General features: G+C 40.5%; 1 protein-coding gene across 1 annotated transcript; it reads right to left on the bottom strand.

Moving 5' to 3' along the window:
• Positions 1-36409: 36409 nt before the first annotated feature.
• Positions 36410-66212, bottom strand: LOC112215281 (V-set and transmembrane domain-containing protein 2A). Its single transcript, XM_042298725.1, has 5 exons — positions 65875-66212; positions 63134-63300; positions 43447-43497; positions 42802-43132; positions 36410-38584 (listed from the first exon to the last, which is right to left on the bottom strand). The coding sequence occupies exons 1-5, from the start codon at positions 65951-65953 to the stop codon at positions 38508-38510; spliced, it is 705 nt and encodes a 234-aa protein (XP_042154659.1). The 5' UTR covers positions 65954-66212; the 3' UTR covers positions 36410-38507.
• Positions 66213-72089: the final 5877 nt, after the last annotated feature.

The following is a 72089-nucleotide window of genomic DNA, read 5'->3' as shown; positions in this document are numbered from 1 at the left end:
AACGTAAGATATGTTTCGGTGGCCTAATAGCATTTGTGGACCAGTTGATATTACGGTTTCAATTAATAATTCTCAAATGGCACTTGTTTTTTATTGACTGAATATAAATTGGATTTCAGTTCATATTTAATTACTTAACCTACTGTACTGTTACGTTGTCCTTTTGATTCCTAACATAAGGCTTCAATGTATGAAAGGCTTAACCTCCACAGATATTCCTCGCTTTCATCAAAACCGATTTCTATTTAACCCTATCCTTCCTATCAGATATTCCTCGCATTCATCACAGCTGGTTTCTATTTGCTTGGGTTTGTCTGTCACCAGACATCTGCGATGTGACAAATACATTTTACAATGACCAGCCGGCTTCGGTAGCAACCCTACAGTATAATTGTGATAGGACTATATCTCGTGGAAGCATGAAATAGTATGAATAAATTCATCCAAACAAAGTTTTGAATGAAAATATGTCAATCATTATTTTAATATGTTGGTAACCCATTGTAATAAAGTGATAATGCCCTCGAAGCTGGTGTTTGGAGGATATACATCAGCAGGTTTGCCTACCCTCAATTTTGTCTCGGGCCTAACAACACCCGTGCCAATATATCCTGCAAACACCGACTTCTCTGGCGTTATCACTTAAGTAGACAATTTCGGCGGTGAGTTGAATTCCAAATGCCCATTGAGACGGATTGGATAGTTTTTTTTTTCCCTGCCGCAGTAATTTTGATCTCACACATCCAATATTGGAGTAAGTTTCCATGACCTTTCTCTGCTGTATTGTTTTGAAAAGAACAAATATTGATCCTTCAGGCTTCTCCAACTGCAATTTCAAGAACCGTGTCTGGTAGGAAAACCCAAACCCCCCTTACAAACTCATTAATCAAACCAGTTCTCTACAATGAACTCCTTCCCAATCTAAATAGCTACGTTATATTAACATAGTGTACACTAGTGTTGATGTCAATACTGGTGTAAAGAGTTGAAGAAATATCATGTTAAGTCCAATGATATTTACATTTTGTGAATGGATCACCAATAAACATGTTCGTTTTGGTCCTGCTGTTTCCAATGACAAATTGTGTCAATGCTGTTAACAGATGGCAAAATTACTCAACCACCATACACGTTACTTCAGGGATATGCAAAGTGGCGTTCAACTCCCATTATGATGCTAAGTGATGCACGGTCTCCATTCTTCTCAGGTCTATTTTCCAACACATGACATCAGTATTAAGAGCCTCCTAGACAGAGAAATGTGTAGAAAACAAGAGCCACATGGTGTTATTTCAACCCTCAGATATCCTGCCAAACCCAGCCTATGTCTACTACAGGGTGTGCTGTTGACAGACTCGCTACACGCTACCTAGCATGATCAAGAGTGGCTACAGCAGTTGCGTCGTCAATTGTATCTGAAGGAATGGGCCTCAAATTATTCACATTCAGATTGGCAAATCCTTTCATGGGTTACACAATGGCGCTGTTACGCAACCAAGTTTGATAAAGGTGTGGATGAGGTCAGGGTGATGTTATATAATCCCCCCCCCCCTTATCGGCTGCTTGAAGAAAATGATCAGAACTGAAATGCCGAGGAGCATCTGAATGTCTCTCCACGCACAAGTGCCCTCATTCTGTCCTCTGAGCAGCAATTACCTGTCTCCTCCTGTCACTCTCATTTCTCTTTCTTATGCTACTTGATGCCGGGGACCGACTGAAATGACGGTCACAGATTTTCTGTCTGCAATGGTCCAGTCATCTCACCTAGCAGCACTGTGCTGCGGGTTTGTTTTTTTACCCATCTTTTCAGAAAACGATCATCCTAAAGCATTGTGGCTCTGCTCTGAGAAGCCTGCAGTGTGTTTTGGTTTGATACAGCCTTTTGTTTTTATATCATCAATTTTATTTAATTATTCAAAACTATCAATGTCAAAATAATTCAACCACAATGTTTAAAGGTCATTCACATAGGCCCCATTAAAGACATGCTCCGGAACTTTAGGGACTAGTAAGTATTTTTAAACCTCTCGCTTTGGGCTGGATGTGTCAATGTGTGGTTCATATATGCATAATCTATGAGCAGATTTACTGTCTTGCCTCAATTAGCCACGGAATCACTAGTTTGAAAGCGACAGTTTTTATGGAAGCAGTGCTCTGCCGTTTTCCCTAAATTTTCCCCCCACGTGGGCCAGCCCTCTAGCAATTACAGTTAGAGTTTCAGCCCCTCGTCATTTGAGTGACAGCTGGCAAGAGTTGCATGACGCACCCACAGCAGAGCGAAAGAGACAGCAAAGGCGTGGTGCACATATCTGCACATAAGTAACGTAGAACACAATTTACGGGGACCACTTTTGGCTCATGAGCGATACTTTCGGAACTGCTGGCTGACAAGTATACAAACGTACCAGAAAATCTCTTGAATCTCTTTAATCAACTAATATATATTATTCGGCTGATAAACAGTTCTAATAACTTGCAATAACTTGCAATAAAACATTCACATCAATTAATTGGTCACAATTATGAACTTGAACTTGCTAAAACATTTTCATCGAAAAATAGGGAAAATGGAGACATGTACTGTCTATTGTGGTCAATGTAATTTCCTTCTGCAGTTTCTGCAAAGCAGGGTCAGGTCTAAAACCATTGTAAAGGAACATGTATTAATTTTTTCTCTTGTTATTTTGTATCACAACAATGTTTTTTTGTTTTATCACAAATTGTGCGTCTTGGGGTTTGCTGCTGTAATCCCGTCATGTAATCAGTGTCTTAAAGCTCTACCAGCACCGCAGTGCTCTCAGGATCAATGTGTCCGATACCAATCAGTCAGAGAAGGTCAGAATGAGTGCTGCACCCTAATTGGTCAATTAACCTTAACATTAAATTAACCTTTGATTTCAAATAAAATGAGGGAAAACTGCATCCGGCAGCTACAGATCGAGCTGGTAGATATGCTAATTGTTTTATATAACCCAGTTGGATCCCAGTCAGATAACGGTGCTATCCCATTGGATTATGTTAAAGCATGAGACGTTTCTTTGTTCAAAGGGAAATTGAAGAAACATCGACGCTGAATAGATGGGTAATGAGGTTCCACATCCGACAGTAATTAGAGTAGCTGCTTCTAACATACAACGGTTGTCTTACCTATCTTCGCTCCACTGAAATATGTTGCTTTTCACTGTAAAATGAACATATCTCATGCTCATGCTGAGCCCTATGCTCTTAGAAAAAAAAGTGATACCTAGAACCTTAAAAGGGTTCTGTAGTCTGTCCACATGGGCGAACCCTTTGATGAACCCGTTTTGGTTGCAGGTTGCCTTTTGGGTTTCATGTCAAAACCATTCCACATGGAACCCAAAAGAGTTCTTCTACAGGGACAGGCAAAGAACCCTTTTTTTTCTAAGAGTATATGCTTTATAATGTGATGCCTGGCAATATTTTACATCAAGCATCCTGACTTGAGTTTGATACCTCGGTGGTAGGTGATAGTTTGTGTTGCATGAATACCAATTACACAAGTTTCTGCTTTTGGAGAAAGACTGATTTGAACGCGGTCATTAATGTCATACAGATGAAGGATCTTCATTTCATCACCCTGTTGCTGGAGGCTTCAGTTTTCCACATAATCCACATAATAATTCCTTTTGCTGCAGGTAAACTTTTCCGACTGCAGCAAACTGGCTCAAATTAAGATCCTACATCTGTAAACACTAATGCCTATTGTGGCTCAAATTAAGATCCTACATCCGTAATCGCTAATGCCTATTGTGGCTCAAATTAAGATGCTACATCTGTAAACACTAATGACTATTGTGGTGAAAGTGCATCATTACTAGTTCCCGTAAATTAAAACGGTTATCAATATCTCATTCCTAAAGATTCCTCTTTATGCAAAAAATGTATACAAAAGCTATAATTGAAAACATATAAAAGCAAAATCTATTGGTTTGAGGTAGGGCTGGAAATTTCCAGGGACCGCACGATATGATATTGTCACAATACTTAAGTGCCGATACGATATGTATTGCGATACTAGATTTGATCAAAAATACAAGTGCTGAAAACATGTTGGCTCACTTTTAAAGAGAAGATGGAGAACAAGCTACAGGATGAAAAATACTGGAGATTTGGTTCAGGTACAGTCGACAAGCGCTAGTTAATGTATCAATACTATATCAAAGTATCGATATATTATCGTCTCAAAATAGGGCCTCCTGAGTGGTGCAGCGGTCTAAGACAATTAAGACACTGCATCACAGTGCTAGCTGTTTCACTACAGATACTGGTTTGATTCCAGGCTGTGTCGCAGCCAGCCACCACCAGGAGACCCATGAGGCTGCAAACAATTGGGGAGGGCTTGGCCGGCCGGGATGTCCTTGTCCCATCGTGCTCTAGCGACTCCTGTGGCAGGCTGGTCGCATACATGATCCGCCAGGTCTACTGTGTTGGTGCTACCGGATTTGTATTTGTATATATTATGGCTCCCCATTAGCTGCTGCCAAAGTGGCATCTACTCTTCCTGGGGTCCGGCAAAATTAAGGCAGTTTATACAATTTTAAAAACATTACAATACATTCACATATTTCACAACACACCTGTCACGCCTTGGTCTTAGTATTTTGTGTTTTCTTTAATTATTTGTTCAGGCCAGGGTGTGACATGGGTTTATTGTGTTGTCGTATTGGGGTTTTTGTAGGCTTTGGGATTGTGGCTGATTAGGGGTGTGTCTAGCATAGGCTTGGCTGCCTGAGGCGGTTCTCAATCAGAGTCAGGTGATTCTCGTTGTCTCTGATTGGGAACCATATTTAGGTAGCCTGGGTTTCACTGTGTATTTTGTGGGTGATTGTTCCTGTCTCTGTGTAGTGTTCACCAGATAGTCTGTAATTAGGTTTTCACGTTTCGTTTGTTGTTTTTGTATTTATTTAGTTATTTCATGTATCGCTATTTTTTTATTAAAGAAAATGAGTAACCACCACGCTGCATTTTGGTCCGACTCTCCTTCAACAGACGAACACCGTTACAACACCGGATTAAGTGGGCATTGAGTCAAGAAACAGTGCAGCTTGGTCGGGATCCTGTTTCAAAGGATGCACAGGTCTCGACCTTCGCATCTCCAGAGTCTGTACTAGAGTTGTAACGACGGGACAAGACTGTAACTACCAATTAGGGGTAAAAAATCTAATATTGTGATATGTAACTGGATCAATGTTTTCCCCCATCACCAGTGTCAGTCTAATCAAGCCACCAAGCCTAATGTCTCTAGGACCTAAGTGTTCCAAAATGATTTTTGTCTCTGTCAAGAAGCCATTTTGGGACACTTTCGGATGGGGCCACAGTGTCTCCTGACCCCTCTGTCTCAGCCTCCAGTATTTATGCTGCAGTAGTTTATGTGTCGGGGGGCTAGGGTCAGTTTGTTATATCTGGAGTACTTCTCCTGTCTTATCCGGTGTCCTGTGTGAATTTAAGGATGCTCTCTCTAATTCTCTCTTTCTCTCGGAGGACCTGAGCCCTAGTACCATGCCTCAGGACTACCTGGCATGATGACTTCTTGCTGTCCCCAGTCCTCCTGGCTGTGCTGCTGCTCCAGTTTCAACTGTTCTGCCTGCGGCTATGGCACCCTGACCTGTTCACCGGACGTGCTACCTGTCCCAGACCTGCTGTTTTCAACTCTCTAGAGACAGCAGGAGTGGTAGAGATACTCGATGATCGGCTATGAAAAGCCAACTGACATTTACTCCTGAGGTGCTGACTTGCTGCACCCTCGACAACTACTGTGATTATTATTATTTGACCATGCTGGTCATTTATGAACATTTGAACATCTTGGCCATGTTCTGTTATAATCTCCACCCGGGACAGCCAGAAGAGCACTGGCCACCCCTCATAGCCTGGTTCCTCTCGTATGCCTTATGGCCAACGTGACATGGTGTGATGAAAGAAACATACAGGAACTCAAATCCTTCTGTTCACCTGATTTAGAATTCCTCACAATCAAATGTAGACCGCATTATCTACCAAGAGAATTCTCTTCGATTATAATCACAGCCGTATATATCCCCCCCCAAGCAGACACATCGATGGCTCTGAACGAACTTTATTTAACTCTCTGCAAACTGGAAACGATTTATCCGGAGGCTGCATTCATTGTAGCTGGGGATTTTAACAAGGCTAATCTGAAAACAAGACTCCCTAAATTTTATCAGCATATCGATTGCGCAACCAGGGGTGGAAAGACCTTGGATCATTGTTACTCTAACTTCCGCGACGCATATAAGGCCCTGCCCCGCCCCCTTTCGGAAAAGCTGACCACGACTCCATTTTGTTGATCCCTGCCTACAGACAGAAACTAAAACAAGAAGCTCCCACGCTGAGGTCTGTCCAACGCTGGTCCGACCAAGCTGACTCCACACTCCAAGACTGCTTCCATCACGTGGACTGGGAGATGTTTTGTATTGCGTCAGACAACAACATTGACGAATACGCTGATACGGTGTGCGAGTTCATTAGAACGTGTGTTGAAGATGTCGTTCCCATAGCAACGATTAAAACATTCCCTAACCAGACACCTTGGATTGATGGCAGCATTCGTGTGAAACTGAAGGCACGAACCACTGCTTTTAATCAGGGCAAGGTGTCTGGTAACATGACTGAATACAAACAGTGCAGCTATTCCCTCCGCAAGGCTATCAAACAAGCTAAGCGCCAGTACAGAGACAAAGTAGAATCTCAATTCAACGGCTCAGACACAAGAGGCATGTGGCAGGGTCTACAGTCAATCACGGACTACAGGAAGAAACCCAGCCCAGTCACGGACCAGGATGTCTTGCTCCCAGGCAGACTAAATAACTTTTTGCCCGCTTTGAGGACAATACAGTGCCACTGACACGGCCTGCAACGGAAACATGCGGTCTCTCCTTCACTGCAGCTGAAGTGAGTAAGACATTTAAACGTGTTAACCCTCGCAAGGCTGCAGGCCCAGACGGCATCCCCAGCCGCGCCCTCAGAGCATGCGCAGACCAGCTGGCCGGTGTGTTTACGGACATATTCAATCAATCCCTATACCAGTCTGATGTTCCCACATGCTTCAAGAGGGCCACCATTGTTCCTGTTCCCAAGAAAGCTAAGGTAACTGAGCTAAACGACTACCGCCCCGTAGCACTCACATCCGTCATCATGAAGTGCTTTGAGAGACTAGTCAAGGACCATATCACCTCCACCCTACCTGACACCCTTGACCCACTCCAATTTGCTTACCGCCCAAATAGGTCCACAGACGATGCAATCTCAACCACACTGCACACTGCCCTAACCCATCTGGACAAGAGGAATACCTATGTGAGAATGCTGTTCATCGACTACAGCTCGGCATTCAACACCATAGTACCCTCCAAGCTCGTCATCAAGCTCGAGACCCTGGGTCTCGACCCCGCCCTGTGCAACTGGGTACTGGACTTCCTGACGGGCCGCCCCCAGGTGGTGAGGGTAGGCAACAACATCTCCTCCCCGCTGATCCTCAACACTGGGGCCCCACAAGGGTGCGTTCTGAGCCCTCTCCTGTACTCCCTGTTCACCCACGACTGCGTGGCCATGCACGCCTCCAACTCAATCATCAAGTTTGGGGACGACACAACAGTGGTAGGCTTGATTACCAACAACGACGAGACGGCCTACAGGGAGGAGGTGAGGGCCCTCGGAGTGTGGTGTCAGGAAAATAACCTCACACTCAACGTCAACAAAACTAAGGAGATGATTGTGGACTTCAGGAAACAGCAGAGGGAACACCCCCCATCCACATCGATGGAACAGTAGTGGAGAGGGTAGCAAGTTTTAAGTTCCTCGGCATACACATCACAGACAAACTGAATTGGTCCACTCACACAGACAGCATCGTGAGGAAGGCGCAGCAGCGCCTCTTCAACCTCAGGAGGCTGAAGAAATTCGGCTTGTCACCAAAAGCACTCACAAACTTCTACAGATGCACAATCGAGAGCATCCTGGCGGGCTGTATCACCGCCTGGTATGGCAACTGCACCGCCCTCAACCGTAAGGCTCTCCAGAGGGTAGTGAGGTCTGCACAACGCATCACCGGGGCAAACTACCTGCCCTCCAGGACACCTACACCACCCGATGCTACAGGAAGGCCATAAAGATCATCAAGGACATCAACCACCCGAGCCACTGCCTGTTCACCCCGCTGTCATCCAGAAGGCGAGGTCAGTACAGGTGCATCAAAGCTGGGACCGAGAGACTGAAAAACAGCTTCTATCTCAAGGCCATCAGACTGTTAAACAGCCACCACTAACATTGAGTGGCTACTGCCAACACACTGTCAATGACACTGACTCTACTCCAGCCACTTTAATCATGGGAATTGATGGGAAATGATGTAAATATATCACTAGCCACTTTAAACAATGCTACCTTATATAATGTTACTTACCCTACATTGTTCATCTCATATGCATATGTTGATACTGTACTCTATATCATCGACTGCATCCTTATGTAATACATGTATCACTAGCCACTTTAACTATGCCACTTGGTTTACATACTTATCTCATATGTATATACTGTACTCGATATCATCTACTGTATCTTGCCTATGCTGCTCTGTACCATCACTCATTCATATATCCTTATGTACATATTCTTTATCCCCTTACACTGTGTATAAGACAGTAGTTTTTTTGGAATTGTTAATTAGATTACTTGCTCGTTATTACTGCATTGTCGGAACTAGAAGCACAAGCATTTCGCTACACTCGCATTAACATCTGCTAACCATGTGTATGTGACAAATAAAATTTGATTTGATGATTTGATTTGATTTGGTTTCTTCCTAGGTTTTGGCCTTTCTAGGGAGTTTTTCCTAGCCACCATGCTTCTACACAGCACTTTGAGATATCAGCTGATGTATGACGGGCTATATAAATACATTTGATTTGATTTCTCTAGAGAGCACTCAATCTGGAGAATTCTAGCTCATTAAATGACTCCACCAATCGGTGCAAACAGAGAAGCTTCCGATCCACCAATCTGTGCAGACAGAGAAGCTTTCTATCCACCATTCGGTGCAGACAGAGAAGCTTTCTATCCACCAATCGGTGCAGACAGAGCAGCTTTCTATGGACCGGGTAAGCTACTTTTTCACATTCCTCATAGACAGACAAGTGTAGGGCTGAGATGTGACTGACATTATGAGGGTTAGGGAGGGAGAGACCGAGAGAGCGAGCGAGATAGATGACATTGAGGAGGCTTGGCTTTAAGTGCTGGGCTCTGAACAAAAAGTACATTCTAAATGAGAAAATCTTTAAGTCATGATTAACAAATGCAACTGCCATTGAAATTGGGGTTGAATATATCTGATAAGAATAGGGACATTATACTCCTATCTTTGGATTATAATTGCCCCAGAAACAACACAAACAATGCGCAATATTTTCAGGTCATTAAATTATTCCTTTTCTTACACTATTGAATTAGGAGAGTTTTGTTTTGAATCGAGGTGCAGAACAACACAAATATCCAGACAGAAAATGTTCCTTCTTTATTGTAGTGCATTGTCTGCATAGACCCTATTGGGATTAGATTGACTCTTTGAATCATAAACCCTATTGGGATTAGATTGACTCTTTGAATCATAGACCCTATTGGGATTAGATTGACTCTTTGAATCATAGACCCTATTGGGATTAGATTGACTCTTTGAATCATAGACCCTATTGGGATTAGATTGACTCTTTGAATCATAGACCCTATTGGGATTAGATTGACTCTTTGAATCATAGACCCTATTGGGATTAGATTGACTCTTTGAATCATAGACCCTATTGGGATTAGATTGACTCTTTGAATCATAGACCCTATTGGGATTAGGATTGACTCTTTGAATCATAGACCCTATTGGGATTAGATTGACTCTTTGAATCATAGACCCTATTGGGATTAGATTGACTCTTTGAATCATAGACCCTATTGGGATTAGATTGACTCTTTGAATCATAGACCCTATTGGGATTAGGATTGACTCTTTGAATCATAGACCCTATTGGGATTAGATTGATGTTATTCAAATAAATGAATTAACTAGTCCATCAGTGTATTCTTTGAATCATAATTCAGAGAATTGCTTACATCTCATTACTTTGTCAGTGTTTAGACTTCAAGAAAAAAATAAACACTGAATATGTAACCAACAACACAGAAATCAGTTTATTAGTGATCTCTATCTGATTGTACAGTTTATGTCCAACTGCACATAGTGGGGTGATTCCTATCATTCTATACCTGCACTTTGGCATGGTAATGTAAACTCTCCACTTGGCTGTAAGTTCTTTGCATTCTGCCTGTTTTCCCCCTTAGACAGAGTCCTGGACAGCGGATGAATTATCATTGCCCCTAGAGAACCCACGATTGCAGATTGAGGCCTTATCCAACTGCCCTAGTCCCTGGGGTTTCTTTGTACCTCTGTACATGAGTGATTTATTCTTATAAGGAACTATTCCTGTCCAGAGAGGAAAGGCCGTAAGAACACTTACTTACTAAGAAGAACTGTAGCCACACAACATACCCAAACATGTGCCCCCACTCAAGATCAATGCCTTGGGGTAATTATTAGACTGACACATTGCCCAGATTTGAGCTGCATTTGCAGAATACAAGACATAACAAATCTGTGCCTTGGGAATGATGGACATTATATATGTTGACATTATTTTTTAAAACATATCTTTGTGGCCAGATTATAACATTTGTACAGTTTGAGTGGGCAGCGAGCTCTATCTGTGGTTCAGATGAGGGCCTGTTTATTGTGAAAGAGGCCTCTTTTAGTGTCTGGAGTCCTCAGGGGCGTGATTGTACACACGACACATGTCTAAAGAGACACAGCAGTAGGGAGAAATAAGTAGAGCATTAAAACAAATAGCTCATCTGTTGCACAGCGGTTTGTTCTCAGTATAATTACCGTCATTGAAAATGGCAACACTTTCAGTCGAAACGTTAAGTTCAAACTGCGAAGTCTTTTACTTTTGTCTCTTTATTTTGTCTTAGGTAATGCATTATCTTGTAGAATTGTTTAAACAGCTCAATGTTGTTATTAATAGAACAATTCAAATTAAAGACAAGGATCAAAATGGTAGTTTCGCAGGTGGAGATAGTTGTTTATTAGATATTTATTAATTTCAGTAATGCTCGTTAACATCAGTATGCTAGTATGGAATATGTTTGTCGTTTTTGATTAGGTACTGGTCAGGTAATGTGGGTGTTGTGCTGTACTGTGGCATGTACTGTAGCACAGTGAGTCATCACATCATTAAATGTGAGAACTGAAATGCATATACCACCTAATTACCTGGCTAAACACCTGTCTGAGCCTCTCCTGATCAAAGTTGTATATTTCTACACTCTCCCGCTCCTGCTTATCCTGATTCGATTTAAAGAGGTGGAAAACAATCTAGCTACATACTGTAGAGTCTTTTTCCTTGTTTCCTCAGCTGTTTTGCTATTCTACCATGCAGTGCTTCCTCCACTTCCTCAAACAGCATCAGCACATAACAAGTGAGCTCTAGTTCTGTCTAATTAGCCAAGCATTCATGTTCTTCATTAATGCAGAATAATACATATGCTCAACTTTCCCTTCTTACCAGTACACATGTTCATTAGGAAAGTTGTGCTCTGTCTGAGTTGTGCAGATGTCATAAAATGTTTGCCATGTTGGAGCATTGGATCAATACAGAAACACGGTACAGTCTATGATGGGTCAAATACACTGTGTCCATTTTAGGACTTCCTCTGTTTTACGTCCTAGGTCAAAAGGCTGTCATTGCTCTGTCCTACACCTTATACGTTGTCAGTTTTCAAGAACATCTTCAGACAAAATGGCTGCCAAGTTATTTTTTCCTTTTACTGACAGCTTTATCTATTGGGAAAAGCAGAGGTCAATCAATCTAGACTACTCTCATGTATCAACAAGCATCTGAGCTGCGGGTAGATTAGAATGTGGTATACATTAAAGTTGATTGAGAACATGGCTAAAGTGAAAGCTGTTTAGTCTGACAGTGTTTTGAAGGAGTGATATATCCCCGAAAGAAAGATTATGTTGAAATGTTTAAAAGAGACTTGGAAATTAGGTACATTTTTGGTTCTGAATGAAAGGTAAAATCAGGACATTGAAAATGCGTATTTTACGGATGATGAAAATGCCCATATTCCAACGTTTAAATCAGGTTAATTTTCGGTTCTGAATGAAAGTTGAAAAGATGTCTTTTACAGACATTGAAAATAAGTATTTTTGTGTCATTGATTCTATGGCGAAACTTCAACTGCAGAAACATTCTCAATAAGTTAAGCATTTTTGTCACGCGGGACTAGATCGGTGAGGAAGGAATCAGGCGCAGAGAGTTCCACTGGGAAAAGTGCTCTTTAATATGGCACAAAAATACACAAGCCCAACAACACAGGGTGCCGACAGTAAAAGTGACTACCCAAAACACAGGGTGCCAAGTCCAGAAAATTACACACCTCTACCTAAACGCACACACGTAACACAAAGACAATCCCGAACAAAACAAGGGCGGGTACACGTACTTTAAATAAGGAAGCTCATTAAGCACATACAACAGGACACAGGTGAAACTAATAAGACAAAACAAACAGACAAATGAAAAAGGGATCGGTGGCGGCTAGTAGGACGGTGACGACCACCAAGCACCGCCCGAACTTCGGCGGAAGTCGTGACAATTTTAGCACAACTATACTTTTTAAATCCATTCAATAGGAACGAGGGACCAAATGAAGATTTGCAACCTAGAATATTTATTTTTTGCTCTCATCTGTCACATTCAAAAGCTTTACAATTGGCAGCGATGACATTCAAAGTAGTCCAATCTACCGAATAAACCAAAAGGCCACTTCAACTATGTTAACACTCTCAGTAACAGTTACAGAGATATATTTTTTCTTGCTATGACTGTGATATGTTGTAGTTTATCTACCTTAGTTGAATGCACTGACTGTAAGTTGATCTGCGTTTGCTGAATCACCAAAAATGGATTCACTCAACCAATCACCCTGAGACGATTAGGTGTCAGGTGACGTCATCACGCAACATACGTCATCAGAGCGCGCCACAGAACATTGTAATGTCTACACTCGGTTTGTTGTTTAGATTACATATTTTTCATTAAATTGGTTTTAATCAGAACTAAAGTTTTGTTGCTAAGGATTCCACGACGTGGTTTGTCTTTATGGCTGGGACTGCAAGTTTGTGTTCCATTTATTTGCGTGGATTCCGCGAGTGCTAGCTGGCTAGACTACAGACACCTGTCGTTGTCATGGGAAAGACTCATTGTTATCTTTTCGTAAAACAACTGGTTGCAGTAAAGAGCCAACCTGGATACTAAGGAGATCCTGAGAGAAATCAACGAGTACCAACAGCTTTACGCTATGGAGGAAAGACATACTCCATCATGGAAAGATCCGACTACCTCACAAAATAACTTTAACCTGACAAAAAAAGAAAAACAGATTAATCTACAGACATGGACAATGTATTTACCATTGAAGTAGAGGCTAGTGCTCTGACTGGAATCCATACAACACTGGAAAAGTTGTGTGAGGAGGTAGAAGGGTTGATGGGAGTTTGGAGTTTAACCAGAGTGAAATTCTTACGCTCCAAGGAGAGAACAAGGCACTCACAGCCACGGTAAAAATCCACGATTCCAACATGGATTGTCTACTCAGGGAAAACAGGTTGATGAAGAAGTTGCTACAAGATATACAAAGTCATAGCATGCGTGTGAATATATTTTTTTCTGGGATTCCGGAGGACGCATCCAATAATCTAGAGGGCACGATCAGAGAATTCATGCAATCCGCCTTGAAAATTCCTATAGAGACTGAAAACAAGGTGGCTTTCCACCGAGTACACAGACTTGGAGCTCAGAGTGACAAGACCAAGGGTCTCTGACCGATCATCGCAATATTTTGAACACTACCAACAAAAGGAGCTGATCAAAAGCAGGGCAATGAGCTCAAATTCGGTCTCAATTACTAATTTCTAAGGGAGATAAACGAATGTCCTAAGAGACTGTATCTAGTACAGAGGCAACAGAGGGAGAAGGGTAAGCGTGCCTTTCTCATTGTGGACAAACTCTTTATAGATGGACAGCTATTCCGAGACAGCTCCATAACACCATGGCTGTACTAAATTCTACACGGACTTCAGGTCATGAAAAAAATAAGGTTTATATATTTTACCAGGTAAGTCAGTTAAGAACACATTCTTATTTTCAATTACAGCCTAGGAACTGTGGGTTAACTGCCTTGTTCAGAACAACAGATTTTTACCTTGTCAGCTCAGGGATTTGATCTTGCAACTTTTTGGGTACTAGTCCAACACTCTAACCACTAGGCTACCTGCCACCCCAAGGTATAGGAACTGTAAAAACATCTGAACACTATGAACTGTATATGAACACACGTACTCAATTACATGCTCGCTTACACATACAGACTTATACATACACACACACACCTGATCTCACTCTCTCTATATAAAAAACATCTGAGTTTACATTGCCGCGTTACGTTCAGTTGTTCCAAAATCATCCAGTGATTTAGCATAGCCACATATATTTTACAGAAATACTCATCATAAATGTTGATGAAAATACAAGTGTTACACATGGAATTATAGATATACCTCTCCTTAATGCAACCGGTGTGTCAGATTTCAAAAAAGCTTTACGGAAAAAGCAAAGCATGCAATAATCTGAAAACGGCGCTCAGAAAAAAATACAATTATCCGCCATGTTGGAGTCAACAGAAATCAGAAATAACATTATAAATATTCCCTTACCTTTGAGGATCTACATCAAAATGCACTCCCAGGAATCCTAGTTCCACAATAAATGTTTGATTTGTTCGATAATGTCCATTATTTATGTCCAAGTAGCTACTTTTGTTAGGGCGTTTAATATACAAATCCAAACGCTCGTGCAGGTCCAGCTAAACGTCAGACTAAAAGTTTGAAAAGTTATATTACAGGTCGTAGAAACTTGTCAAACTAAGTATAGAATCAATCTTTACTACGTTTTTATCATAAATCTTCAATAACGTTCCAACCGGAGAATTCCATTGTCTGTAGAAAAGCCATGCAACGCAGGTCTCTCTCATGTGAAATGCGCTTGACCAGGACCTGGCTCTCTGCCAGACCACTGACTCAAAGAGCTCTCATCCGGCCCCACATCACAGTAGAAGCCTCATTCAAGTTTCTAAAGACGGTTGACATCTTGTGGAAGCCCTATGAAGTGCAACTTGAACCATATCCCACTGTGTATTTGATAGGGCTGAGTTCAGAAACTACAAACCTCAGATTTCCCACTTCCTGTTTGGATTTTTTCTCAGGTTTTTGCCTGCCATATGAGTTCTGTTATACTCACAGACATCATTCAAACAGTTTTAGATACTTCAGAGTGTTTTCTATCCGAATCTACTAATACTATGCATATATTAGCAACTGGGACTGAGGATCAGGCCGTTTACTCTGGGCACCTCTGGGCACCTTATTCATCCAAGCTACTCAATAATGCCGCTGCAGCCAAAATACGTTTTAAGGAAATAACAAATATTATTGGACACATTAGAAATAGCGGTTATTTATAGACTGAAAATCCCCGACCTGGAGGAGACTTAATAAAGCTAATTGTCTTGACTACTTTCTTGTCTCTTCCTATCTTACATCAAAGGTTAAAAAAGTTTTAATAGGAGACACAATGCGATCGGATCATCATCTAATTGGCATTCACATAACTCTTAGGTTTTTCATGTGGACGGGGATATTAAGAATTTAATCAAAGTTTACTTGATTAAACTTACTTTTAATTAAGACAAAATAATTTATAACTGAATTTTTCCAGTATAATATAGATTCAGCAAATCCCCTTATTGTTTGGGATACTTTTAAATGTGCCTTCAGAGGTCATTCAATTCAATTTTCATCGAAAACTAGTTTCTGGCTAAAGAGATAAGACTAACAAAGGAAATCTATTAACTAACAGTACAGGTAGATAGCAATAAAAATGATACTACAGAGATGCAAAATAAGTTAAGAGGAAAAACAAAAATAATCATCTAATGTAATCTATTACAAAAATAAAGCAAACTGGATGGAATGTGGCGAAAAAATTATGCCTGAATCTCTAATAAAGGAACAAACGTAGGTATATACGACAGCACCAAATCGGAAAGACAGGTAGGAGCAAGCCCATGTAATGCTTTGTAGGTTAGCAGTAAAACCTTGAAATCAGCCCTTGCCTTAACAGGAAGCCAGTGTAGGGAGGCTAGCACTGGAGTAATATGATCCATTTTTTTGGGGTTCTAGTTAAGATTCTTGCAGCTGTGTTTAGCACTAACTGGAGTTTATTTAGTGTTTTATCCGGGTAGCCGGAAAGTAAAGCATTGCAGTAGTCTAACCTAGAAGTGACAAAAGCATGGATTAATTTTTCTGCATCATTTTTGGACAGAATGTTTCCGATTTTTGCAATGTTACGTACTATATGTCTATGGTTGCCTAGATTGGTTCTCAATCAGAGGCAGCTGTTTATCGTTGTCTCTGATTGGAAACCATATTTAGGCAGCCATATTCCTTGGTTATTTTGTGGGTTGTTATTCTATGTTTAGTTGCCTGTTCTGCATTAGCCATATTGCTTCACGGTTCGTTTTGTTGTTTTTGTTTAGTTCTGTTCAGTGTTCTCTCTTTTATTAAAGAGTTATGTTCGCTTACCACGCTACGCCTTGGTCTCCTCTTTATGACGACCGTGACACAGGGTTCTTGGGTGTGGGGAATGGAATGGATTGGATTATTATTTTATTATTTTTCTTCTTGGGGGGGACTGTGGGAGGGGTCTTGAATGGTTGAGGGACAGCTATTGGGGAACTGTGGGGGGATCTTGGAGGGTTCAGGTTCACTTTTTTTTGTCCTGGTGGGAGATCTGTCAACAGACCCTTGAGCAGGGCATTGACCCTGGATGCTTCTGTGTGTCGCTCTGACTACAGGTCTTCTCAGATCCTGTAATTGATATCCGAAACAAATTGGATCCGTGAAATTCCCTTCCAACACTGACAGGACCCGGTCATTTAAAAAAAATATATATATCCGATCCAATAGGATCCAAATTGTGTCGAGTCTATATCAGGTCTTGCGCAAGCCAGCATAATTGTTTTGACCTGTCTGGCAGGCTGTGAACTTTTAACGTTTCACTTGTATTTTCTCTTCCTAGGACTATCTGAAATGATTTGTGTTCTACACTACAGATTAGTATTTTCATATGACATCTCTAATTTTAAAAGTCAACACTTGAAGAAGGAAATGGGCACGATAGGCACGTCTCGTCCAGAATGCACTCTCTGACTCCCGCTAATTTGTGCTCAATCACTGTTTCATTGTGTGAATTGTTTGTTAATGTTTATTTCTATATATATTTTTGCTTGAGCACACATAGATGTACCCTGCCTGTAAAATGTCCTGTTTGGTAATGTCTGATAGTATGTCTGATTGTCTTAACTCACCACCACTTATGAGCTGCAGAGCTTCTCAAAGTATTTATTTTTCTCATAGGAGCATATTTTTCATCCACTGCGAATGAGTTCCTGACAATCTTTCAAACACCCTCGTTCTCGATAGGCTTAACTATTCTTGGTGTGAAATATCAACATGTTGCTGATCCCAAATCTCCAGTGGAAATAGATTATCCAAACTTTTCTCCCTTGTGCAAATACAATTGTCTGTTTCGAGCTCATTGGGACAGGAAACAGTGAGGACCCAGTTGAAACAATGTTGCAAGTTTGCTATAGCAAGAGATCAAGTAAGACAGAGAGAGAGGCAGACAGGTGGAGGAGAGAGATTAATGCTATGGACTGAACCAACTGCCATCCTTAGCAAATGGGATTTATTTATTTTCATCAGGGCATTTTCTTCTTAAAATATAATTCAGGAACTGCTCTGTATTTCACATTTTTTCAGACAAATCCGAGGTCCGTGGCCACCAAGTGTGATCCAACCCTGGATCCGAGGGTCAACCACAGAATTTTGGATCCAACCTGTTCTGATACCGGGTGGGATCTTGGGTAATCGGGTTAGGGTATATCTGTGAGGACCTCTAGTTCGGACAAGAGCAAATCTGAATGAATCATCGACATCACGAGTTTGAACGGCACAATTAAGCACAGTAGAGCACAGTAGAATACAGTAGACTACAGTACTGTATGGTACAATAAAGGACAGTAGAATATTATTCAGTAGAGTACAGTACAATATAGTACAGTATAATGTATTGTACTCTACTTTATCTGATTTAAAACTGATCCTAATAGGTTACTGTCCCGATGTCCTATAAACAATATTTCATATATCCTCCTGTTTTAAAAACAGTTAAACAGCTTTGTAGGCCTCATAGCATTGGTTGTTGGTTGTGTTTTAGGCAGGTCTTAAGAAGAATTAGCATAGAATTAGCATACCAAAAGTTTGTAACATCTGCTTCCAACTCACATCCTCAAACACATATATCCCCTGAACACAGCTCACTCTCCAGATCCCAATCACTTGAATTCTAATCACCTGTTCACACACCTGTATGCCATTATCACACACTATTTAGTTCAGCTCTTTGCACCCCGTCACTGTGAGGTATTCTTTGTTTTGTGACACACGTCTTTTTGCCTTCCTCACTAATGAAGCCTTTTGCCTATTCCCTGCCTGTACTGTTCCCCTTTTGGACCCCCTGTGTATGACCTTCTGCCTGTCCCTGGACCCAGCTACCTGCCTCCTCCTGTGTATGACCTTCTGCCTGCCCCTGGACCCAGCTACCTGCCTCCTCCTCCGTATGACTTTCTACCTGCCCCTGGACCCAGCTACCTGCCTCGTCCTGTGGTCCTTTACAATAAACACCTGCTGCACCCTGCGCTTGAAACCAACTCTCTGCCTCCCATCATGTTCATTACACAATCGATAAAAAGTATGAACAAACACGCATATAATGCAAATACCAAAGCTCTATATAGGAATAAATACTATGGCTCTGTAAAGGAATATATTCCATGGCTCTAAAAAGGATTTCATACTATGACTCTATATAGGAATAAATACTATGGCTCTGTAAAGGAATAACTACTATGGCTCTGTAAAGGAATACATTCCACGGCTCTATAAAGGAATAAATACTCTGGCTCTATAGAGGAATAAATACTCTGGCTCTATAAAGGAATACATTCCACGGCTCTATAAAGGAATAACTACTATGGCTCTATAAAGGAATAACTACTATGGCTCTATAGAGGAATAAATACTCTGGCTCTATAAAGGAATACATTCCACGGCTCTATAAAGGAATAACTACTATGGCTCTATAAAGGAATAACTACTATGGCTCTATAAAGGAATAACTACTATGGCTCTATAAAGGAATAACTACTATGGCTCTATAAAGGAATAACTACTATGGCTCTATAAAGGAATAACTACTATGGCTCTATAAAGGAATAACTACTATGGCTCTATAAAGGAATAACTACTATGGCTCTATAAAGGAATACATTCCATGGCTCTATAAAGGAATAAATACTCTGGCTCTATAGAGGAATAAATACTCTGGCTCTATAAAGGAATACATTCCACGGCTCTATAAAGGAATAACTACTATGGCTCTATAAAGGAATAACTACTAGGATTCTGCAAATAAATAAATACTATGGCTATAAAGGAATACATACCACGGATCTATGAAGGAATAAATGCTATGGCTCAGATATCATCTGATGTACGAAGGGCTATATAAATACATTTGATTTGATTTGAGCAAGGAATAAATATCACGGCTCTATAAAGGAATTAATTATATGGCTCTATAAGGGAATAAATTATATGGCTCTATGAAGGAATAAATTATATGGCTCTATAAAGGAATAAATTATATGGCTCTATGAAGGAATAACTTATATGGCTCTATAAAGGAATAAATGATATGGCTCTATGAAGGAATTAATACTATGGCTCTATAAAGGAATAAATTACATGTCTCTATAAAGGAATAAATATGGTGGCTCTATAAAGGAATACATTATATGGCTCTATAAAGGAATAAATATGGTGGCTCTATAAAGGAATAAATTATATGGCTCTATAAAGGAATAAATATGGTGGCTCTATAAAGGAATACATATTATGGCTCTATAAAGGAATAAATTATATGGCTCTATAAAGGAATAAATACTATGGCTCTGTAAAGGAATAAATACTATGGCTCTATAAAGGAATAAATACTCTGGCTCTATAAAGGAATAATTCTACTGTACTGTAATCTACTCAAGTGTTCTTTACTGTACTGTACTGTAATCTGCTGTTTTATGTATTTATTTTACCTTTATTTAACGAGGCAAGGGATTATTTACAATGAACAAATGATTATTTACAATGATGACCTTCCAAACCCGGACGATGCTGGGCCAATTGTGCGCCACCCTATGGGACTCCCAATCATGGTCGGATGTGATACAGACTGGAATCGAACCAGGGTGTCTGTAGTGACGCCTCAAGCACTGAGATGCAGTGCCTTTGACCGCTGTGCCACTCGGGAGCCCTGTAATGTACTGCTGTGATGTACTGTACTGTGCTGTACAAACTTGTTAAAAAATGGATTTATAAGATTGAACCAATTACAGATGTCTATTTTTGGGACAAATATATGACAGGTCCGGCCGGACTGGACGTCTGTGGAGATTGAAATCAAGGCCAGTCCAGACCGGACCAAATTCAAACAAAAAAATAGACAGACGTCTATAGCCCCTTTTATACCTAGTTCTAACATGTCCTTATTGTGCCCACATTTGTCGACAGTTGTAGAAAATCAAAAGATTTTTGGAATCTGATTGTGATTATATCTTCCTGAAGATCGAAGAAGATATTGTTTTATGGATAGCCTGGAAAACAAATCCTGACAACAAAAGCGTGTAAATTTGACCAACGTGTCAAGGTTTTCCCACCCAGGTAATGGGGTCACAGCTAAGGTCACCATTGTACAGCACCCCTGGAGCTATTAGGGTTAAGTGCCTTGCTCAAGTATTAAGTGCCTTGCTCAAGGGCACTGCTACAGAATATTCACCTTGTTGGCTCTAGTATTCAAACTAGGAACTTTTCAATTACTGACCCAATGCTCTAACCTTGAGGCTACCTATCACCCGTTGTAACCGTGGATAGTGTTTGGGACAAATCAAGGCCGATCCGGACTGGAACATATCTGAACCAACTATATATAGACATCTATGTTTGTATCAAATTTAGGCCGTTCCGGACCGAACGTCGAAATCAAGGATGGTTCGGACCAAATCTGAACCAAAGATAGACATCTATGATTGGTTCAGAGTTGGGAAAGGCCTGTTCGGACCGCATGCTAACAAAGAACAATAAAAGACGAAAAAAAAATCAGTCCCTCTAAATCTCCCTCAGACAAACGACTGCCAAGTTTCTTTTGAATCCTACATTTACACTGCTCTACTGTGACATTTGAATCACCAGCAACGTATTTGTTCTCGTAAACTCTGTGTCTAAAGACATGAAATTAAAAAATAAAAATAAAAAGTCTTGAATCTAAAATAAAAACAAACACTACTGCTAGTCCCAGCTACTTGCACATATCATTGAGTGGCTACATGTATTCTAAACCATTGCTGTGGATATTGAGAAACCGTTCCTTAGCCCAACAACTACAAACAACACGTGCCGTTTTTGTATAGTCGGTTGCTGGCAAAACAAATGTTGTGCTCAGATGAGCTCCACTGCCATTCCTCAACGGCCAGTTGTGAATGTTGATGAGCCTGTCGGGCGTAAAGCACTGTACTTTAGATTCAAAATCAATACCACTGACTTTCAATTGTGAGTGCGCATTTCCTCTATAAATTTCTCTGCCATGGACCCAAACAAATAATTGCACCAATAGCGTTAATTTAAATGGAGGACCCATCTCGATAGGATCATCTCCAATTCCCAGATGTCGTTGTGAATACTACAGGTGTGGAATCTTCATTTGACCTGTTTCTCACAGCAGGAAAATAATCCTAATAAAATGTGAATCGTTGTGTGGATTTAGGGGTAGATGCATTGTTAGTGAGGGCAAATCTAGTCTGAAATTGGGGGATATCAAGACATTTCCTGCAACAACACGGTGATCAAATGAAGAGTGGTTAAGAGGGATTGGTCCAGCAACTGAAAGGTTTCTGGTTTGAGTCCCTGAGCTGACTGGGAGAAAAACCTGTTGATGTGCCGTTGAGCAAGGCACTGAACCCTATTTGCTCTGGATAAGTGCGTTTGCTAAATGTCAAATAAACAGTCTGGAATTCAATTTGCTATAGCAGTGTCCAGACTTGATAACTAACTAATGAAACTCTCAGTAACCTTATGCCTCTGCCAATCCCCTTCCGAGTGAGTGTCAACAACACATGAATGAGGGTTGCAGGGTAAGTGTATTTGAGGCTTATAAAGGCTTCTGAAGTTTAGAAATTACACTTTGAAATTTCCTGAATTTCCCTTAAAATGTATCAACCCCTACAAAAATGTCCATTCATTTTAATCCACATAATAATTCAAATGTAATTTCCCTGTACCAAATGTCTCAAATTAAGATCTTGCATCCGCAGGGTCATTCCACCAATTCTGTGTTTTTTTGAGAAGTGTAGCTTGATAAAAACAATATTGTAGCATTCTGTAATAAAGAACACATGTTCGAGTTTATAAAAAAATAAAACTGTCCCTAAAAAATATTGTAGTAAGTGCCTGTTAAGTGTCAAATAAAGTTGTGGTGTTGACAGTAACAGTTTTGATGATTTCATCTTAAATTAGCCATAAATCCCATTGCGAAAGGTGGAATTGGAAGCTTGTTGTATGCAACAGGAAGTGGCAATTGAATGCAAGCTTCACATAAAAACATGTAGTGGTGAACAAAATGTTTTGCCTGTCTATCTATGGGAAACAGGTTTGACATGTTGTGCTCAAACAGCTCAATTTTCCAGCACAAAAATATGTAAAAAGGAATAGTTTCACCATATTAAATCAAGAGTACAGTTTGTGTAACAGGGTTGACCTTAAAATGAGACACATTTAAATGAATAGCTAACATAACATAAATAATCATCTTCAGAAATGGCTTTGCCAAAGAAACAAAAATAACTAGGGCTTTACAATGATGGTGAAAATGTTGGGTTAATGTCTTCCTAGAATCACAGAGGGTGGACGGAGGGACACGTGAGTAATTCTTAATTCAAATCAAAAATCGATTGGATTTAATTCTCAATGTGGTCTATATTAAAGGTTACTTAATTTAATATTACAATTCAAGATTGGTGCACAATTTTTAGAAAAATATAGGCACTTTCATGGATTGACGAGGTAGACAACCTGTGGTTTCTACGTGTCCTCTTGATTGCTGTCAACATTTTATGGACCAGGTATTCTGGAAATCTGGTAGATAATACAGAATACTGGTAATCTGGTAGGTAATACAGTATTCTACTTATCTGATAGGTAATACAGTATACTGGTTATCTGGTAGGTGATACAGTATTCTACTTATCTGGTAGGTAATACAGTATTCTACTTATCTGGTAGGTAATACAGTATTCTACTTATCTGGTAGGTGATACAGTATTCTACTTATCTGATAGGTAATACAGTATACTGGTTATCTGGTAGGTGATACAGTATTCTACTTATCTGGTAGGTAATACAGTATTCTACTTATCTGGTAGGTAATACAGTATTCTACTTATCTGGTAGGTGATACAGTATTCTACTTATCTGGTAGGTAATACAGTATTCTGGTAATCTGGTAGGTAATACAGTATACTGGTTATCTGGTAGGTAATACAGTATACTGGTTATCCGGTAGGTAATACAGTATACTGGTTATCTGGTAGGTAATACAGTATACTGGTTATCTGATAGGTAATACAGTATACTGGTTATCTGGTAGGTAATACAGTATACTAGTTATCTGGAAGGTAATATAGTATACTGGTTATCTAATAGGTAATACGGTATACTGGTTATCTAGAAGGTAAGATAGTATACTGGTTATCTAATAGGTAATACGGTATACTGGTTATCTGATAGGTAATATAGTATACTGGTTATCTAATAGGTAATACGGTATACTGGTTATCTAGAAGGTAATATAGTATACTGGTTATCTAATAGGTAATACGGTATACTGGTTATCTAATAGGTAATATATGGTTATCTAATAGGTAATACGGTTTTCTGGTTGTCAAATCAAATCAAACTTTATATGTCACATGCGTCGCGAATATAACAGGTGTAGTAAACCTTAAAGTGAAATGCTTACTTAAAAGTCCTTTAACCAATAATGCAATTCAACAAAGAGTTAAGAAAATATTTACCAAATAAACTATACAAAAACATATAAAAAGTAACACACTAAAATAACAATAACGAGGCTCTATACAGGGGGTACCGCTACCGAGTCAATGTACATGTAGGTAGGGGTAAAGTGACTATGCATAGAAAATAAACAGCGAGTAGCAGCAGTGTAAGAACTAAATGGGGGGTCAATGTAAATAGTAATACAGTATTCTGTCACTAGTCTATCTTTCAGAACCTAAAATTAACCTATTTTTAACATATCTTTTAGATGTCCTTTCAACACAATTTTGCTTACTGGGACATGTCACTCCTCCAAAATGCTGTCAGAAAAAACTGCTTCTTCTTCTTTTTTTTTCTTCCATCAATGTTATTTAAAGGCCAAATATTTCATACCACATTCTAATCTGCCTGCAGCGTAGATGCATGATGATACTTGAGAGCAGTCTAGATGGATTGACCTCTGCTTTGCCCAATAGATAAAGCTGTCAGTAAAAGGGAAAAAAAAAAACTATTTAGCAAGAGAAAGGAAGCTGATTGTGGTCTACAGGAAACAGAGGGCCGAGCACGGTCCCATTCACATCGACAAGGCTGTAGTGGAGCGGGTCGAGAGCTTCGAGTTCCCTCGGTGTCCACATCACTAAGGATCTAGCATGGTCCAACACACACCAACACAGTCGTGAAGAGGGTACGAACAACACCTCTTCCCCCTCAGGAGGCTGAAAAGAGTTGGCATGGTCCCTCAGATCCTTAAAAGTTCTTCAGCTGCACCATTGAGAGCATCTTGACTGTCTGCATCACCGCTTGGTATGGCAACTGCTTGGAATCTGACAGTAAGGTGCTACAGAAGGTAGTGGGTACGGCCCAGTACATCACTGGGGCCGAGCTCCCTGCCATCCAGGACCTCTATACCAGGCGGCGTCGGAGGAATGCCCTAAAAATTGTCAAAGACTCCAGCCACGCAAGTCATAGACTGTTCTCTCTTAGCTACCGCATGGCAAGCAGTACCGGAGCTCCAAGTCTAGGACCAAAAGGCTCCTGAACAACTTCGACCACCCAACCATAAGACTGCTGAACAGTTAATCAAATGGCTACCCGGACTATTTGAATTGCACTGGCTCTATGTACACTCACTGGACTGTACCCACACACTGACACCTACTATACTGACTCTCCAACACACACACACACACACAAAAACACAAACATGCATATTGACACCACACACACACACACACACACACACACACACACACACACACACACACACACACACATTTTCACACTCTTCACATATGCTGCTGTTACTCTGTTTATTAGTTATCCTAATTGCCTAGTCACTTGTTAATGATGTGCGCTGAGAGTCGGGAAGCAAGTTCAGGGAGTGAGTGTTGTAATAAACAACGGGAACAAAATACAAAACAAGAAACCACGAGCAATGCACAGACATGACACTTGAACAGAAACAATAACAAGGAACCAAATGGAGTGACATATATAGGGCAGGTAATCAAGGAGGTGATGGAGTCCAGGTGAGTCTGATGACGCGCAGGTGTGCATACCGATGTTGAAAGGTGAGCGCCATAACGAGCAGCCTGGTGACCCAGAGGGCGGAGAGGGAGCACACGTGACACCTACATACATGCACATATTACCTCAACTAACTTGTACCCCTGCACATGGAATCGTTGCTGATGCTCCTATATATTATATATTATATTATTGCTATTTTAGTTATTTTATTGGGTTACTATTTCATTTTTTTATTTAGCACATTTTTTCTGACTTTTTAACTCTGCATTGTTAGGAAAGGGCTCGTAATTCTAGGTCCAAGAGGCTTCTAAACAGCTTTCTACCCCCAAGCCATAAGACTCCTGAACACCTAATCAAATGACTACCCAGACTATTTGAATTGTTGGTTAGGGGCTCGTAAGCATTTCACTGTACGATCTACACATGTTGTATTCGGCGCATGTGACTATTACAATTCGATTTGATAGTTAAGCATTTCAATTTAAAGTCTACACCTGTTTGTATTCGGGGATTTGACATTGGATTTGGGCGGCAGGTAGCTTAGCAGTTAAGAGTGTTTGTGCCAGTAACTGAAAGGTTGCTGGTTTGAATCCCTGAACCGACTAGGTGAAAAACTCTGTCTGTGCCCTTGAGCAAGGCACTTAACCATAATTGCTCTGGATAAAAGCGTCTGCTAAATTACTAAAATGTCAAATCTAAATTTGATTTACAGTACCAGTCAAAAGTTTGGACACACCTACTCATTCCAGGGTTTTTCATTATTTTTGCTATTTTCTACATTGTAGTATAATAATGAAGACACCAAAACTATAAAATAACACTTGGAATCATGTAGTAAGCAAAAAAGTGTTAAACATTATATTTTATATTTGAGATTCTTCAAAGTAGCCACCCTTTGCCTTGCTGACAGTTTTACACACAATTGGTATTCTCTCAACCAGCTTCATGAGGTAGTCACCTGGAATGCATTTCAATTAACAGGTGTGCCTTGTTAAAAGTTATTTTGTGGATTTTTTTTCCTTCTTAATGCATTTGAGCCAATCAATTATGTTGTGACAAGGTAGGGGTGGTAAACAGAATATAGCCCTATTTGGTAAAAGACCAAGTCCATATTATGGCAAGAACAGCTCAAATAAGCAAAGAGAAACGACAGTCCATCATCGCTTTAAGACATGAAGGTCAGTCAATATGGAACATTTCAAAAACTTTGAAAGTTTCTTCAAGTGCTGTATCAAAAATCATGCTATGATGAAGTGCTATGATGAAATTGGCTCTCATGAGGACCGTCACAGGAAAGGAAGACCCAGAGTTACCTCTGCTGCATAGGATAGGTTCATTAGAGTTACCTGCACCTCAGATTGCAGCCCAAATAAATTCTTCACAGAGTTCAAGTAACAGACACATCTCAACATCAACTGTTCAGAGGAGACTGTGTGAATCAGGCCTTCATGGTTGAAATCACTACTAAAGGACACCAATAATAAGAAGAGACTTGCTTGGGCCAAGAAACATGAGCAATGGACATTATACCGGTGGAAATATGTTCTTTGGTCTGATGAGTCCAAATTTGAGATTTTTGTTTCTACCGCCGTGTCTTTGTGAGACGCAGAGTAGGTGAACGGATGATCACCGCATGTGTGGTTCCCACCGTGAAGCATGGAGGAGGATGTGTGATGGTGTGGCCGTGCTTTGCTGGTGACACTGTCAATGATTTATTTAGAATTCAAGGCACACTTAACCTGCATACCTACCACAACATTCCACAGCGATACGCCATCCCATCTGGTTTGCGTTTAGTGGTTGAGAAAATGCCAAGAGTGTGCAAAGCTATCATCAGGGCAAAGGGTGGCTACTTTGAAAAATCTAAAATCCTAAATATCTTTGGATTTGTTTAACACTTTTCTGGTTACTACATGATTCCATATGTGTAATTTTATAGTTGGATGTCTGCACTATTATTCTACAAATAAGAAAAAGTACAAAGTAAAGTACAAAATAAAATTCCTTGACTGAGTAGGTGTGTCCAAACGTTTGACTATTACTGTAGTCTGTTTGGTCACTCTGAGCTGCTGTTGACCTCCTGTTGACCTGCCGATGGTTTAACTACAGGTCCGTCTCCAGACTCCAGACTTCCAGCAAGCAATAACCACCATGAATAGACCTAGGCAGTATTGACATGCTATACACAAAGAAGGCGATCATTCCTACCCATTTCTCCTACCCTCGGTGAGCAGCAACACGGTTGATTTGGCTGCAGTGACTTGGACTCTGTAGTAGACCTATACACTGTAACTCTTTTTAGGCCAACTGAGAGACGCTAACACTGCTGTAATGAGTCTGTCTGAGATGAGGTTCTGAGAATGGCCTAGGGTTAACAATATTTTTGGTGTTTAATTAAAATGTTAATTAGACAATATCCCTGAAGCCAGAGCATGAGTAAAAAAAATCAAAAATATGTAGGTCACACAGTCTTGTCTCCCTTGGACACTGCCAATGTGGAGAAACAACGGGGAACCCAAATTTAATGTCCTACCATATCGTAGGATAATTGTATTACTGTAGGAGAGGGTGAAGCCTCTTGATAAGAGAGCAATGTTACTGTAGGCTACACCATCTTAGAAGATTTAGAGAGTTTGGAGGTTTATTACCTTAAGCACTCATTAATTTATGAATATATGGTGGTAGACAAATGCATTTTTTGGGGGGGGGGATTAATCTGTAGATTTGTTTAAATGATTAGCATTATTATTCATTAGATACAATTTATAAAATCAAACACACAGGGTAATTTGTAGTATCTTCTAGCAAATGTATATAAAATAATATGTTAATGAAATTAGCTATTGGGTTTTAATAAACATACAATCATTACATAATCGTTGCATAATGACTGTGCCAATGTCAATAACTGTCATTCCATAATTACGCTCAGAGGTTAGTCATTTCATTTTATTGATTTGCACATAGCTCATTTTCTGCAGTTGATGGCTTTATGTGCTGTATATTATATCCGGACTCATCCTAAAGCTAACTAGAGGAGGCCTGACTAGAGGAGGCCTGACTAGAGGAGGCCTGACTAGAGGAGGCCTGACTAGAGGAGGCCTGACTAGAGGAGGCCTGACTAGAGGAGGCCTGACTAGAGGAGGCCTGACTAAATGGCTTCATAATACATGTTATAACTCAGCCCTGCAGAGGAATGTGAATGAACCATCAACAATTTATTACTCTCTTTCAGCTCTTATTACTTGGGCTGTGCCTCGTCTTGGCACGTGCCTTATAACTACAATGCAAGGCTGGGAAGATTGAGCAGAATACAATGAAAAGTCCTCATATCTTTCAAATAAATGAATGATCAAAAGAGAAGACTAGGCCATATGTGCGACTGAAAAAAAAAGAAGCTTTGCCATGAATTAATTTGCTTTGTAACCAGGAAGTGAACCCTCAGTTGTGTCTGGGCATTGTGTAGTCTCATTGTATTCCATTTTATAATGAAGTACACTAGGCAGTACATCAGGATGAAAAACAAATCCACTTGCAGCATTGACCATTTACTGTATCCTTTAATTGGCCTTCAATGGATTTCACATATTTTACCAGATTTATCGCTAAACATCGATGCTAGTATGGATTCCGTTTCTAATGAGGACCAGACTAAAAGGAATGAAGAAAAGCTTTTAATTTTTTCATCTCACGAAATCACATTGAAAAGTTGCAGTCTTATCTAGATTCTAGGTAACCTTTTCAGAGCCCTGTAGCCCAACTTTGACTTCAAAGTCATTGTACAGTATGTGCTGTCAGGGTTACATGTTTTACCATTCTGAATTCATGCCACTGATTCATTCCAGGGACAAAGATGCCCTAAAACAACTTGAACTAATTTGACGGGAGCCTGTCACTCTCACATCCTCGGGTCTGTGTGCTTGATTCTTCCCTGACTATGTCCCCATGGCAGCCAGGGATCATTTGAATGCAGTCGTGCTTCGAGGTAATTCCATAATACATGCCTCTGGTTTCACTGAGCAATAGTTCCTTTCGCTGCATCAGGCAAACAACAGAACAAGACATTTACCTGTGATGTGCTAATCCCCTCCCAAAAACATTTCAGAAATGTATGATGGTTTTGCTGCTGCTATACAAAATGAATTGCAACTAATGTGTTTATTTACAATTATCTGGAAGCAGTTGAACAATTGCCCCTCATTCCATATTTGAACAAAGCGGGACTACATATCCACTGTTAAACACTATATTATTGGCTCCATTTAGTAATATGCACCCACTCACTCACAGCTGTCGTGCACGTCGTCATGGAAATGACCGGACCAAGGTGCAGCGTGGGGAGCGTACATTTTTTAAAATTAGAATGTCGCCAATAAAAACAAGAAACAACGACCGTGAAACTTACTAGGGATATACAGGCCTCTAACAAAGTCAACTACCCACAACTAAGGTGGCAAAACAGGCTGCCTAACTATGATTCCCAATCAGAGACAACGATAGACAGCTGTCCCTGGAGGTTTATTACCTTAAGCACTCATTAATTTATGAATATATGGTGGTAGACAAATGCATTTTTTTTTTGGGGGGGGGATACATTTGTAGACAGCTGTCCCTGATTGAGAACCATACCCAGCCAAAACATACAAACAGAAAACATAGAAATAAAGAAACTAGAATGCCCACCCTACTCACACCCTGGCCTTACCAAAATAGAGAATAAAAGCCTCTCTATGGCCAGGGCATGACATCAGCAATATAATTCCCTATCCACCTACCTCTTGCATCTGACACCATATTAGTTAGTGTGATGTCCTTAATCGTTTATCTAACCCATTATTTACAGAATGGAAGTTTACATGGTTACCATATGTTCCATGATTTGTAGTGCTTAAATATTTTGTTTCACTGTCCTTGTGGTAGAGATGACAACACATTTTCCCTGTAAAGCCCGAGAGCCAGATATAACAAGACGCTTTCCCTGAAAAGGGTTCTTAAATCCCAAGGGTTGCTTAGTATGGACTGATTCATTTGAACACCCCCCTCCTGCCGAGACTCTTAGAGAATAAAATAATCAAGCAAGGTAAAAGAACCATAGTACATTAAAGTAAAGAATTTCTGCAAGTACCATTAAAGAGCTGTACATCAATGCCAGTATCAATTGATTGTTTAATGAGAACTAATAAATAATGTAAGTCTCTCTCTCTCTCTCTGTGCCTGTGTGTGCACATGCCTGTGCATGTGAAAAAGATTGATGGGAACAGAGAGTTGGTAGAGTGCAATGTCCTTGAATTGCATTGTATTGTCTTTTTAGCATTTCTTCCAAAAGCTTCTAACAAGCCATTAAATGGCTTTTTTCTTGCATGACCCCAAGTCATGGGGCCAAAAGGCAGGGCAGGAGGGTTACATGTACGTCTTGATACTCTCAACATGCCACAGGGGGTGTTGTTAGTGGACGCCGCTTCGAACAAGCTAACATTAAAGAAGGAAGGGAGGATGATATCAGCTGATGTACGAAGGGCTATATAAACACATTTGATTAGATTTGATTTGATTTGAAGGGGAGGACTATCCTCCTCATTCCATTTCAGAAAAAAGTGATTGTGAAAAGTTAAAAAATGATCCTTTTTTAGATAAAACTACACTTTTTAGATAAAACTATATAAAACTATGTCATGTCACCAAATAATTTATTAAAACATCATTGTTTTGCAATAAAGGTCACAGTAGCCTCAACAGCACTCTGTAGGGTAGCGCCATGGTGTAGCCGGAGGACAGCTAGCTTCCGTCCTCCTCTGGGGTACATTGACTTCAATACAAATACCTAGAAGGCTCATGGTTCTTACTGCGTTTCATAGACTTACACAGTAATTATGACAACTTCCGGAGGACGTCCTCCAAACTATCAGAGCTCTGACATGTTGTCCATCCAATCAAAGGATCAGAGAATGAATCTAGTGTTGAAAGCATAAGCTACAGATAGCTAGCACTGCAGTGCATAAAATGTAGTGAGTAGTTGACTCAAAGAGAGAGAAAGACAATAAAGAGAAAGAACCAATTAATTTCTTAAAAAATGAAGTTGAAGCAAGAGAGAGAGAGAGAGAGAGAGAGAGAGAGGGACAGCAAGAGCTAGCTATATTTACTATATTTTTTAATTTCACTTACTTAGCTAGCAAATGCAGCTAGCTAGTTTAGCTTACTCAAACACCCGGCTCAAACAAAGCGATGCTATGTTACCTAGCTGGCTATGCAAGTGGAAGTCTTCCAAGTCAAGGTAAATGTTTTATTAATCTATTGCCATTAGGGCCTGCCAGTGTAACTGCTAAATTCTTGCTAACTGTACTGCATGATTGTAGCGTGTTTACTAACGCGTTAGCTACTAGAACTATGTTGACTTGACGTTAGCTAATATGGTGACAGTGATGTAGGCTGTGTGTAGCGGTTAGCGGTTATGATACAAAAGTTTGACTTGGAAATGTGTTTTTGCCTGGTCACATGACAGCTGATATGTTGTGCACTGAAGTCCACAAGCGAAGGGAAAAGGTGAGCAGAGAAGAGCGATAAACAGACTTTAATTTGTCCAATAGAAACTCTTGTTTGCAACTGGAGGACTAATGATTACGTCCTGGATCAGCTAGATGCAGGCAATATTGTGCAAGGCGATATTGAATGTGTCAAAGTCGGTCACCTTGATTACTCTAATTTCTCTCAACCTGTGCACCTACATTGTAAATGTTTATTCGTAGGCTAGGTTGGTAGCAACCTCCTGATGGTTAAAGGGAAAATTTGAAATTAGAATATCATGTTGTAGCCTAAACTTATTGATGTTACACTGAGCTGGGTGATTGGAATATGAATGACAGTTATCCAACATGCTGTTATAGAAATAAGGCCATGCTCATAAAAAAAGAATCGTCGTCCCTGATCTTAAATGGCACCAACCGCCACTGACCTAACACTAACTTACTTGTTTCAGTGTCATTGATTAGCCTCCTTCACATGATTGGAAGGGATTGATGCAAAGAAACATGAATGCATTGAGGACCCTAAATGGTCAAAATCCTGACCAATGAAAAGCATACATACTGTAGAGCACGCAAGTTCCACATGCATCCATTTCTTGTTGTCAATTGGAAATGTAAAAATTTGATTTACAGGCTTTACCACAAGATAGGTTTTGGACCCTGATTATCTTCTTTTAGTGGGAGAAGATATGAAAATTCCGTTCCTATATCACCCTAATATGGAACAGACGGACAGAAACCTTGGGCTTTTGCAATACATGTGGAATGATCACGTCTCTGTAATATAGCATATCTGTTATCAGATTAATACACTTTGGAATCCAGTGGCTGGATTGGGAATGTGCTGCTTATGATTTATTCATATAATAATATCCCCAGCCATATATCCCTATGGAGATGTAGCAAGTCTGAACCAAAGTGCTGGAGGCTGGGTTGCACTCATTTCCACATAAATAACAGACTTGGTGCTGACCAAATTAACAAACACAATCCAGGCATCATTTTACAATGTTGCTCATCTGGCGTTCCCACCTGTGGGCACAATGGTTGGCCCCGTCCTTCCTAAATGTCCTTCTTTTCCCATTCCGAATCTTCTGATTAAACAAACCTGATTAGATACATAGTTGTACATTTCAAATTTGAATTTAAAAGAGGTTCTTTATCTCGCCACTCAAAATAATGATTGGATGAAATGTGACAAGCTAATTTTTCCGGCAGTGAAGTTGTGATTAGAGCCGTTTCCTGCGACAAACAGTGTACCGAGGCGGAGACCGACTTCAAAACAATGCGTACGGTTTAAGCCCTCCAGTAATACCACGTTGATACACTGCATATCTGCTTGCCCAGTTCTGCAATCAACAACAAATCACACAAATACCTGTGTCTCCTCTGGCTAGGTTCCATGCATCCACCATTGTCAAATTCAAATTTAAGTAAAACTTTAACACCAAGTAACATATAGTATCTTTATTTTCTAACTAAATACATAATAAACAGGTTCTTTATCATGTTTTCAATGCCTGATCCCTCAGAATGTCAGAAACGGAATTGGATATTAGTAGATATTGATAACAACCTGACATGAGTTTTCAAAATGTAAACCCGGCTTAGTTATTCAGAATTCAGATAGCGGCTCGTCATATTTGCATGTCAAGGTGTCAAGCGGTGTCATTAGCAGCAACCAGGAATCTATGCTTGATCACCCCCTCATACAGCATCTCTGATAACTATTATTTTAACTATTAACTCAATTACCTTCCTACAATAGAAAAGTGAACGTAAACTCGCACACAGCAACTACAGATATGTTATATCAAAACAATGGCAGAAGGAAAGTTACTCTCCATGCTAGTTTTGAAAGTATGGTGTCTATATTAGGACATATCTTACAGACTTAACAAATGGACTCGTCAAAGGAAGCAGTGTTTCAATCCAGTCTGTGAAAATGATTTATTTAAATATTATTCTGATATCATCATTACAATACAAACTGTGTCAACGTTCCAGTACAGAAGCTTCACACACACACACTACCAGATCAAAATAAAATTACAGTTCATAACATTTCCGACGGCTCAACAAACAGACAAGACTGCATGGAGATGAATCATGATAAGGAGACAATACATCTATGTGGAGCTGAAACAATGGATCAGAAAAAAAAAACAGAAACTGATAGTGCTACTCAATTGTCATTGCGTTGTACGGAAAATTCCCCGGTAACGGAATGAGACTGAGACTCAAGATTGTTTTTACTTAAAAAATGTATGCCAAACAAAATCCAATTGATTTCAAAGTTTAACACAGCATACAACTCCCAAAGTGGGCTCCAGAGTGGCGCAGCGGTGCTAGAAGCGTCACTACAGACCCTGGGTCGAAACCCAGGCTGTATCACAACTGGCCGTGATCGGGAGTGCCATAGGGCGGTGCACAATTAGGGGAGGGTTTGACCGAGGTAGGCCGCCATTGAAAATTTGAATTTGTTCTTAATTAACTGACTTGCCTACTAAAATAAAAACAACTCTATGCACAATAACTTCTTTTAACAATTTACACAGAAATTTGACAAAAACACATTTACTTAAAGAACAGTGGAGATGCAAAGTTTGGTTCCTAAATGACGGCACCAACAGAACAAACCGTCATCCAGTTACCATACTTTGCATCAGCACTGTTCTTTAAGTAAATGTATTAAGGTCCAGTTTTGAATGTACATTGTTAAAAGTACTCATTGTGGTTTCTTAAACTTTGATATCAATTGGATTTTGTTTGGCAAACATTTTAAAGTTAAAAAAAATCTGGGTCTCATCGTAATTCCTTCATGTGGGATTGCCCATATCTTGTTTGATGGCTGAGACTTTGTTGCTTGTAAGCCACCACAATTGTCAGACTTTGCAATTACCTTAATAAATGACTGTTGTCAATCCTTCAAATTAAATATATTCACTTTGCTTGACCCATAATACTTTGAAATGGTTCCATTTCCTGTTGACAAAATCCAGTGAGTTGAATTACTGTAGGCCGTGCAACAGGTAAGTTGCCATTGGAAGAGGTCCTCCGTAACTGATGGTGAATCCAACTGTCAATAAAGTTTTTTTAAAGAATTGCGTAATTCCATTTCCTGTGGTTAGCAAATGAATAAATGACAACATTGTTACAAATACAGAACATCACTTGTCTCTGCTTTTAGACATTTTGATTAAAAAAGGTTACATGCTGATTATTTACTTTACAAGTTTTACAGATTTTTTTAATTAAAATTTTATACAGGGATTTGACAAACTGAAGGCATTCATTTAAAGATGCAGTTCGGGATCTTAAGCACTTACAAATTCATAACATATTCATCTGAATTGCAAAACTAAATTAAATATTTTTGCACAACGTAACAGCATAAGAAATGGATGACATAGTACACAACTGTGCACAGTTTTCGGGGACCCGTTTTGGCTCTTGAACACTACTTTCAAAAACGACTGGCTGAAATTATACAAAAGCTCTGGAGCGTCACTTTAACTGTGCACACAAATATGCTATCCATTTCACCAGTCCCCGGCTAGAGAACTTGTATGGTATAAACATTCTACTAGCAGATGTCAACTCTTCTTTTTCAAAACAGAACATTTAGGATTAATTTAAATAGTTATGATGTTACTTTACTCAATGAACTTTAGCCTAGTATTGATTTGAGGTTGAGTGGCATGACACAGCCTTGCTAGACTGAGTTTTGTCATCCTGGCACCACTGGAACAGTGCAGATGAAATATATCGCCCACACATCTTGTACCCTGACAATACTTGCTGATCAGGATATGTCTCTAAGTGGATCCTGCGGTATGCTCTGTCAACTCCAATTGCTGAATAAACAGGTTTAGATCAGTCTTTCCCAAAATTGTTCCTCAGGACCCCAAGGGGTGCACCCCCCAGTACTACACAGCTGATTCCAATTATCAAAGCTGGATGATTAGTTGATTATTCAAATCAGCTGTGTAGTGCTAGGTACAAAAATCCAAATGTGCACCCAGTTTGGGAAACCCTAGTTTAGAACTGATCTCAGCAGTGCTGTGTACGGCAGACTGGACTATGTTAACTGTGGGAAAAGCCTATTGAGACTTTCAGCAAAATGGTGCTTCCTCGTGGCCCCTGGAATTTGTAGGTACTTCCAATACCTAGAATTATTCCATCTCAGTAAGTCATTATTTTAAACAGGATTTGAAGAAATGGACAGATGTTGTGTTGTGAATCTGGGTAAGCCCAGATTGGAAATAAATTGGAACAATATGTGAGAGCACTAGGATACAGTATGAGCAAAGAGACCAATGTTGGTGAACGCCATATTGTATGGCCATAGCCAATGTCTTTGGTTGCATGATACATTTTTACAATGGAGACTCTCTTCAGTCTTTGGCTACCCTCTTCAACTAAACTGAATGGCAGATCTGAAGCATTCCTACCGCATCAATGAACAGTTCCACCCATTCAAACAGTACAGATGTATGATCTTAATGTGATCACCCTGTAGCAGGGGAACTTACTACTTGTAGTAAGGTTTTAAAAAGATTCAGAAAGTTATATTTTACACTTTAAAAATGTCCATTAACTATAAACCACATAATAATTCAAATTTCCTGCTGCTGAAGGATTATTTTCCTGCTGTAGCAAACTGGCTCAAATTAAGATCCAGCATCTGTATTTAAGGGGGAATATGTCCAGTTGTCACTTTACGTAACAACAATGCGACATAACATCGATGCATCCATTTAGTTAATGGAAATTATTCAAAGTGGTGAATGTCTATGGAACAATGCAGAGACACTTAGAAAGCTCCCATTTCTATTAACAGTTTTGTATAACGGTAAAATCCATGACATCTGAATCAAGAGGTCGGATTGTCAAAGCGTTGTGTCAATGAACATGGTGAAGGGATAAGAGCGAGAGCGATTTAAAACCGTTTCCTTAATCACAAGACCCATACAGTCTTTCTACGTCCCTACGTTTGTGTTACAGAGAAGAAACGCATCGTCTAGGTATCATTGGGGGGAATCACCATCAAACACTATAAGATGTCTTCTTGGCTAATGTAAGATTCTTTACATAAAGATAGTGTCCCTGAACAGTAGGCTACAGCAGTACCTTGATACTCAGTCCTTTGTTTTCAGTGATGGTAGAACATTTAAATAGGAGAGCTGTACTGTACGTGAAGCATGACTATTAATGGTGTTGTACAATATTAGTGCAGGCCAATTTAAATGAATAGTCTGCTGGCACGGTCACATTATGAACATTGACATGTTCATTATTCATAATAGGAAATGATAAGGGAAGGAAAATAAGTATAATTGTAAACAGAAGAAATACCATGTAAAAAGTAAAGAAGGTGAACATTAATGAGAAGTGATCTGTAATAACAACGGTCAAGAACTGTATTTGCAAGTTACACACATTATGGACGATAAAATAATTCATTGTCGAGTTGCCTTCATTTAGCAATCCGACTAGGCCTCTACATCATGTTGTTGTATTAGACTAGCTCTTTTGTTCTAAGAGGACTATGAATAGCCTTGCACGATGTAGTTTCATAATAGTGAAAACATAGCAAATGTAAGCTATACAACAGTTCCAGGTGTTTGAAATAAAACAATTATATATACTGATATTATATATACACAAATATAGATTTTTATTTTATTTTTATTTTTTACTTTTAAGCATTGACACGATAGATTCACTGCAGGAAACCCAAAATAAAGGTCTGTGAAAGATATTCCAAGGAGCCAACGTCAGTTTCCATTTTGTTTTTCGATTGTTGGGTGCACTGAAGAAACGTCGGCACAACAGGTAATCCCGCTGGTGGCCTTTGAGAAGGTGCCTCTTGTGTACAATGAGTAATAAGAATGCATTGGGTGCAGAGTAGTGGAAAATTAGGGCCAACTGTGTCGTCCGCTTGGTGGTAATAACAGGCCATTTTCTCCTTCGTTTCGAGAAGAGGGAGTGATACTCGGAGGAAAAGTCAGTCCTTGAAACTATAGCAAGGTATCCCTCATGAAGCCACAGGCAAGAATCAGGATGGCAAGTCCAAAGCTTGTAGCTATCCTCGTGCCTGTGAAAGAAGGAATATGGTCAACACATATACAGCGCTTATCTTGCATTCATTTTTTTTATCACTGACAAAAACACTTATTGTTGTAATGTATGTATTTTGTACCTATAAAGCTGTACATTGGGTGTGAGGTTAGTAGTCATCCGTTGTTATATAGAATATGCATTAATTTCACGCAAAATATCTGCACAGTTGTTATCTTTAACAGTGTATGCAAAAGCTATTATGACACTGAAACATTATATACATTATGCACGTACGGAATGATCTGCTTCTGAAATGAAATATGAAGGCTGGATAAGGCCACTAGCTTCCAAATGTGAGTAAATTCATTTAAATGTATTCAAATGAACACTCACTACACCAAACACCCACAACAACAAAAAACGAGGATAGAATCTTTACCCTAAAGTACAGGAAGTACAAACGGTCTTTGAACTAACGTGAAAGGATTTACATGGACAGCTACCATTGGCTAAACTTGTCAAGCTGCTGTCTGTTCTGAAGTCAGTTTCCACTGCGTGATACTAAATAGCGTGGCAGTCTTATGCAAATTTGGTTCATTTGTGTCTCGGGGACATTGTCCTTGAATTGATAAGAACAAGAGCTAGAGCAAAGAAAAAAAGGTATTGAGGCATTTCTGTACTGAGGATAATGATGCAGAACTTATAGTACAGAAGGGAGAGATGGGAAGATATTCTGAATGGCAATGGTACATACTCTAGTGTATATTAAGCTTTTATTTTGTTAAATCACCCTGGAACACACAAACTAAAACTGGATCCAAGGTCCAAAAGGCATAAAAAGAAACAAGATGAACTTGTTCTTGTACCTGCCGAGACTGAAAAAGTGTCCGGGAGGGAAAATAGCAAGAATGTAATCCTCCCGAAACAAGGCAGCATTCAGGAAATGGAAAATGAAATATTCCCTAAATCATGATGACATTTACTGGATTTTGTCTGTCAGACCAAGCACAGCAATGTTCTAAGAGGAGAATTGTCAGGGGACATTTTGGTTCAGCTCAATATCAGGAGGAGGAAAAAGACGGAGGCCTGTGACCCGCTGTTCTTCCCTGCCAGATTTAATTTGGCCCGGGGTGATCAAGTGGACAGGAGTGCCACAGAGGAGCTAGGCCAAAACATCCTCCGCATGGAGAATCATTAATCAGCTCACAGCCTGGGAGGGTGGGCTACGCTGCACTGCCGATGCAGACTGCACTGATGATGTGCAGTGAATATCTCACACCATCCACGCTAGCCCCACCTGAAAACATACTCACGCCACGGAATATAGCCTAAACGTCATTCTTAGATAAACAATAAAAAAAGTGCATCACATGAAAGGCTTAAAAAAACAAACATGAATTGTCACGACCAAACTCTTGATTTAATAAATAAGGCTAAAACCGGGAGTGAGCACAAGTATAATACGACACCAAAGGACTGTTAATTTTACTATAACAGGACTTAAATGGCTTTAAGTTGCACAGAGTAAAGTCACCTGGTCTACTAGCAATCATTACAGTCTAACTGAGTCTCTAGTTGAATCAATATTTAGTCTAATGGAATGCAGGGCAGAGTGACCTCCCCACTGAGGGAGGGTGTATCACCCTGGCCTTATGCTGCTACCATAGGGATAGAGCTAATCTCCCATGGGCAGATTCTGCATGTAGGGCGAAGAATCACTGATTATATGGACCTATCGGGACTGGGAGGTGGTAGTGTTTTAACTGTCTTTTTTGGGGGGCTTTGGCTGAGAGTTTCCTTTTGCGAGGGTGGAGACTTTGCAAACCGATAGAAATCTCAATTTCTTAAAAAGTATAGACCTAGAAGTTAATCACAAAACTGATCAAATTCCCAGAGATTAAAATTCTGGGTTAACTGAGATTAGTAGAGAGCTGGCCTTGCGCCATCTATCTGCCTACACGATGGCGCTAGCTGTGGATGTGGCCTACTGAAAAAAATGCAATAACAGTCTGATTTGTCTAGTAAATCCCTGCTGGGATTTGGTGATACCAGATGGCACTGCATATAGGTGTCATTCACCCATTTCACAAATGTTCCCAGTTTTCAGTATTGTTCAACACTCAGCCATGTCGGATAGGACACAGGGGTATTCGATCTTATGAAAGTATACTGAACTAAAATATAAACGCATGTTTGTCCCGTTTTTAATGAGCTGAAATAAAAGATCCCAGAAATTGTCCATATGCACAAAAAGCTTCTCTCAAATGTGTTTAAATCCCTGTTAATGAGCTTTTCTCCTTGTGCTGGGGACAAGAAAACTCCACTCTAAAATGTGCATTATTGTCACACAATGCCACAGATGTCTCAAGTTGATGGAGAGTGCAATTGGAATGCTGACTGCAGGAATATCCACCAGAGCGGTTGCCAAAGAATTGAATATTCATTTCTTTACCACAAACCGCCTCCAATGTCATTTTAGAGAATTTGGCAGAACATCCTACTGGCCTCACAACCATGGTCCATGTGCAACCACGCCAGCCCAGGACCTCCACATCCAGTATGTCTGTCTGTAATAAAGCCCTTTTGAGGGGAAATACTCACTCTGATTGGCTGGGCCTATCTCCTTAGTGGGTGGGTCTATGCCCTCCCAGGCCCACCCATGGCTGCCCCCCTGCCCAGTCATGTTAAATCCATAGATTAGGGCCTAATTAATTGATTTAAATTGTCTGATTTCCTTCTATGAACTGTATCTCTGGAAAATATTTGAAATTGTTGCATGTTGCATTTATATTTTTGTTCAGCATAGTTCTTTTCCCACAACGGGTTGGCGACTTGCCACAGAGTTTAAACAAAGTTGTGAAGACCTTTTGGTACATCTCACTTCTGGGACATTCATTGTATTTTAATGAAGTGATCCAAGAGCTTTGAAAAACCAACAATGTCAAAACAAATGTATGCAAACTGTGAGGTAACTAGACCTGAGACATTAGCCTTTTCTGCACAGGCACGTAATGCAGACAACACTATGCACTGAATTCCTACTCGGCTATCAATTGCCGTGGTTTACAGGTATGTCAATGTGTAAAATCTTTGCAGCCTGGACTGAAAGGCATACAGACAAGAAGACACGCTGATGGACAGGTAGACAAACAGACAGACTGACATACAGGCAGAAAAAAAGAAAAAAAAAAGATACAAAATAGATAGATGGATTGGCTAATGATCAAGTCCACTGAAATTCCATGAAACATGAAACAGCGAGTACCGGAACCCAACGTAGCGGAACCCGACGAGACTCTTGCGGCGTTATCTCACCTGAACTCTGTTTGATTGTCTCACCTGAATTCTGTTTGATTGTCTCACCTGAACTCTGTTTGGTTGTCTCACCTGAACTCTGTTTGGTTGTCTCACCTGAATTCTGTTTGATTGTCTCACCTGAACTCTGTTTGACTGTCTCACCTGAATTCTGTTTGATTGTCTCACCTGAACTCTGTTGGATTGTCTCACCTGAACTCTGTTTGATTGTCTCACCTGAACTCTGTTTGATTGTCTCACCTGAATTCTGTTTGATTGTCTCACCTGAACTCTGTTTGGTTGTCTCACCTGAACTCTGTTTGGTTGTCTCACCTGAATTCTGTTTGATTGTCTCACCTGAACTCTGTTTGACTGTCTCACCTGAATTCTGTTTGATTGTCTCACCTGAACTCTGTTGGATTGTCTCACCTGAACTCTGTTTGACTGTCTCACCTGAACTCTGTTTGATTGTCTCACCTGAACTGTGTTTGGTTGTCTCACCTGAATTCTGTTTGATTGTCTCACCTGAACTCTGTTTGATTGTCTCACCTGAACTCTGTTGGATTGTCTCACCTGAACTCTGTTTGACTGTCTCACCTGAACTCTGTTTGATTGTCTCACCTGAACTCTGTTTGATTGTCTCACCTGAACTCTGTTTGACTGTCTCACCTGAACTCTGTTTGACTGTCTCACCTGAACTCTGTTTGATTGTCTCACCTGAACTCTGTTTGACTATCTCATCTGAACTCTGTTTGACTATCTCACCTGAACTCTGTTTGACTGTCTCACCTGAACTCTGTTTGATTGTCTCACCTGAACTCTGTTTGATTGTCTCACCTGAACTCTGTTTGACTGTCTCACCTGAACTCTGTTTGACTGTCTCACCTGAACTCTGTTTGATTGTCTCACCTGAACTCTGTTTGATTGTCTCACCTGAACTCTGTTTGATTGTCTCACCTGAACTCTGTTTGATTGTCTTGGCTGATGACGTCTGAGAGCTGGAGGTAGAGCGAACCCTCAGGTCGGGGCTCATGCTGTCTTGTGCTGCTGTGGCGCCTGTCTTGCGTGGCTTCTTATCTGCTGTCAGGTGGGACAAGGGGGATGTCTTCTTGGCCAGCCTGATGCGGGGCCGGGTGCTGTTCACCTTCAGATAGGCCTGGACCTTGTACTCCAGCAACTCTCCGTAGTTAGCGTTGGTGACTCTGCACTCGTACAGGCCCTCGTCACTCTTTCCCACCCGGGAGATCTGCAGTTTGTGGGAGATGTCGTTTCCCTGTACCTTCACTGTCTGTAGGGAGATATAGAGATGTTCAACGAACAATGCAGGAGCAACCTACATCACAAAGCCACATGACTAGTGGTGCAGTACAGAGAACCATGTAATGACACAACAGTAACCCACAGTGATGGTTTTATGTGTCCATACTTATGGAGTCACATACTTATGGTGTCCATGTTCTACATCTGCAGTGCTTGCTGTTTGGGGTTTTAGACTGGGTTTCTGTTGAAGCACATTGTGACATCTGCTCATGTAAAAACATGTTATTTAATTTGATGTCTTAATATGGACACCATACACATTCTGTACATGCAGTAACTTACACTTATTTTAGTCCCTTCATCGTCTGGATCCGGCTCTGGTATCACTTCCATCTAAGAAAACAGAGAAAACAAAAATACAACTAAAAAACAAGAACAAAGCTGAAAAGACATTCGAAAAGTGGACAGCAATGCATTATGGGTCTCTAACAGTGTGCCATTCCAACAAATGTTCGAGGAGATATATTTTTATACCAGTTTAGTCTTCGCAGACACTCAAATATAACTAGTCAGACAGCCTCTGGCATTCCTTTAGTACGGTGCACTCAAAAGTATATTTTGTGTGTAAATGCAGTATCGTCGTCATCCATGGACGACTATAAATGTTTGATAGCTACATCGATAATAATAATAATAATTAATCACACATGGAAGCAGCAAAAACAAACCAATATCACCACAAAAGATTGGCTAATATGAAGGAAAACCTTCTCCTGTACATTTAGAATGGGGACAAAGCTTTATGAAAAGAATCAATGAAATACAGTTACTTCGATATTCAGTCAAAAGAAACAGTATGAAACAGAATGTTTATACTCTTTGACAAATTGACAACTGACTGCAACACATTTTTACTCATAAATGACATTGAACTGGCAAAGAACTCTACATCATCATCTAAGAAAAGCCAAAGTTTTCTCTACATGCTGATGAGACATAATGAACTGTCTGGTGTCTTTATACACACAACAAACCACTCAATAGGAGACTCTCAAATGAAGTGAAAACACAGAGATATCAAAAGAGAAGGGATCCAGCTTCAGGTTGAACATGCCCACATTCTGGCTCTGGTGGCTGTATTCTGGCACCACAGCAAACATTCAGCCCAAAGCCGACATCATGGACTGGGCATTGATTTTAGAGGGTATAATTTATTTAATCTTCATCGAAAGCCAAATGGACTTATTTCTGGGAAAGTGTGCTGATGACAGGCTTGAGCAGAGCAGCAGAGCCTCTTTAAAACCAGTCCATGAAAGAAACACCTTCAGAGGTTGAAATATGTCGGTTTCAAAAGAGACTTTTAAGGTGGAAAAGGTACAGGAGCTACATACGAAAACCTGAACAGGTCGAAAAGGTACAGGAGCTACATAAGAAAACCTGAACAGGTCGAAAAGGTACAGGAGCTACATACGAAAACCTGAACAGGTCGAAAAGGTACAGGAGCTACATAAGAAAACCTGAACAGGTCGAAAAGGTACAGGAGCTACATATGAAAACCTGAACAGTTCGAAAAGGTACAGGAGCTACATAAGAAAACCTGAACTAGCGAGTTTTCTGTCAAGTATTTAATGACTTTCGAGAAGCCACTACTTACAAAAGAATACTTTCTTTCAACTGTGATCAAAACTATCAATAATAGACAATTGTGTACGATGATGTCAAGAGAATTGTTGGGGCCTCGGCATGGATTTGACTAAAAGTCCCCTATCTCAATATTTTCTTTACAAAATGTCCCTTGATTAAACTATAGAGTCCATGTAGTGTCCATATAAGTCACCTGGGATGGATAATCTTCTAAAAGATAGAAATCCACTCACATCTGTCCTGCTGGTTTCCCTCTATAGTCAGAATAATGTTGTAGAGTGGACGCACTGTAGAATGTGAACTAGTTCATCTAACCATCAATGACCAAAGACTAGGTTCAGCAGAAAAAAGATTGGAGCCTGTCTCTCTAGTTCAGTCCTGGATCACAGTTTTATAGGGTCATTTATCCCAATTGGGTCTAGTCAATATACAGTGGCTTTGCGAACCATAAAAAAATGCTGGGCATTTAATTGTAGAACTCCATTAGTCATTTAGCCTTGTACAAATGCAATTAACTTAATTGTGACATAATGAATTTTTCGATATTCATTCAGAATCCAGGGATTTATCATGAAGCGTAATAGACATTTATAGGCCACTTGCAGACTGGCATGGAAGTGTGTTGATTTCATGATGAGAGAAATCTATTAAAATGTACACAAGCGTTAGCCTATCCGTAGCTCGAGCGTAGCAGAACAGCTTGTTTCCTCAAATGGGAAATAGACTCCCAGTCTTAGAATGCCTGTTTTCATCAATAATGATACCCTTTTGTCTACAAATGTGTTCTGTTTAATTTACAAGTGTTCTTTAGAGTGAATTAACGTCTTTTGACTGTGATGCAAAAGTTTGCAGTGATACTAAGAAACAAAAAGCTCCATTATTTTCTCATTTATATTTCATTTTTCTATGCCTGGCTGCCTCTGAGCTCCACACACTCTCCGTTTCAATCTCTTGTCTCTTTATTACAAAAACCCTCCACCATCACACACTGCCATTCTTCATGCGAACTGAAATTGACTTCTTGTAAAAATGTGTCCCGCAATTACTGTGCATAAAGAAAGTGGCCGCCCAGGTCCCTGCAACCAAATGAATGTCAAAAGAGAAGAATGGATGAATGTACATTGAGATATAGACCTAAATGTACAACACTTCCACCCTTCATTACGACCGTCTGACATATTTCATTATAATGAACTAGAGGCTGTTATAATTCTTAGGTTATTGTCTATAGGCCCCCTGTGTTACATTTCATTAATTAGAAGTAATCTATAAGCAGCCTTGATTTACAAACCAATCAAATCATACAATCAGGTGCAACAACAAGACTCACTCCCTCATCCTTCAAGAGCTGGGCTCTTGAGCTCAACACGTTATTCTCCTCTCACTGTCTGGAGAAGTGAGGAACACGTCCATTACAACAGTCAACTAGGATGTAGATTCACTTTCTGTAACACTTGACTTAAAGTCAACCCGGTTAGGGTTTAATAGCAGTCATGTGGTAACACTGGACTTAAAGGCCAGTAAGCATTTCACAATAGCATTTACAGCTGCTTTATCCTGTGGATGTGACAGATTCATTATGATTTGATTTGATTTGAAAAGTAGAAGCCCTGTGCACAGCAGTGTGTCTTCTTCAAGTTGGTTAGGAACAACTTGGAATCCAAATCACATGCAAAAACCACACACTTGGAAAGACAACAGTTGATCCTGATGCTGAGGCTGTCCTAATATGGAAGTGTGCCAGTTTTACATTTGTTTTGGGAACTGCAAGTAAACTTTCTCTACAAAATCTCTGCCCCTTTAACAAGTCCTTCGTCATAACATCAAGTACCCAATAATAACGTTTGAGTGTGTTAAGCTGGAGTACATAAAATGCCATGCAGCCTTGTAAGTGCTCGCTAATTACAAAGCTCACTGACTCTTGAGTGGGCTCTCAAGACGTTATGGTGCGAGATCTGCTGTTAATGTTAATTATGGCCACAGCAATCATGTTCATGAGTTCTTCTCAAATGGAAAAAAGCTGGACGGGCTCCACTGCCATTGGTCAAGTGTCCGATGATGCAACGGTAATTACATGTACAATAGATGAACTGTAGCATCTATGAAAGAGAGTGTAGGACTCGGTTTCAGTCGGCTAAACAGCTCTCCAAGTGTACATAGGTTTTAACTGACAGAACAAAATGTAATTTAAAATTAGTTTTGGAAAATACTGCTGTACGTGATCGCATTTCATACATTTTTGGTGGACTGTTTGCATTAAATCTGTATAAGTTCTCACCTCTTTCCATTTGAGAAGAACTCAAGGGGTGGCAGGTAGCCCAGTGGTTAGAGCGTTGGGCGAGGAACCGAAAGGTTGCTGAATCAAATCCCCGAGCTGACAAGGTAAAAAAAATATGTTGTTCCTCCCCTGAACAAGGCAATTAACCCACTTTTCCCTGGTAGGCTGTGATTGTAAATAAGAATTTGTTCTTATCTGACTTGCCCGGTTAAATAAAATATCACTGCACAGGACTTGTGAAATGAGTGACTTTGAGATTAATAGTGTAAAGTAACAATCTGAGCATTTCAGGGGTGTTTAGAGGGCACACAAGTAAATGTGATTTTTTAAAAGCAAGAGGAAGGAACTCCTACTCAGCCCTTCAGAAGATCCCAGTGTGGAAACAGGATTCCGTTTAAAAGAGCTTCTAAAAATGGCTTCAAAGCCACGTGCGGCTCCCTAGTTTCCTCTAGCGCCACACCACCTTGGCAACTATATAAGTGAAGTATGAGACCATGGTGGTTTTTCAAGTATATCATCAAACCTCTCAGTCAAATCAGCAATTCCATCATATAGAAGTCCAATCAGTTCCCATACAAGTGAAGGTACAGAGGAATTTCTCCAATCTTTGATGTTTCTCAAATCAAATCAAATTTTATTTGTCACATACACATGGTTAGCAGATGTTAATGCGAGTGTAGCGAAATGCTTGTGATGTTGAGTTATCCTCTTGTGCCATCATAGATCACTCCCCACACACACACACACCGAACACACAACAAACTACTGACAAGGAACATGTCAACGTATGAACAGAGAATGGGACACAATGTCTCAAAAAGAGATAGCTGCAGGTTAACTTAAACAAATGTTTACTGGAGAATATTGAAAGTCAATTGATTGGGCAGTTTTATGTTCAGTCTGGCAGTCCTATCCCTCTCTGACACAGAGGAAAGGAAGAGCTGGTATGTAACAAATGAGGAGACTGAGACAGAGGAAGACAATATGAAATGTCAATGTAAAGTAGGCGATTATGAAAAATGGTTAAGTGCTGTGGAAAACAACTGAAGCATGTTTAATACAGTAGAATCATTATGAGAATTGAATGACAAAGTACCATGGGAATACATTCATTAATCAAGGTTCATGAAGGGGGTTTGACAATCACATCTGATGCACAAGCACGTCCTATTTTCAACGTGAAACTGGTCCACAGTAAATTAAATATTTCAACCCTTTCCGTCTCTGTTTTTTGCATTCTTTCGCTGAATCAATAGTTTAATTGTGTCTTCCTTCCTCTCTTCTACTCTTTTTGTTCATCAGAGATATTCTGAGAAACAAGGTGGAGGTGAGACACGACAGTTCAGTTCCAAGGAGGCAGCACCAACATCCTCTACCATCAATGTCATCTCTGTCTTCTTGTTCATCAGAGATATTCTGAGAAACAAGGTGGAGGTGAGATACAACAGTTCAGTTCCAAGGAGGCAGCACCAACATCCTCTACCATCAATGTCATCTCTGTCTTCTTGTTCATCAGAGATATTCTGAGAAACAAGGTGGAGGTGAGATACAACAGTTCAGTTCCAAGGAGGCAGCACCAACATCCTCTACCATCAATGTCATCTCTGTCTTCTTGTTCATCAGAGATATTCTGAGAAACAAGGTGGAGGTGAGACACGACAGTTCAGTTCCAAGGAGGCAGCACCAACATCCTCTACCATCAATGTCATCTCTGTCTTCTTGTTCATCAGAGATATTCTGAGAAACAAGGTGGAGGTGAGACACAACAGTTCAGTTCCAAGGAGGCAGCACCAACATCCTCTACCATCAATGTCATCTCTGTCTTCTTGTTCATCAGAGATATTCTGAGAAACAAGGTGGAGGTGAGACACAACAGTTCAGTTCCAAGGAGGCAGCACCAACATCCTCTACCATCAATGTCATCTCTGTCTTCTTGTTCATCAGAGATATTCTGAGAAACAAGGTGGAGGTGAGATACAACAGTTCAGTTCCAAGGAGGCAGCACCAACATCCTCTACCATCAATGTCATCTCTGTCTTCTTGTTCATCAGAGATATTCTGAGAAACAAGGTGGAGGTGAGACACGACAGTTCAGTTCCAAGGAGGCAGCACCAACATCCTCTACCATCAATGTCATCTCTGTCTTCTTGTTCATCAGAGATATTCTGAGAAACAAGGTGGAGGTGAGATACAACAGTTCAGTTCCAAGGAGGCAGCACCAACATCCTCTACCATCAATGTCATCTCTGTCTTCTTGTTCATCAGAGATATTCTGAGAAACAAGGTGGAGGTGAGACACAACAGTTCAGTTCCAAGGAGGCAGCACCAACATCCTCTACCATCAATGTCATCTCTGTCTTCTTGTTCATCAGAGATATTCTGAGAAACAAGGTGGAGGTGAGACACAACAGTTCAGTTCCAAGGAGGCAGCACCAACATCCTCTACCATCAATGTCATCTCTGTTGAAATGTTTAGGGAAAATGTTGTAGAAAAGCATTGGCCTTTCAGAATCGGCAGAGGCTGTGTGCTATGACTCACAGTGGAGTAAAAGAGAGGAAATTAAAGTAAGCCAACAGAAATAATAGTTCAAGGAACAAAAAAAATCAGGAAGATAAACAACTTTACAAAATAACTTAGAGAACACCTCCATATTCCCATGGAGAGATGTTGAAAGAAAACTTTTTCTAACTTTTCTATATACTATAGGTCTCTTCACTGATGTTGTTAATGTCTCTGGGCAAGAAGTGTCTACGCATGGAAACACACTTAGTGTTTATAGAACAAAACAATACATTATTCACACTCATGTTGAATAATCACTGTAATTATGAAGCTAACTTTAATATGCACAGTCTAATAAGAGTCACTTTATGCTATTATCCAATTTGATGGAAGTAAATTAGCACATCAATTAACATCTTAAAACATCTTGAGGTATTTAAGTCAAAATCATTGGTGGATGACAGATCTTGTGATAACATATCCTTTAAAAAAAATGATTCTCAATGCAACACACCCCTTTTAGGCAATGGAAAATTGAGAGAGTGAGAGAGAGAGAGAGAGAGAGAGAGAGAGAGAGAGAGAGAGAGAGAGAGAGAGAGAGAGAGAGAGAGAGAGAGAGAGATAATAAAAGTACACTCATTACTAAAGTATATTTCCTGGATCTGATAATAATAATTTTGATTGAAACTCCCCTTGAAGGGATTGATAGAATCATATTGAATGGAATCAAACTGAAGAGATTCCAGTTGGAAACAAATACACCCATTTCCCTCAACGATGCCAATAACACACGCTATATCCTGTCACTTACACTGTTTTGTTTCATGTAAAGCCAACCAATGAGTGGGGCATATCCACATATAAACTCAGCAAAAAAATGTCCCATTTTCAGGACCCTGTCTTTCAAAGATAATTCGTAAAAATCCAAATAACTTCACAGATCTTCATTGTAAAGGGTTTATTAAACACTGTTTCCCTGCTTGTTCAATGAACCATGAACAATGAATGAACATGCACCTGTGGAACGGTCGTTAAGACACTAACACCTTACAAATGGTAGGCAATTAAGGTCACAGTTATGAAAACTTAGGACACTAAAGAGGGCTTTCTACTGACTCTGAAAAACACCAAAAGAAAGATGCCCAGGATCCCTGCTCATCTGCGTGAACGAGGAGGCATGAGGACTGCAGATGTGGCCACGGCAATAAATTGCTATGTCCGTACTGTGAGACGCCTAAGACAGCGCTACAGGGAGACAGGATGGACAGCTGATCGTCCTCGCTGTGGCAGACCATGTGTAACAACACCTGCACAGGATCGGTACATCCGAACAACACACCTGCGGGATAAGTACAGGATGGCAACAACAACTGCCCGAGGTACACTAGGAATGCACAATCCCTCCATCAGTGCTCAGACTGTCTGCAATAGGCTGAGAGAGGCTGGACTGAGGGCTTGTAGGCCTGTTGTAAAGCAGGTCCTCACCAGACATCACCGGCAACAACGTCGCCTATGGGCACAAAACCACCGTCGCTGGACCAGACGGGACTGGCAGAAATTGCTCTTCCCTGATGAGTTGCGGATTTGTCTCACCAGGGTTGATGGTCGGATTCACGTTTATCATCGAAGGAATGAGCGTTACACCGAGGCCTGTACTTTGGAGCGGGATCGATTTGGAGATGGAGGGTCCGTCATGGTCTGGGGTGGTGTGTAACAGCATCAACGGACTGAGCTTGTTGTCATTGCAAGCAATCTCAACTCTGTGCGTTACAGGGAAGACATCCTCCTCCCTCATGTGGTACCCTTCCTGCAGGCTCATCCTGCCTTGACCCTGCAGCATGACAATGCCACCAGCCAAACTGCTCGTTGTGTGCGTGATTTCCTGCAAGACAGGAATGTCAGTTTTCTGCCATGACCAGCGAAGAGCGCAGATTTCAATCCCATTGAGGATGTCTGTGACCTTTTCGATCGGAGGGTGAGGGCTAGGGCCATTCCCCCCAGAAATGTCCGGGAACTTGCAGGTGCCTTGATGGAAGAGTGGGGTAACATCTCACAGCAAGAACTGGAAAATCTGGTGCAGTCCATGAGGAGGAGATGCACTGCAGTACTTAATGCAGCTGGTGGCCACACCAGATACTGACTGTTACTTTTGATTTTGACCCCCCCTTGTTCAGGGACACATTATTGCATTTATGTTAGTCACATGTCTGCGGAACTTGTTCAGCTTATGTCTCAGTTGGTGAATCTTGTTATGTTCATAGAAATATTTACACATGTTAATTTTCCCAAAAATAAAAGCAGTTGGCAACGTTTCTTTTTTTTGCTGAGTTTAGAATGTGTAAAAACCCATTACACAACAACATGCCATAACCTGTCACCATATCTCTCAACGTAATGGTGTTGAGGCAACATATTGTCAGTAAGAGCAGCAGGGGTGCATGGATGATTGATACCTCTAGCCCTCAAATATATAGATAGCTGGTCTGCTCTATGATAGACAGCCTGAAATGACTTGTTTCACTCACGGAAAGTGGTTTCTCTCTTTTCCCACCTGAGAGCAAGGAAACCCAAGATTTCTTCTCCAAAGTAGATATTTACATTGCTGAGACATTGACCCTGCATTTCAGACAGCTAAGAAAACCCCAACTGTGTCCTTGTGAACAGATACAGTATGGTCTTCATGTATGTCTGTTGAGCAAACAAAAACACCACAACTTTCCAAGGCAGAGAAAATGTAAGTGACGAAGCAGCAGGGGTGGAAATTAGGCTAGCACATGGCCGACATTGAGAGTGTTAACCCTCTCAAGGCTGCCGGCCCAGACTGCATCCCAAGCCGCATCCTCAGAGCATCCTCAGAGCTTGCGCAGACCAGCTTGCTGGAGTGTTTGAACACCCGAGCCACTGCCTGTTCACCCCGCTATCAAATCAAATCATCCAGAAGGTGAGGTCAGTACAGGTACATCAAAGCTGGGACAGAGAGACTGAAAAACAGCTTCTATCTCAAGGCCATCAGACTGTTAAATAGCCATCACTAGCCGGCTATCACCCGGTTACTCAACCCTGCACCTTATAGGCTGCTGCCCTATATACTGTACATAGACATGGCATCACTGGCCACTTTAATAATGTTTACCTACTGCTTTACTCATTTCATATGTGTATACTTTATTCTGTTAGGGTTTAGTCAATGCCACTCTGACATTGCTCATCTTAATATTTATACATTTCTTAATTCCATTGTTATACTTTTAGATTTGTTTGTATTGTTGTGAATTGTTATATACTACTGCAATGTTGGAGCTAGGAACACAAGCATTTCACATCTGCATCAAAATGTGTATGTGACCAATAACATTTGATTTAATGTTAAAGTTAGATTTTCATATCAACAAATAACCTTCAATTCATTTTGCATTTTCTTTTATGAAAATTTAAAGAAACCAATAAATACACTTAATCAATAATATTACGTTTTTCTAATTATCAAAAACGTTTATCAAAAACGTTTGTATGTTTTCCCATACCAAAATCATTATTCTTCATTGTTTTGTTCCCAATATTTTACAGTTACCCTGTGACCCCGACTTTGAATACCCCTGCAGTGGCTCAAGGATAGTAATTTTCAGACAGAGATACTAGAAAATGTGCCAAACTAGAGATGCCTTTTCCATTTTCGTGTAGCAGACCCAAGCTAGTAGAAATTGTAAACTACGAGCCTGGATGGCCAGTGTCAAAAATAATTACAAATAGTACTTAAGTCGTTTTGTGGACTATCTGTACTTTAGTTTACTATTTATATTTTAGAAAATGTTTATTTTTACTTCACTACATTCCTAAAGAAAATAATATACGTTTTACTCCATACATTTTCCCTGACACCCAAAGTACTTGTTACATTTTGAATGCTTAGCAGGACAGGAAAATGGTCCAATTCACACACTTATCAACAGAACATCCCTGGTCCTCCCTACTGCCTCTGATCTGGAGGACTCACGAAACAGAGAACATCCCTGGTCATCCCTACTGCCTCTGATCTGGAGGACTCACGAAACAGAGAACATCCCTGGTCATCCCTACTGCCTCTGATCTGGTGGACTCACTAAACAGAGAACATCCCTGGTCATCCCTACTGCCTCTGATCTGGAGGACTCACTAAACAGAGATCATCCCTGGTCATCCCTACTGCATCTGATCTGGTGGACTCACTAAACAGAGATCATCCCTGGTCATCCCTACTGCCTCTGATCTGGTGGACTCACTAAACAGAGAACATCCCTGGTCATCCCTACTGCCTCTGATCTGGAGGACTCACTAAACAGAGAACATCCCTGGTCATCCCTACTGCCTCTGATCTGGTGGACTCACTAAACAGAGAACATCCCTGGTCATCCCTACTGCCTCTGATCTGGAGGACTCACTAAACAGAGAACATCCCTGGTCATCCCTACTGCATCTGATCTGATCACTAAACACAAATGCTTTGTTTGTAAATGATGTCTAAGTGTTGGAGTGTGCCTCTGGCTATCTGTAAAAATAATAATAAAACAAGAACAATCGTGCTTTCTGGTTTGCTTAATATAAGGAATATTACATTGTTAATACTTTTACTTTTGATACTTAAGTATATTTTAGCAATTACATTTACTTTCGATACTTAAAGAAAAATGAGTCTATTGTTGACACAGTCCCAAAATGTTTTGCTTGTCAGCAAAGTTTTCAAGATATGTAACCTTGGAAACACAGAAATCCTCCCCTTACAATGCATTTTACATCATAAACGGATAATTTGTATATTTTTAAAGTTACATGGAAAAGTTGATTGTCAACAAAATGGACAAATGAAACACACACCAAAAGACCAAAAGATACTAGTATGTGGTGGAATTTTTATTTAAGTATAATTCAAACCGCATACATTTAGACTTTTACTCAAGTAGTATTTTACTGGGTAACTTTTTACTTTTACTTGAGTAGTATCTTACTGGGTAACTTTTTACTTTTACTCAAGTAGTATCTTACTGGGTAACTTTTTACTTTTACTCAAGTAGTATCTTACTGGGTAACTTTTTACATTTACTTGAGTAGTATCTTACTGGGTAACTTTTTACTTTTACTCAAGTAGTATCTTACTGGGTAACTTTTTACTTTTACTCAAGTAGTATCTTACTGGGTAACTTTTTACATTTACTTGAGTAGTATCTTACTGGGTAACTTTTTACTTTTACTTGAGTAGTATCTTACTGGGTAACTTTTTACATTTACTTGAGTAGTATCTTACTGGGTAACTTTTTACTTTTACTTGAGTAGTATCTTACTGGGTAACTTTTTACTTTTACTCAAGTAGTATCTTACTGGGTAACTTTTTACATTTACTTGAGTAGTATCTTACTGGATAACTTTTTACTTTTACTTGAGTAGTATCTTACTGGGTAACTTTTTACATTTACTTGAGTAGTATCTTACTGGGTAACTTTTTACATTTACTTGAGTAGTATCTTACTGGGTAACTTTTTACATTTCCTTGAGTCATTTTCTATTAAGGTATCTTTACTTTTACTTGAGTAACTTTCTATTAAGGTATCTTTACTTTTACTCAAGTATGAATTTGTGTACTTTATCCACCGCTGTTATGTTCCATCACTGAGAAACGTTTTTCTGCTGAATAAATCCTTTGCCTTTTTTCTCTGTCAGACTTAAAATGCGTGTCACAAAACGAGGCTGCGTACCCTTGAAATGCTTGATATCAAAATTAGTGTCTCGGTCATAATCCGTCAGTAAATACATTTTCCCTGGGAGTCCTAATTAGGCGCTTAATTCCAAACTCTTGTTGCTCACTCATCTCCAAAGGCACAATGGAAAATTGCACTCAATATGAGTCCAACTGTTCAGCAGGAAGCTCAAAACAACTAACTGCTGTTTCATCTAGGCGATTTCTGACTACATTTACCATGGTAACCTGGTTAGCAGCGTGGTTACAGGTGGGTAGCAACACAGTACAGTCTGATGTGAGTCGGTCAAGGTGGAGGGACTGTCAGAGGGGATGTGAATTGAGTTTTGACCTGTGTAGCCCTCCAGTCCAAGCTCAGCTAAGTATTTATACTCTTGGAAGTTTCCTGTTCATTACAAAGGACACAATGGTCCAGTCGCTGATAGCTGTTATGTTCAGCTTGTGCCCTGCACCCTGTCCATTAGAGTTGAGTCATACACATTAACAAGGCACAGACAATAACATTTTTTGACTTAACAAAGTATACCAAGGAAGTCAGGAAATGGGCATTTGATGAGATCTGACCTAAACAATTGAGGGCACAACTGATACGAGGATTATTGATAGCGACAATATATGATTACATATCAGTGTGATCAGTGCCATACTGTTCTGCTAGACCATACATTACTGTGGTATCCCCAAAACCAATTAAAGGATGAATCAATGGCCTGAATCAAAACTGTGTGACAGCTGCATTATCTCAGAATACAGGATCTCTCTCTCTCTCTCTCTCTCTCTCTCTCTCTCTCTCTCTCTCTCTCTCTCTCTCTCTCTTCCCTTCTTCCATGTTCATTTGAAGCTGATAGGGGTAAGAATGAGAGAGAGATAGAGACAGAGTGAGAGATATATACATATATATATATATATATATATATATATATATATATATATATATATATATATATATGTGTAATGCATGGTCTGGTCTCTCCTCTCTCTCTCTCCTATACAGTATATATATATATATATATATATATATATATATATATATATATATATATAGAGAGAGAGAGAGAGAGAGAGAGAGAGAGAAAGGTCTGGGAGTGTTGCAGAGGGAGGCTGGCACAGTGGCAAGGTCAATGTCATTCCACACATCAAGGGGATTGGTCACGTTTAATGTAATCAACGACTTTCATATGCAGACACTCACTTATCTGACACTTCTGTCAGATGTCCACAAGTTTCATCTGGAAAACTCCACAATGGGCTCTTCATCCCATTACAGTTGTGGAACAGCTAGCCTGATACCACTGGACCACAGTGGGTCACACCTTGAAGTGGAGATATCACTACAATCTCTCAGTAGGGGGAGAACTGCTGGCCTGTATTCCTGAAGCATCTCAGAGTAGGAGTGCTGATCTAGGATCAGTTCCCCCTTGTGAATGTTATAGGACTCATTAATAATCTAAAAAGACAAACTGATCTTAGAACAGCAATCAAAGGGGTACTTACCCCTACTTCACTTTTAGATCTCCTATTGCAGAAAGGCCTCATGATTAATAACTTCCCCCAATAATGTCATTACAATAAAATGTACTTTGTAAAATTGGACCGAATCCCTTTAGATTTTCCACTCGGCACGAGGTAACAAATACTTTTAGGTCAGGTGCCTACAACACTTTCCTGCTCAGTGTGTCATTCAACATCATTCAATTTAATACGATTCTTAGAAGTGTCCCACAAGACTTTTAATATATTACTCCAGCAATATAGTTATTTCCTAACTTAGTTTGGTGTGTGTTTATTGCATAAGTTAATTGGTTCAATGTATTAAGGCCTACACCTACACATCATGTCATCAGTACAATAATAAGAATAAATATTATTAAAAGTTACAATGAAGACCAGCAGAAGGACACCTGCTCTTTCCATGACAGACTGCCTAGGTGAATCCAGGTAAATGATCCCTTATTGATGTCACTTGTTAAATCCACTTCAATCAGTGTAGATGAAGGGGGAGGAGACCAGGTTAAAGAAGGATTTTTTTTTAAACCTTCAGACAATTGAGACATGGATTGTGTATGTGTACCATTCAGAGAATGTATGGGCAAGAGTTAAGTGCTTTTGAACAGGGTATGGTAGTAGGTGCCAAGTCAGTATTACAAAGGTGTTCTTAATATTTTGTACACTCAGTGTATATCAAGATGTCCTTTCGAAGCAGACTTATGACTGACATCTCAAAGCCATATGAATGTACAGAACTAGCCATTTGAAAAAGCATGTCATATCAGAAGGATACTTGCTTTAATATTGATCTATGCAGTGGACACAAAAAAAAAAACACATCTCCTCGCGCATCGATTCTCATTGTGATTCTGTCACACTGCAGTTCTGGAGCCTATATAACTGTAAACCTCCAAACCTCCATCTTTGCCTTCTTCCTGTAATCCTCCCTGGAACCAAGCATCCTGGGCAGCCAATCATCTGAATCCGTGTTTAATTTCCTGTCCCTATGCGATACATACGAGCCCTTTTCTGCCTGTCCTTTCTATCGTTGTAGACAATCTGGATCTGAGTGAGAGACATCGCTCGAGTGTTGCTGATGTTTCAAATGGCCATAAGGGGGTCACAGGCAGAATGTCAACATAACTGCAGGGGTTCTCGTCTTTGTCGAATTAAATCATCTCTGGAACTTAAAGGGATGAGGTGTTTTTTGTTGTCCCTCTGACAATATGTGATGTAGTGATGCTTGCAACTTTTTGTCACTTGTCATGTCAGATCCAACGGCTCAACAACATCAGTTAGTCACGTATGAGTGTACACACACACACACACACACGCACACACACATGAATACACACACACACACACACACACACACACACACACACACACACACACACACACACACACACATACACACATGAATACACACACACACACACACACATGAATACACACACACACACACACACACACACACACACACACACACACACACACACACACACACATCATACACACATGAATACACACACACACACACACACACACACACACACACACACACACACACACACACACACACACACACACACACACACACACACACACACACACACACAGCCAATGTTTCCCCCTTCCTTTCGTCTCCCGTTGATTTGGTGGATCAATTGCTAGTCATTCTCTGACTGTGCCCAATCTCTTCCAAAAAGTGAGATTGTGTTTTGATCCAGTACATTGAATTGGAGGATGCTGGCTGTGCATGCCAGACAACGCCTTCTCGAGCTCATGTTTAGTCAGAGGTGCCTCGTGCTTGGGGAATTGTCTTTCTCCTTTCTGACCAAATCTGTCCGTAAAGACATCCCTCTCTGTGCTGCTCTACAAGCCTGTCTTCGTTATATTTCTTCCTACAAATCATCTCTGTTTGGCGTCTTTGGACCAAAGCCCCTTGGACACTGCTCAGAGCCATGCAACCAATGTATATAGCACTCAATAAGCATACCTATTGATATGAGTACTGAGTTTCTGCAGGGAATTCTCTGAAGGGATGTTGAAAACAAGATGGCTGTTATATCCTCTAACTTGCCCAATGGCACCTCTAGATGCTCTAATTAATCTGGCCTAACACATGGCAGGTTTACACAGGAGACATCCTCACACTCTTGGACTGTCTGTCACACTAGTTAGTTACTGTGATCCTCCCCCCCCCGGTGGCTCACAAGGCCCGCCCGAGGGGCCCTGAGTGAAAGATGAAATTGTGTCATGTTGACAAAAAAAAAGTACTGAGAGGAAATGATTACAGTACAATAGTTGTAGCAAAGTATTTTTTAGAGTATCTGTAAAGTATCCGCTTCACAAAACCAATTGGGACCGGACCACACCAGCCACGAGGATAAGTATCTAATGGGAACTCTGTGTTAAAAGCCTCTGTTTCAATTCATCTTCTGGAGGACATTTTGCAACTATTACCTGCAATACCCCCCTCCCCCATCATTGACTGATTGGTCCAATAATGATAATACTTAGCAAGAACCATCCCACAGCGTGTGGCTCTTGTTATTTCCCAGGAGCCCTTGCAAACTTATCGCTCCATAACGTCTCTCACCCATCTCTTTACCAAGCTTCCCTTCAAATTAATTGACTCCTACCAAAGTCACTCATGGCCCAATAATTGAGTCATTCCAAATGAGAAATCAGTAATGTTATTGACACACTGCAATAAGGGCTCTCCATTAGGTTGAAGTAACAGGGAAAAAGACAAGCTGATGGAATACAGGACATTATGTTGAAGTAGCAGGGGATACAGGACATTAGGTTGAAGTAGCAGGGGATACAGGACATTATGTTGAAGTAGCAGGGGATACAGGACATTATGTTGAAGTAGCGGGGATACAGGACATTATGTTGAAGTAGCAGGGGATAGAGGACATTATGTTGAAGTAGCAGGGGAAAAGACAAGGGAATAGAAAGCAGGACATAACCTATATGCACTATGGCCAGGCAGGCAGCCTAGTGGTTAGAGCATTGGGGCAGTAACCCGAAAGCTGCTAGTTTGAATCGCCGAGCCGACAAAGTGAAAAATCTGTCGATGTGCCCTTAAAGCAAAGCACTTCATCCTAATTGCTCCACTGTCGCAACTGATAACTGCTGACCATGACCCCGTTCTCAGTGGGAGTTGGGATATGGAAAGAAGCACATTTTCAAACAAGACGAATATTTTAAAAAACTCACCAAATGTATTACTTTATTATACTATATGTTCCCCACCACTGACATCTTTATTATACTATATGTTCCCCACCACTGACATCTTGGTCATTTGATCCTAGAAACATTCTATCCATTAGAGCTGTGTGTCTGTCTCCTAATGAGACCGGAGTCGATGGGAGGCTGTGCATTGTATTGGCTATGAATGTAATCACATTATGTGGACAACCCTTCAAACTAGAGGATTCGGCTATTTCAGCCCCACATTTTGCTGACAGGTGTATAAAATCAAGCACACAGCCATGTAATCTCAATAGACACACATTGGTAGTAGAATGACCTTAATGAAATGCTCAGTGACATTCATTGTGGCACCGTCATAGGATGCCACCTTTCCAACAATTCAGTTTGTAAAATGTCTGCCCTGCTAGAGCTGTCCCAGTCAACTGTAAGTGCTGTTATTGTAAAATGGAAATGTCTAGGAGCAACAACGGCTCAGCTGCTAAGTGGTAGGCCACACAAGCTCACAGAAAGTGAGTGTTGAAGCGAATAACTCGTAAAAATCATCGGTCCTCGGTTGCAACGCACTACCAAGTTCCAAACTGCCTCTAGAAGCAACGTCCGCACAAGAACTGTTCGTCTGGAGCTTCATGAAATGGGTTTCCATGGCCAAACAGCAGCACACAAGCCAAAGATCACCATGCGCAAGGCCAAGCATCGGCTGGAGTGGTGTAAAGCTCTCCGCCATTGGACTCTGGAGCAGTGAAAATGCGTTCTTTGGAGTGATGAATCGCGCTTCACCATCTGGCAGTCCGACGGACAAATCTGGGTTTGGAGAACACTACTTGCCCGAATGCATCAAGTTTGGCGGAGGAAGAATAATGGTCTTGGGCAATTTTTCATGGTTTGGGCTAGGCCCCTTAGTTCCAGTGAAAGGAAATCGTAACGCTTCAGCATACAATGACAATCTGTCCTCACTAATGCTCTTGTGGCTGAATGGTAGCAAGTTTTCACAGCAGTGTGGAGGTTGATAAAGCAGCCAAGGGGGGACCAAGTCCATGATTTTGGAATGAGATGTTCGACAAGCAGGTGTCCAAATAATTTTTGGACAGAGGGCCAGACAGGGTACAAGGTTCATGGGGCAGTAGGACAGAGGGCCAGACAGGGTACAAGGTTCATGGGGCAGTAGGACAGAGGGCCAGACAGGGTACAAGGTTCATGGGGCAGTAGGACAGAGGGCCAGACAGGGTACATGGTTCATGGGGCAGTAGGACAGAGGGCCAGACAGGGTACAAGGCTTATAGGGCAGTAGGAGCGATGGCCGGTGAAGGAGATAGTAGCTTCAGGTGCAAGAGGCTGGAGTACAGCTATGGATTGTGTTTCCTGCTGAAACAGGAAATAAGTGCTTTCATCCCTTGATCCACGCCTGACAAGTTGACAGGTCTCACTGAGGACACGTTCTGTATGTCTGTGACTTTCACACTTTGTCTTTAACAGAGAGGAAAACAGAAAAAGCATCTTATGTCGTCGAGACGTGGCACACAATGGCAATCAATGGGTTTAGGCTTTTTTCAGTGACCCAGGAAGACACAACTGTTACCTTGAGAGAGAAATGACATTTTCCATTTTGCTTATATCAACCCTTAATCCCACACCAAATAGAATTACTAGCGAAGAGGATTGTAAAGATTTACTCTGCGGACGTGTGGATTAAACAGATAGCCATAAATCCAGCATTGAGGAGAGATGAATCCCCTCTTCAGCATGAGTAGACGGATAGACCACCATTTTAGCCCAGTCAAACAAAGCAGAGAGCTTCCGACAATGTCAACCACTACACGTGATAGTGTCACTGGGACTTTATATCTCACAGACAGCTACAGAACGAACACTGTGATGCCACTGTGATATAGTGGACCGCCCTTTAAAGCAGGATTCAGTTGTTGTGTTGTTGTCATGGACCGGACCCTGCAGCACCCTGTCCATGTCTGTTTCACTTTGAATCCTATTCCACTCTTTTTTTCAGCTCTACTTTTTTTCCCGTAGCATCTTTTTACAGTACTCCTCACGACTCCTTGGCTTGTTTTTCTTGTCGAAACCCTTTCCTCTCAGGACAAAACCACTGCTTGTCATTTCAAACAAATACCATGAAAAGAACTAGATCATATGAGCAGCAATGGCGTGGTGAGCATCAATAGCTCCTTCAGCCGACATCTAAGAGTGATAGATCAAAAGGATCAAAGCCTTGGCAATGCCAGTACGATGGGTGACAACAATGGACAACTAATAACTGTTTTAAAGCCATGTGGATATCCAAGAACAGGTCTCTCTCTCTCTCTCTCTCTCTCTCTGTCTGTCTCTCTCTCTCTCTGTCTCTGTCTCTCTCTCTCTGTCTCTCTTTCTCTCTCTCTCTCTCTCTCTCTCTCTCTCTCTCTCTGTACTGTGGTTTTACTGCGAGGAAGACGAGCATTTAACAAAGGAAACATTTCCTTGTTTGATGTCTGTGATGACAAACTGGCAAACTCCCCTAAAATGTACCAGCCATTTCAATAGAGGGTGCGAAATAATACACAACCACAAAGTAACTGATCATTAGTTGCAAGAAAAATCTGTCATAAGTAGCTATCCAGTGTAGAAATACATTACAAATGCCAGTTGTAGAGGGTCTCGGGAACACTGTTCAGGCTTTAACCAGCCAATTTGTAAAAATGTCTCCAGCAAAGTTTTTTTTTTCCTGCATGGCCTCTGAGGGTTCTACAATGATAAATGACTATCAGTTCTCTTAACTCTGGCAGAATGGCACTACATACCTCAGACTACACATGCAAGTCACTTAAATTAGCCCTGGGTTAAATCAACTTGGTAAAGACAGGCTGAGATTTAAACAGACCAGTATTATTTTACCACTGGAATGCTGAGGCAATCTGTTATCAAAGTTTATTACAGTAAGTTTTACAGGATAATCTAGGGATTTTAAAAGGCTATGCTCTTGGTAATGATAATCCAATCATGTGAGAATTCACTGAGGTTTCTGTGGGGAATGGGATTAAACTAAAACTGCACCACTACCCAGTCACGATTGCAACGTGCAAGGCCAAGACATGTCGTATTTTATAGAAAGTCCCTTGAAAAAAAAAATCCTTAGCTTTTTCCCCCTTTTATTTGGAACAAGTGAAGTGCATACCTCTTCGTCATCCTCCTCCTCGCTGTTGCTGGATTCTTCTGGCGCTCTTATAAACCACCACTGAATCTCTAAGTAAACTGACGTGGTTCCACTCTGGAAGGCGCACGCCATTTCAATGTTTTGACCTTCTTTCACCGTTAGATTGGAGGGGATATCCGTAAACTTTCCTGAAAGATAGAGAAAAAACAATCAGTATAATCGCTGTCTGTCCCATCTCTTCACGACTACAGCCTACATATAACAAACCTGTCATAGCGTAAGGTACTTCTTTCAACACATGGTAGTTGAGTAAATAAACCCTTACAACAACAACAACAACATGAAAGAAAATCTGATCAAGGGAACACGTGAAAAACCTGTGCGAAGAAACACATGAAAGATTTCAAAAAGGAAAGGGAATATGACTATTTTCACAGAGTTAGACATGTTGTTTTCGTAGGTTTGACGTTTCACATACATGTTTCACGGGTGAACAAATCAAATTTTTGGACAGGTGAAGTTTCATGTGGATTTTTTCACGACTAAGACACGTGGTTTCCCAAGATTTCTCATATTATGTTTCACATGCTTTTGTAACTGGCAGGATTAGAAGCCAGGTCTCCCACCGGAAAAATCTGATGTCTTGACCATTAGACCAAGAAGGCCAACACAAACTTTGACGTTGCATGCAGGGCTACATCATCACATTGACCATGAGCGACTCATGTCCGCTACACTTTCACATGTGCATTTTCACATTTTAATGTCAACCAGGGCTGTCAAACAATTTTAAAAAATGCTGTCCAATTCATGGCAGGATTTCCTCCTGTGATTAATCACGATTTATCGCAATTTCATAATTTGCTCAAATTGAGCTGCAGTTTACAACAACAAAAAAATTATACAAAAGCAACAAGAACATTGACGTCTTGATTTTATTCAAAGTAACAGTTAGCAAAATCAGATAAATTCATGAACACACACCTCAAAGTCAACTTGTTCTGACATGGCATTGATGCAGCAGTAGAGCTGTATAGATCATGTATTTTAGGATGTTTTCAGTGTATTACCTGGAGTTAACTGATGAACTCTGCGAGCACTAATTCTGACATGTTAAACAGGATGAATAAGGACATACGGAACTCTAGCTTCTCTGTTCTTTTCACCGGGCTTCATTTCACTGGTCACTGACCAACGAAGAGACACATGCACCTGCAGCAGTAAAACTCTGAGATGGATGGCTCAGAAATTATATTTTTCAATGCACTTGAATTATTATACTCAGGTTTATTCACAGAATTTGCAATTCCATATGTTGAAACATTGCTACTGCAACGTGTCACGTGTGAGAAGAATAACACTATTTCACCTCCACAATTTCTCATGTGAAAGTTAAGATTTTCACGTAAATGTTTCCTTACATGTGAAACTGGAAATGTTACTTTGAAATGTGATTGATATTTTTGACATGTGGAACTGCAATTGAACACGTGAAAGTGACATTTTCACATGAGAAAGTTTTTCCACATGTGAAACTGCATAACCGGGTTTCATGTGAACCTTTTTAACATGTGGAATTGCAAATTTCACATGTGCATCTGGAATTCACATGAGGTGAAAACGTTTTTTTTTCCCCTCAAATGTGAAAAGGTGGTTTTTAATTTAACATGTGTAAGTATGGTTTCACGTGAAATTTAAGCCCAACACGAGCAAACAGTTATTTCATATATGGAAATGCGATTTTGTAAGAGAAGTGTAGGTTAATCGAATTAGTGAAATATATCATCTGAAATTAAGGGGTTTCCTATGTGTCTAGAACTGTCACCGCGATGGGTATAATATCTTGATCATAACATAATGCCATATAGCATATATCAGCCCCTTCTCAAAGCACGGACATATGAGATAAACGTGATTTAACCTCAACACATTTCACAGATTCAATCTCCAATAACTAAAATTCTAATGAATGTGCATAGTGTAATTTAAATAAGACCAGTATAGTATAGCCTATCTGAATATATATTTAAGTGTGGAACATGTTACACTGGTTTAATCCATGAAAACACTCTAAGCATCACAATAACTGTCTTTCAATATAGCCTACAGTTTTCCCCCCGCAACACACACTGCGCTTAAAAAAAAACATTGTCTGATCATTTTCAAGGGATACAGGCTAGGGAGGCAGTGGCAATACCAAGGCAGATGTGTCAGATTTCGTGTGATGAGATCCAAAGGTAGAGAGAAACCACAAAAGGACATGTGAAAACTCTCACTGACATGTCAACAGGGTAACCGTCCATGATGCTGAAAACATAACTACTGCCCGCTCTACGCCATTCCGACACTGTTTCTGCGTATCCGTTACTTTAAATGCATGTCGCGCTCAGTGTCTCTTCAAAGTTATCCTTACAACATTAACCTGTGCCTGATAGTCCAACATTTAGGTTCTGCTAATTATAATAATATTATAAACTACTAAATTATATCCAGGTGTCATTTTATGCAATCAACAGTTGCGTTTTGTTCATTTGGACAACATTGGATCAAAACGAGGTACTTTTTCTGCATTTATCATATTCCCCAGAAGTATGTTGCATTTGTTACGTCAATCGTAATATATTCATTATTTAATGTCTGCATGAAGTTATACGCACTTTTAACATGAATTCAAATGCGATTTATATTGTTTTAAACCCAGAAGGAGCCCAGAGAGATTGGAATTGATAGAAGTGTTGAATTTGCGACATGTCTCAGCTTACCTTCAAAGCAGAATCCACATTGTATACATAAACTAGACATTACAACGAATCCAATAAAGTCCTGAGAGGTCCACATCATTACAGACGGATAATGTCACATCAGCCGAGAGAGAAATAAAAAACGATCTTCCAAAACTGCTCAGCAAATTAAACTATTGCCAGGCCGATATGCTTGGACACAGAATGGCGAATATAAAACATGCTGGAACAATAGCAAGGCTCCTGAAGTTGTCAGCTTTGCAGAGAGAGAGAGAGAGACTGGTGACTGCGCGCTCAAGGTGTTGTAAAATAATCGCCTCTGTTCTCTACCCTCGGTGCAGTACGTGGCTGTTCATGCAACGTCAGTGTGCTTGGTGTACACACCTCTACACTTTTGCAATGCCCGTTTTCCACATTCTTTCAAATTGCTCTAGTCTAGACTTAAAAATATGTAATATAGTAAAGTCATTATCAGGCATAGCAGCGGGAGTAGCCTACAGACGATTTTGAAAGCTAGTAATAATTTTAGCATTCATGACAAGATTTGTGTGAGAGTTTTGTGTGAGGAGAGCAAAATAGCTGCTCACTTTTCTCAGCAACCAAAACATGCCAAATCATTTAAGAAACTGGGTGGGTTGTCACTCAAAACCACATCAAAATGGTATCTGATTCTGAAGTGGTATGTGGCATGAAGAATGTACATATGGAATGTAGGTGTGTCCATCTCATTGAGGGTCGGCTCTAGCCTTTTGAGGGCCCTAAGCAAGATTTGGTTGGGCCCCCCCCCTCCCGTCTTTTTTTGTTGTTGCCGTTTTAAAGCTAATTTCCTGCAAGTCTAAAAATGTTGCCATTATATATCATGTTAATGATCTCTGATTGAGAGTGACTAGCAACATCAATGGGTAGGCACTTGCCCTGTGTGCTCATTCAATATTCAGCCATGATTACTACAAGTTTAGATAGCTGGCTAGACTAACTCACCAATCTAAAAAAATTGTTAGCTGATGTGGCTAATTGAGTGACTGTCAAAAAACTGCTGATGCACAACCAAATTTCGAACTTGCACCTATTCTAACTAGACCCTGACTATTTTTTTGTAAGTGGCTGGGTGCCCTACGCGATCGCTTATGTCGCTTAAGTTTGGAGCAGGCCCTGATCATGTTTATTAATAGCTATGCAGTCAGACCTCTGAAACAGGCACAGATCAGACCCACTGGTACAGAGGCTATAAAACAATATTGTAGCCATTGAGGGGGAGACAGCTGAGACAGGGTTTGAACCAGAGACCCTGCAAGTACAGGTCAATCACAAAAGTCTACTTCCTATGCCATTACAAACTTCTAGGGATAGCACCATTTTTTCAATTTTTGCCTAAAATGACATACCCAAATATAACTGCCTTTATCTCAGGCCCTGAAGCAAGGAAATGCATATTAGTGGTACCATTTGAATGGAAACACTTTGAAGTTTGTGGAAATGTGAATTGAATGTAGGAGAATATAACACAATAGATCTGGTAGAAGAAAATACAGAGAAAAAAAACTGTTTTTTTTCTTCTACCACCATCTTTGAAATGCAACAGAAAGGTCCCTGTTCCAGCCATCACTCTGGTTGTAATTCCGATGCTGTCCACAAGATGGCAGAGGTTTATGTGCAAAGGTTCAAACAGATAACTTAAAGTATGAGAAAACTACATGACATTTAGTGTGAAAGCCCAGCTCATTAGCTATCTAGCTAGTTTTGTTCGACCCCGAATGGTGCTTATTTGACAACGTTACAGTCGATCAAGTGAAGATCGCTCGCGTCATTGGCTTGTCATGAAGGCGTTTCTCCCTGACCAAATTTGGTGTCCTATAGGATATACTACACCCCTAATGATATAGTGAAGTCTGGTTACGTTCTTGGATCTAAGAGGAATAAATACAAATGTGATTTGACTGGTTGAAACAACGTTTAGGGTTAGATTTTCACAGATTCCTTTCTTTGCAAATTGAACGAGTGGAAATACAAAATCGATCTTGCATGCTATATACTATATGGACCTTTTTAGGAAATTAAAATTTATTTTATCGAAGAAAACAACACTTCATGTTATCTCGGGGACCCTTTGGATGATAAATCAGAACAAGATTTCAGAATGTAAGTACACATTTTACCTTCAGAGGTGAATTTATCAAACCTATCGAGGTGAAAAAAGTGTTTTGCTGTTAGGACCTCTCCTCAAACAATAGCATGGCATTTTTTCGCAGTAATAGCTCATGTAAATTGGGCAGTTAACAAGTATTTAAGCTTTCAGCCAATATAAGACACTTATATGTACCGACATTTGTTGTTTCTCTAAAATCTGCGATCGTGACACAAGGCACTGCGAGATTTACAACTGTGCCGTTGACAGGACGCCTGTCCCTATTAAGATTTGGACCTCTTGGCAGAGGCTGTAGTTCGCTTACATCCAAAGAGGCCCCACTATTCCTTATATCCTGACAAACAGGCCAGCACACAAGCCTCAGTACAGACAAGGGCACACTTGCATTGTACACTCTTAGAAAAAGGGTTCCAAAAGGGTTCTGTGGCTGTCCCTATAGAAGAAACCTTTTTGGTTCCAGGTAGAATCCTTTGTGGAAAGGGTTCTACACAGAACCCGAAAGGGTTCATAAAAGGGTTCTCCCATGGGGACACTGAAAAAAAAATGTGGTTCTAGATAGCACCTTTTTTTGTAAGAGTGTAGGCCTGAGAGATTATCACATTGCTGCCACCAATGTAGTGAATGAGAGGGAACCCGCCAGAGAAGTGCTTTCCTTGTATCCAGAAGGTCAGTGGTTCAAGCTCTACTCCGTCTGTTCTGCCTAAACAGTAAACAATCAAAGTTACATTAAATCAGGCTAAAGCCAGTTATGTACAATACTGTTGCTGTTGTTGATGATCAGCACTATCTAAGCAATAGTCAGTGTGGGGCAGCGAACGGTACTTAAAGGGACTAGTCCCGCGTTGGTTTCTTGTCACCATCCCATTTCCTCAACCGGAGCATTCTGCAATGGGCCACTTTGAGTGAAGCAGAGTGCATCTGAAAATTAAACACTTTTCCAGGGCAATGATGTTTGCAATAATTAATGACATTCACATACAGCCACGTTCATAAGTGTGCTCTCAATGACAATGATACTTTCTCCCAACTCTCTCTCTCCCTCTATCTCTCTCTCTCCCTATCTCCCTCTCTCCCTCTCTCTCTCTCTCTCTCTCTCTCTCCCTCTCCCTCTCCCTCTCCATCTCTCTCTCTCTCCATGCAGAACATGCTGTGAGCATGTAAAGGCCTACTAGGCATTGAGCACCATAGATACTGGTAATGTTGGTGACTGAGCACCATCAACACTGATAATGATTGTGGGAGTCTATGACAAAGGGTTTGCTGTGTCACCATCATGATCAAGGATAACAGAGTGTGCCCTGAGCACTGTGTTTGCACACAAAGACCACCTCTATCCACCATTAAATGGGCTGGTCAGACGTGGTGTGTCATACTAAAATAGCATGTTGGTAGACTTGATCTTATTTTCCTTTTTCCCTAAGGGACAACTTTCATTAAAGATGGGATCTGTTTATCTCTCTAAATCAATGTCTAGGTTTCTATTTCTTTATTTTTACTGGCCCATCCAGCCTCTTCGAAGGACAACATTGACTTTGTGTTACATTGTTGTTTCTTGCAGCTATTTGGATACATAATTCATGCATTTGACATACATGATACTTCTATATAGTTTGATTTCCTCAGACATGTACTGTATACATGATATATGGTGTTTTTTGGTCCTAACTATTACAGATCATGAGGTTTAAACCCCATCCCTCAGCTACTCTCAGCCAATCCCACCTATCACCCTAACCCCAACCCTCATCCCACCTATCACCCTAACCCCAACCCTCAGCTACTCTCAGCCAATCCCACCTATCACCCTAACCCCAACCCTCAGCTACTCTCAGCCAATCCCACCTATCACCCTAACCCCAACCCTCAGCTACTCTCAGCCAATCCCACCTATCACCCTAACCCCAACCCTCAGCTACTCTCAGCCAATCCCACCTATCACCCTAACCCCAACCCTCAGCTACTCTCAGCCAATCCCACCTATCACCCTAACCCCATCCCTCAGCTACTCTCAGCCAATCCCACCTATCACCCTAACCCCAACCCTCAGCTACTCTCAGCCAATCCCACCTATCACCCTAACCCCAACCCTCAGCTACTCTCAGCCAATCCCAGCTATCCGTAGATCAACCCTCTCTAGATTTCAATGTGCCATATATATCTTTCGACTGCGGTGTGATGTCTCGCATAAATTCCGAACCATTCTAATCTCATAGTACCCACAGGTTGTAAATTAAAGATGCCATTTTTCACTACGAGTATTATTATACTGTTAACTGATTGACTATGGCTTTCCAAAGCTTCCAACAGTGCTATTTGTAGGGTTAGTTTTAGGTGAATGTTGTGATTTTTCAGCCACTCCTGAACCTGTTACCAGAAATACCCGAATAAATGATCTAATGTTTCTGTCTCTTCACAGCAAAATCTGCAGAGCCGAGATGGTTGTGTGTCAAGAGAAACGGCAGGAGGAAATACATCATTTTATTTGGATAGAAACTCTTCATTACAGAACCCTGTGAAATTACAATGAGTCAAGAGAGGAAGAGGTGCCAACTTGCTACTGGCTTCCTGTGGATGGCATGGCGCCATCACCTGGGCAAAAGCAGATTGGCATTTATTGGAATGAATCTTGTCCTGGAGGCATCTCTGCAGGGTGGTCACTAGTTGGCCTAGCCTCAAAGTCATAACATGTTAAACCTAACCCTAACCATAACCACACTGTATGTCTAACCCTAAACTTAAACTGTTTTCGTGACTTTTTTAACGATATAGACAAATTTGACTGTGCGTCTGGCCCATCTAGCGGAAACCGATCAGCTCTGCCTCCAGGACAAGATTCATCCCAATAAATGTCAACCTGCTGGGTAAAATGCTGAGAGAACTGAAAAGCTAATGCTTCCTCTGGCCAAGACATTAAACTGAACGCAAAAACCAACTTCCTGAATCAAAGTAAAGGAGAGATTGACTGCATCACTACGGGTCTTTGAAAGTAGCAAACTGGCTGTGCAATCACATAGCTCAGACACCCATACATACCCCACAATACATGCTACCTGGGGTCTCTTCACTGTCCCCAATGTACAATACAGTATAGAGCCATGACTAGATGGAACTCTCTCCTACCTCAGGTATGGTTTGTTTAGCACCCTACTTCCTATGACTACACCTGTTGCACACAAGGTTCCATTCCCCTGTCACAAGGGGATCTATTGCTGATTTACGATGAAATCGTCAACCCTTTTACTTGATTTGGCATTTAAAAGGTACTTACTATAAACATTTATTTTTTATTTAACCTCGAGATGTGACAACGTGTTTTTTTTAATGAAGTTTAAAATGTGCTCTTTATGACAAAACGTTAAAATGTAAAAGTTTTTTTTGACCAAGTTACACTTCTTAAAGAATTGGTGGAATGACCCCAACTATATTCCAAGATTTATGTAACTGAGGTCGTCACGATTTACACTGAGGGTTGGATTTGGATTACAATAATGCCCACTTGTCCACTAACAGAACTGTCATGCAGGGAGAAATAGCTGCACTGATTGTGCTCTATCCAATCAAAGCAGCAGAACCTCCAGACAGTGAGACAGGCCTACACATTATGCATCGCCTCCAACTCAGACTTGTTAACATAAGAAAATAATACGTCATCAATGTGGAAAGAACACTTGGCACCTAAGCCCTTTATGGGACTTGTTGATGTGTTTCTGTTTGATAGTGATCACTAGAGTTGTCACGCCCTGGCCTTAGTTATCTTTGTTTTCTTTATTATCTTGGTTAGGCCAGGGTGTGACATGGGTGATTTATGTGTTCGCCTTGTCTAGGGGTTTTTGTAGATTTATGGGGTTGTGTTCTTTTTTGGTGTCTAGGTAAGTCTATGGTTGCCTGGATTGGTTGTCAATCAGAGGCAGGTGTTTATTGTTGTCTCTGATTGGGAGCCATATTTAGGCAGCCATCTTCTTTGGGTATTTTGTGGGTGATTGTTTCCTGTGTCAGTGTTTGTGGTTTCGGTTTTCACGTTTCGTAGTTGTGTTTAGTGTCTCTTATTAAAGAACCATGAACTATAACCACGCTGTGTTTTGGTCCGCCT

This window comes from Oncorhynchus tshawytscha, linkage group LG16 (genome assembly GCF_018296145.1).
Source record: "Oncorhynchus tshawytscha isolate Ot180627B linkage group LG16, Otsh_v2.0, whole genome shotgun sequence".
NCBI lineage: Eukaryota > Metazoa > Chordata > Actinopteri > Salmoniformes > Salmonidae > Oncorhynchus > Oncorhynchus tshawytscha.
The sequence above is the reverse complement of the archived record's forward strand: the minus strand, read 5'-3'. Positions and strand labels throughout refer to the sequence as shown.

Coding starts and splice junctions, on each gene's coding strand:
- LOC112215281 (XM_042298725.1), bottom strand. CDS start 65,953: ATGATGTGGACCTCTCAGGACTTTATTGGATTCGTTGTAATGTCTAGT. Junction 63,301..65,874: donor ATGTGGATTCTGCTTTGAAG/GTAAGCTGAGAC, acceptor TCTATCTTTCAG/GAAAGTTTACGGATATCCCC. Junction 43,498..63,133: donor AGGAGGAGGATGACGAAGAG/GTATGCACTTCA, acceptor CTGTTTTCTTAG/ATGGAAGTGATACCAGAGCC.